Source organism: Miniopterus schreibersii (genome assembly GCF_964146895.1).
Source record: "Miniopterus schreibersii genome assembly, chromosome: 2".
NCBI classification, from domain to species: domain Eukaryota; kingdom Metazoa; phylum Chordata; class Mammalia; order Chiroptera; family Miniopteridae; genus Miniopterus; species Miniopterus schreibersii.
In genome coordinates, this window is record NC_138102.1 from 46,324,282 (window position 1) to 46,396,370 (window position 72,089).

A 72,089-nucleotide genomic window follows, 5' to 3' on the forward strand; every position below is an offset into this window, starting at 1 on the left:
GTTTGCATAACATAGATGAAACTTGAGGGCATTATGCTTAAGCTAAATGAAATACATCAGACAGAGAAAGACAATACTGTATTATCTCACTTATATAGGGAATCTAAATAAAACCAAAAAAATCCAGGGACAGAGAACAAATTGGTGGTTGCCAGGGGCAGAACGTGGGGGTGTGAAAAATGGTTGAAGGTTGACAAAGGATACAAAGTTTTAGTGATAAGATTAATATTTTATGGCTATGTAATGTATAGCATGGTAACCATACATACAATGCTGTATTACATATTCAAAAGTTGCTAGAAAGTAGATATTAAAAGTTCTCAGTACACACACACATACACACATACATATATATAATATCACTATGTTGTACACTTTACATTTACATAGTTTAATGGCAATTATATTACAATATATCTGAAAAAAAGTTAGAATAAGTCATTAGGTAAAATTTATAAAGCAAAAGTGGATAGAAATAGGGTTACATATTAGAGAAGCACTCTAGATGAAAACTGGAGAGTAGATTGAGCATATGTGTTTTATGCTCTATTTGGTAATCAGAGTTGCATATAAACAAGAAATAATTTATCACTTAACAATTAAGAAGCTTACAGGTGTGATTATCGGCAAAAGTCTTCCCAAAAGAAAAGCATTTCAAGTCACATTGGAAGATCATATTGAACTTGAATTGACAGAGCTAGATATACAGAATGAGCGATGTCAAAATTTGAGCTGAGAGGAATTACTTAAGAATAGGCCTAGACAATTAGGATTAAACAATCATATGTTGCAAAAAAGACTGTTGATCAAACTAGAGTAGTTCAGAATATTAGTAAATAAAAAGAGGTAATATAGTTAGGGTGGATTTATATGAGAGGAGGGCCAAGATAAATGTTTAGAATATTAGAGAAACACACTAGATTAAGAACTAGAAAGGAGATGCTATTTATTAGACAAGATAAATGGTTTACCAAGGAAATATTGCACATAATTCTATTTGCCTAGCACTTTATAGTGCATATAATATATATAAAATAGTTTCCAAAATTGATTTGGCTTTTAATTCTTCAACATCATTGGAACAGAATACAGAGTTCAAAAATATTCAACATTTACAATAAAATAATTTATGGAAAAATTGATACTGCAGTGCAGTGGGGAAAGGATACTTTTTTAATCTATGAGGCTTTGTAATTTGACCATTCATTTTTTTTAAGTATGAATTTTGTTCTCTCATTCCATAAACAAAACAGTTTCAAATGCATTATAGAGTTACAGATGAAAAGTAAAGTAATAAAGTTGCCAGAAGGTAGCAGATAAGAATATCTTTATAATTATGGAGTAGACAGATATTTTTTAAAAAGGGATGCAGTCAGTAATCAAAGAAAAATGATAAATTTTACTACATTAATGGTAACACAATGAAAATTACTTTTTATTAAAAATTACCAGTAAAGCCCTGCCAGGCGTGGCTCAGCTGTTGAGCGTCGACCTAGGATCCAGGTGATCGGGGTTTGATTCCTGTCAGGGCACATGCCCGGGTTGTGGGCTCGATCAATGACTCTCATCATTGATGTTTCTATCTCTCTCTCCCTCTCCTTTCCTCTCTCTGAAATCAATAAAGATATATTTTAAAAAAAAAAATTACCAGTAAAAAAGTGAAAAGACAACCCACATTGTGAGAGAAGACATTTGCAATACATAAAACTGACATAAATTTTACAATGTATAAAGAATGTCTCCTAAACAATGAAAAAGTCACCCAAGATAAGAGAAAAATGGAGAAAGACTTAAATAAGCACTTCACAGAATATATTTAAATGGCCAAGAAACATCAGAAAATGTGCTCAATTTCATTAGTCACCAGGGAAAAGAAAAATCTAAAATTAAAACCTAAAATTGGCACCACTGCATACTTAACAGAATACAACAGAAAAGCGAAGCAAAAATGTCAAGTACTAGTAGGTATGGGGAGCAACTCAGACTCCCATATGTTGCTTGTGAGGAAGTAAATTGGTATAAATACTTATATCCCTTACCCAACAATTGGGATCCTTACTATATATCATATAGAAATGAGTCCCAAAGTTTATCAAATATACATATAAAACTTGTAAAGAACTATAGAAAATAGCCGAATATTGGAAATAACACAAATATTCCTCAATATTGGAATGGATAATTATGCTATATCATATTCATTTAATGAATGAATAAATTATACAGCAGTGAGAGTAAACATACGACAATTATATGTGATCGCATGGGTTAGTTTCACAAATAAAATGTTGAGCAAACTAAGACAGTCATAAAAAAAGCAATGCTGTATAATCCCATGTCTCTAAAGTAACAGGCAGAAGGACAGAGGGGGCGGGGAGAGAACAAGCAAAACATATGCACGGTGGCAGAAGTTAGGTCAGTGTTTTACTTTGGTAAACTAGTCTTGGAGGGGCGTGGGGCGGGGAGGGGGATTCTGGTTGCCCTCAGTGTTCTACTTACCTGGTTCTTGCATACATGAATGTGTTTACAAGATCAAATTCATTAACCTTTATAGTTAACTTTCCTACATGTATGCTTTACTTTCCTGTATGTATGCTTTACTTGAATACAAATCTTAATTAAAAAAAGATCCTTAATGGGCAGGGCCACAGGCATAAATCCCCAGTATTGCTGATAAGAACTCTTGTTTTAAAAGTTCTGAAATCCATAATTACTTTTTCTTTTTCTTTAAGTCAATCAAAGATAAATTTTTCTTGGTATTTTGGTTAAAATAAATGAATTTGATGTCATATCTGTCCAAGATAATCACATGGAAAAAGGGCACAAGTGATGGATAATTTAAGGTATGTTTGAAGGGTAGTGAGTAGACTTGCATGATTAACTCGTGAGTTTCAGAAAGAAACGATGCAAGTGATAAAGTGGTAACAATGGGAAGATAATTTGGTTTCAAGTGATAAAAACAGAAAAGTAATTTAAATTCAAATAATGGAGATCTTTGAATGTTATGCTAAAGAAGTTGAATGGTGTTTTGTAGATAATGCAGCACCAAAGGATTTTGAAAAGGAGAATGACAGAATTTTACCTTTTATAAAGATAACTCAGATGACAGTGTGAAGAACAGATGAAAAAGACGAGGCTCCAGAAACCTGGAGATTACTTGGATAGATATTGCAACAGATAAAACAGGCGATGAAAATCTGAACCAAGATGTTAACAAAAGGAGACCAGAAGAAAAAGACAGATAATTTTGCAAAATGTAGCAGTAAGAGAATAAACAGAATACAGCAGGTGACTGGATATAGGAAATAGGAAAGAAATGCATGAAGTAAAAGTGGCTTTAATATTTTTACCTGTAAGGAAAGCCAGTAAAGAATTTCATTAACAGAAACACTACTAGAAAAAGAGCACGTTCAGAGAAAAAGTAATATGTTCATCTTGGAATACTGGAGTTGGGTATAATGCCAGCATGAACTGGCAATGAAGAGTTGGGGTTTAGAAATCAGGTTTGGATAAAAATGTGTATTTGGTAGGTTGGACACCAAGATCATTTTTGAAACTATAGAAATGATTTCCCAGAATCTACCTGCCAGATTGAATCTTTATCGCCCTACTCTCTCGTTGTGTTGATAATTAGCTTTGTTTTAGCCCACTTTATGTGTATGTTTCTGAACTCTCTAGATGGAAAGGGACAGTTTATAGTTATTTATTTGTATATTCTCCCACAGGACCCAGAATGGCATTGGGCCTAGAGTGATCATTTGCTACTAATTTTTAGTGATTTGCCTTTTGGGTATCTAATGGTCTCATGCTTCTATATTAACTATGGACTTTATAATTTTCAAATATTACTACTATAAAATATATCACTCAGGTGCTCAAAATACATGTAACAGAATAATCTACCTTATATACTTTATTTTTGTAGTAATAAATATGTTTCAACAATAACTTTGAAAAGAAGCATTAGATCCCATAGTAAAATAAAACTTGATTACCATCAATACTAAGGATACTGAATTTATTCCTTCATTATTTACCATATAGATTATGCATTAGCCTCCAACTATATCTCCCTTTCTTCGGTCTATGCTAAACTTCCTTTTTCACTCTGTTGCCAGTAATCTCCATCTGTAATTTGTACTTTTGCTTCAGGGTGACTCTTCAGAATTTTCTCCAGACATTCTTATTGTGATTATTCTATATCAGTGCAGTTTCTGTGCAATCGTACTATTAGGATTTATCAAAACAATTGTAAAAAAAAAAAAAAAAAAAAAAAGGTGACTTTATTGCAGGGTAGACAGCTATATTAGTTAGGGTTCTCTAGAGAAACAGAACCAATAGGATATGTATATATGGACAGAGGAAGAGAGGGTGGGGGAGGGGGAGGAGAAGGAGAAAGAGAGGGAAACAGAGATTTACATTTAGGAACTGAGTCACACTCACACAGTTATAGAGGCTAAAAAGTCCCTTGATCACCTTCCGAAAGTTGGAATCCCAGGAAGCCAGTGGTGTAATTCAGTCTGAGTCTTAAGGCCGGAAAACCAGGATGGCTGGAGATTAATGTTCCAGCTAAAGCAATCACTCAGAAAAGGGCAAAATCTTCCTTCATTCGCCTATTTTTTCTGTTCAGGCCCTCAAGGGATTGCATGATGTGTGTGCCACATTGGAGAGAGTGAACTGCTGTACTGAGTCCACCAATCGAAATACAAATTTCACTCAGAAACACCCTCACAGTAACATTCAGAAATAATAATATTTGGCCAAATGTCTGAGCACCTTGTGATCTAGTCAAGTTGACACATGAAATTAACCACCAGAGCGGCTGTGTTCCAGGAGGTCATTATTAGGGCTATTGTTTTATTATTTGGAAATTCTCTTTTCTCATAATGTCTGATAATATGCTAATCCATGCAAGTGATTTTTCCCAAAATAAAAATCTACCCTTTAAAATTAAACATTTAATGTGACCTTGGTTTTATCATTTTAATGGAAATCTTCCTAAAATGGATTGTATATGTTCCTACCTTTTATTTTTATTTTTATGTTTTAATATTTTATTTTATTTTTTGTGATTGCTAGCATCATAAAATGTACTTGGATGTGTTAAATGTGAGTTATTTTGTCTTGTCTTTTAAATAACAGGTACTAAATATTATTTAACATCAGTTGGCTCTAATTTTAAAATTGTTAGTATCTGCCTATTTATATCACTGATACTACTCAGGCCCACACAAATATCCTGTATCATCTGGCTTGCTTTAATATCTGTTATCTTATTGGTCTTTTTCCCATGCCCACTGCAGTATGTTGTCACAGAAACCAAAATGATCCTTTTAACATTTAAGTCAGATCATGTCATTTCTCAGCCCAAATCATTCCAGTAGTTCCTATTGATTCTTATACTAGCCTACAAGCCCTTACATAACTTGGTTCCTCATTAATGCTGTTATCTTAATGCTTCCTACTCTATTTTAAGACAAGAGTATGTTTCTACCTTAGGGCCTTTGCACTACCTCAGGACCTTTTCACTACTTATAATTTATTTTGCCCTTAACAATGTTTTAATATATCTCCTAACCTTTGACACACTCACAACTATACACACACATACACTTACACAGAAAGACTTCTAATTTGCTGCTTCTAACGTGCTACAAACTCAAAAAAGTCTAAAAAATCTCATAGAAATGATGTCTAAAATTAGCATGAATAGGTTCTGAATAGCAGCCTGAAGGACTTTTCATTAAGGAAATTGTAGAATTTTTTGCACATGATTGATGGGATAAGTTTATTGCTTTCATGTTTTTAAGTGTTCTAAATATTTGACATTACTGGAAAAGTCATCTCAACATAAGTGGAGCATTATTTTCTATGGCATATAAGTGGCACAGATGAAACTCAATATAACCCCGTAGGAAGGAAAACAGCCTTATGTGTTGTTGATTTAAATTTCTAGTTATATTGTTTGCATTTTTATTTTAAAAGAAATGAGCTTATTGAACCACTGAAGAATGAATTTGAAGTGCAATCCAAAGCATTTAGCAGATACCCAATGATTAAAAAATAAAATTACAAAAGTTACACAGAAAACACATGGAAAATATTTATCTTTGCCTACAGTTTCAGAATCAATCCTATTTAGAAATATGAAAACTGAATTTTAATATGTGATATTTAAGACATAAACAGCAATAAAAATGTCTTTTCATAATGAACACTTTGATCTCATTCCCATATTACAGTATTAAATATCAAAATTCAATTAGCTACTTCTCTTCATTGGAACTCTAATGAAGTGTTAACAATGCCAAATAAGTACCATGATAATTTGCTTCATGGTTTAGTATAAGCAATATTTTATTATTCTAACTTATAACTTAATAATAATGGTGATCCATTATATTTATTTAACTCCGACATCCAGAAGAATTTCCTTAAACATAAATGATACATGTATTTAGAAACTCTTTCACTAGCTATAGAAACAAAGATGTATGATAACTGAACATATTATTGATTAAACAAATATTGATAATACCATGTTCATTCCTTGAGTGGTTGACTTAATTATCCTAGTTTACTGCATAGGGAAACCCAGATGATAGCTAGTGAATTGAACCAAATGAACTTTGCATTATATTGGATTCTAAGACAAAGATACAATCTAATAGTGCAAGACTAACTAGCAGGAAATTTTTATATATAATGCTTGGTACTGAATGACCCAGTGACAAATATATGCCATGAGTAAAAATAATGTCTCTGTCATAGCTATATGATATCTGCCCATTGAGATATTACATAAGAATTTCATTTATATATCAGTAACTCTTGACAGTAATATATGGTAACTGAAATGAAATTCATCTTCAGCTCATCTAAAGAGACTGAGTAACAGAAGGACCGAGAAAATTTGATATTGTCAGAGTATAGCTATACTAGGACAGGATCCATCCTTGAAAATAGGCTCCCATACTTAGAGATTATGGCATAAGTCAAGTACAAAATACAAAAATTAAATGATACTCCTTGCTGTTTTTTTCATATTAAAACATGAGTTTTAAGAAAGAAGTAGAGCCAAAATTATTTTCATGGAGAAGATGAGAGAAAAATCCAAAATATAATTGACTATACATTGTGCAATTATGCATCTCCCCTCTTCCTATTAATCAGTGTAACAGTCAAATAAAAATTCTATGGAATTCTCATCAAAATGGTCCTGAGTTAAGAATGTGACAGAATGCCTATCTCTCCTGGGTAAGACATTTTATTCATGTGGCCAAGACATGGAAAAAGCTGAAGTATTCTTTGATAGATGATTGGGTAAAGAAGATGTGGTACATATATACAATGGTATGCTACTCAGCCATAAGAAAAGATAAAGGCATTTTCAATAACATGATGGATATTGAGAATATCATACTAAGCAAAATAAATCAGTCAGAAAAAGTAAAAAAAACATGTAATTTTACTCACATGGAATATAAAACTGAAAGCAATAAATGAACAAACAAGAAAAACCCCCAAAAACTCATAAACACAGACAGAAGTATGGTGGTTACCAGAGCAAAGTGTGTGGGGGTGGAGTAAAGGGTAAAGAAGGTCAAATATATGGTGACAGAAGATTTGACTTTGGTTGGTGGGCACACAATGCAATATACAGATGATGTATCATAAAATTGTACACTTGAAACCTATATAATTTTATTAACCAATGTCATTTATCCCAATAAATTTAATTAAAAGAAAAAATGACTTTGTAAGATAAAGCAAAATACTGTAATATTCTAAGTCTGGGTGACATTAGACATTTTGTTAAATATCTATGCTCAATACTGGTTAGATGGATCTCCTATTGTGAGTATTTAAATAAAATCAAACTTGAATTATAATTGGTTCCTATATCATACTCATCCTATCCTCATCAAAGTTAACATTTGTCTGTGTATGTTTCAGGCTTTGTTTTATATACTTAACTTATCAAATAGTAACTCCATGATTCTTTATAATAACCCTATGCAGTAAGCATTACTGTTATCCTCACTTATGGTAAAGTTCGGGAGGCACCCAGATGTTAACATGTCCAATATTACACAGCTAATAAATGATGGAGTGGAATTTTCAGCACAAGCAGCCTTTTAATTCCTAGAAAAAAGATATAGAATATTTTGTATATCTCATAAAAGAGCAACAGTCAACAAGAAAGTTCCAAATTTACATATTTTTCTACATTTATCTTTTACAAAAAATATTTTTACTAATTTATTAATATGGTTAGTGATCAATTCAATAGTTATTTTAAAATATACATTATATATATAACAAAGTAAGCTATTTGCAAAATAATAATACCATTTGTATTCTATGCTGTGTCTTCCTCTTATTTTACTCATTATTTGAATTTAACTTCAATGATGATATATTTATCCATATTGTCACATTTTGTTCTAATTAACTTAATTATGACCCTGATAGCACATTACTGTAATTTTTGGTTTTCTACTCAAAAGTCTTTTACCAGGACAACAAAAAAAAATGAGGCCTTTTATTTTATTATTCACTTTAGATTTATTTAAAATTGGCTGGGATTTATTATATTTGTATAGTGTTCAGTTTAGGATTAAAACATTATCCCTTCCCATAAGTAATTCTTATAATTCATTCTCTTTTTCATTTATTAAAGACTTCAATTTTAGATCAGTTTTAGGTTAAGAGCAAATTGGAGAGGAAGGTAGAGATTCCCTACATATTCCCTACCCCAACACAGGCATGGCCTCACCCATTGTCAATATCCCTCGCCAGACAGTACATTTGCAACAGCTAATGAATCAACACTGACACATCATTATCAAAGTCTATAGTTTACTTTAAGGCTTGCTCTTGGTGTTGTGTATTCTACCGTTTTGGAAACAGTGTGATGACATTTATGCATTATTATAGTATCATACAAAATTTTTTTACTGGCCTAAAATTTTTCTGGGCTCTGCCTATTCATCCATCCCATCTTCCCAACCTCTAGCAACTGTTAATCTTTATACTGGTTTCATAGTTTTACTTTTTCCAAAATGTCACATAGTCAGAATCATACAGAATACTATAGACTTCACATTGCCTTCTTTCACTTATGAATGTGTAAATAATATTTTATTTTCTTCCATTTAACTTTGGCACTGAATAATAAATATTCCATTGTCTGTATGTACCAGAATTTATCTATTCACCAAACTGAAGGGTGTCTTGGCTATTTTCAGGCTTTGACAATTATGAGTAAAGCTGCTTTAAACCTCTGTGTGCAAGTCTTTTTGTCAGCATGTCTTTGACTATTTGGAGTAAATATTAAGGTACATGATTGCTAGAGCCTATAATAAGAGTATGTTTAGTTTTATAAGAAGTCACAAAACTGTCTTCCCAAGTGGCTTTTATATTGTTCAGTTTTAAGAATTTATGGCATATGTTAGATAATTGTCCTTTTATTACCACCATAAAATGTGATGTATTTGTCTTTTTTTGGTTTTGTTATTGTATTTTATACTTATATTTTTATTGCAATATAATAGTGTAAGTTCAAGGTGTACAATGTTTAGATTTGATACATTTATGTATTGCAATATGATTACCAGCATAGCGATAGTTAACACTTCTAACACATCACATAATTATCATTTGTTTTTTGTGGTGAGAACTTTTACAATCTGGTCTCTTAGCAACTTTGAAGCATATAACACATTACTGTTGACAATAATCACTATACTGTACGTTAGATCTCCAGAACTTACTCATTTTGTAACTACAAGTTTGTACCCTTTGACCAACATCTCCTCACTCCCCCATCTTCCCCCTATTCCTCCAGCCCTGGGAACCACCATTCTACCCTCTGTTTCTGAGCCATCTTTTTTTAGATTCCACATATAAGTGATATCATACAGTATTTATCTTTCTCCGAGTTATCTCACTTAGCATAATGCCCTCAAGATCCTGAAATGTTTTTTCTTCAAGAATTCTACAACTAAAGACAACTCAAGTACAGATCTATCTATAGTAATAAGATTAGCCATCTAAATAGTAAGTGACTCAGAAAACAATATAATTTTCACATAAAAATGAAATGCAATATAAAAAGATAAGAAATTATTACTGATCATTCATTTGTAAGACAAAATTGTAGGCCTTTGAGGAAAAGTGTGTAGATAGTAAGTTATATCCCGTTACATTTTGAATGCCTACAAGGGACTGAAGTGCACTGTAGATTTCTGTGACTGCTTCAACCCTATCCCTGGCTTTCTAAAATAAAAGTTATTGTGGTTACATTGGTCAATAAAATTATACAGGTTTCAAATGAACATTACTATGATACACTATTTGCTCATGGCATTGTGTACCTAGAACCCAAAGTCAAATCTTCTTCTGTCACCATATATTTGACACTCTCTACCCTTTATTGCCTCCCCTACCCCATTCCTTCTGGTAACCACCATACTATTGTCTGTGTCTGAGATTTTTTTGTTTGTTCATTTGCTGCGTTCAGTTTTATATCCCACATATGAATGAAATCATAGGGTTCTTGAGGATATGATGCTAAGCAAAATAAGTCAGACAGAAAAAGTTAAGAACCATATGATTTCTCCCTAGATTTTTAACTAGAGACATGCATTAGCCTCCAAATGAGATTTTTTTTTCTCCTGACAAGGGGATGTTTTCCCTTGTATTTAAATAATTATTATTTTATACAAACTATGAATCTATTATTGTGGCAGTATTGCTAAAATAAGTGTATATTGTATACTCTCTAATTTAATTGTGCATGATGCATTACTATATTGGGCTGCACAAAAGAAGCTTATACTTTTAATTAGATTAATTTATAAAAATCATAAATTACTACTAAACAAATATTTTCCTTATCAGTATGCTTTTATTAGTAGTAATTTCTGCTAGTTTTCAGTTGGTTTTGTTTGATATTGCTGGTGCCTTGGTTTTAAAGTTAAATGAATGAACACGCATATGAATGAATAAAAATATTAGATGTATAATAAGGCTTCCAGTAAGATTTGATATGTACATCAGAAAAGGATATAAATAATTTTAGTCAAATATTTAAAACTCTCAATGAAATGAAGAGTTGCATATGCTGTGGTGTCCTGGTGATGGCAGCAAAACATTCAACCTGATTTTAAAGAAAGATACTGTTCTATGCAAACCACAAGTTATTACAAAATTCCAAGCACAGATCTTCAGTCTCAAAGAAAGTCTTCAAAACACCTGTACTTTTCATCAAAGCTATCACCATATTATCACTATTTTCAAAATCACAGTAGCTGTTTTCTTGTGTTTACTTATCCATCAATTCAGTCTACACCAATACATATACATATGAATACATATATATTCACATATACACATACATATACATAGTCATATACATATACACATACACATATACACATATATACATATATATATAGAAGACAGTCTATAATTTGACTTAAATGTTCTTAAAATTATGTACTAAATGTACTAAAGCTAAATGAAATATTATATTTTTAATGGACTACAAACATATAGGTAGCTAAATCATTAACATCTATTGAGCAGATACTGAACGATCTTAAATATTTCCTTAGCAATGTCTCATGCACTGTAAAAAAAAACCTATATAAATATTACTTAGAAATCTTAGAAATACATTATTTTGTCAACTTGAAGATTACTTACAAATTCACTGTATATATAGGTGGATATTTTTTTAAGCTATACATTTTGATGAGCAAGTTAGTACTGAAACAGCAGTAGCAAAGAAAGGGAAGGTAGGATGGGGAGGAAGGCATAGAAAAAGATACAAATTCAAGTGTGTTTTCTGGAGTTTTTACTCTGACAAAAATAGGAAGGGCTCTAAAAATCTGAAATGGAATCTTAAATTATTTAATTTCTTCAGCGAGACACTTTATGCTTCTATTCCATCAACAGTAGAATCATTTTGTGAAAGATAGCCCCCAGAACTGAAAATATTATATCGTACGCTACTTTGCTCAGAGCACACATCTCTCCTGCTATCTTCCTACTTTTTGTTTCAAGAAGCAATGTCCATATACGTTTGATTAATAGTATAGTTTCAAATTTAAATACAAACGTTTAGATGCTGAAGCCCAGAAGTGACAAATTAGTTCTATATTCTGAGCCACTAGAAGAAAAATGAATTAGCAATGTTATCATCTCTCACTTGACACATAAAATAAAAAATAAGATGTTGCTTTTATTTTTATTATGAGAAATCAAAGAATAAATATTTACTGAGAATCCACTAAGAGTGTGTGTAAAACATAGTTCTATTTCAAAGTATATATAGCCTAGGTGAGAAAATCAGGCATAGATATGTTATACACTAGATAAAGATAAAATCTGAGATAAAATAAATCTGATACAAGGAAATTTGTCATTTATAGCCAAATGAGTAGCAAAGATATAAAGTAAAAGATTTCAGAGGAGTTAATTTTAAGTTGTAATTGTCACTAACTTACTCATTAGAAAATTTGTCTTGAATATTTACTCTGTTTTTTCCCATTTCACATAGGGAATGTCTGAGGAAGACATACAATAGTCAGAAGACAGTTTGATAGCATGAAATCACAATTAAAGGGCTTAAATGGATATACTTTCCAGGGCTCACTCTCCCCTTAACTTTCTTGGATGACCTTTGCAACTATATTTTTCTGTGATTCTCCTTTCATTTTGCTGTTTCCTAATGCTTTTCTTTTGTTTTTAAGTTTCTTGCTGTGATAGTACTCCAATGGTATCAGATGTCTTTATCCAATGACATAGTCTTTAGTTCAAAGTACCATATTTATTAAAAGGTACAGGCATACTTAAGAGATATTTCAGGTTTGATTCCAGACCACTGCAATAAAGCAAATATTGCAGTGAAGAGAGTCACACAATTTTTTTGGTTTTCCAGTGCATTTAAAGTTATGTTTACACTATAGTGTAGCCTATTAAGTGTTCTCTAAAAAATGTGCATACCTTAATTTAAAACACTTTATTGCTAAACAGTGCAAACCATCACCGGAACCATAAGCAAGTCATAATCTTTTTTCTGGTGCAGGGTCTTGTCTCATTGTTGATGCTTGCTGACTGAGCAGGGTGGTGGTTGCTGAAAGTTGGAGTGACTGTGGCAATTTCTTAAAATAAGACAATAAAATTTGCCATATCAATTTACTCTTCCTTTCACAAAATACTTCTGTGTAGTATGTGATGCTGTTTAATAGCATTTTACCCATGGGAATGTTTTCAAATTTGGAGTTAAATTTCTCAAACCCCACTGCTGCTTTATCAACTAAATTTATATAATATTCTAAATTCCTTGTTGTCATTCAAGAATTTTCATAGCATCTTCACCAGGAGTAGAATCCATCTTAAGAAACCACTTTCTTAACTCTCCATAAAAAGCACACCCTTGTCTGTTATAGCTTTATCAGGAGATTGCAGAAATTCAGTTATATATTTAGACTACATTTCTAATTTTAATTCTATTGCTGTTTCTATCACAAATACAGTTACTTCTCCCACTGAAGTCTTGAACCCTTCAAAGTCATCTGTGAGGGTTGGAATCAACTTCTTCCGTATCCTGTTACTATTGATATTTTGACCTCTTCCCATGTATTACAAGTGTTCTTAATCACATCTAGAATTATGAATCCTTTCTAGAAGATTTTCTATTTACTTTGCCCAGATCCATCAGAGGAATCACTACCTAGGGCAGCTATAGTCTTACAAAATTTGTTTGTTAAATAATAAGACTTGAAAGTCAAAATTACTACTCAATCCATGGGATGCAGAATGATGTTCTGTTAGGCATGAAAATATTAATCTCATTGTCCACCTCCATCAGAGCTCTTGGGTGACCAGGTGCCTTGAAAAAAAACAGTAATATTTTGAAAAGAATCTTTTCTGAACAGTCTCAACAGTGGGCTGTCATCCAGGCTTTGTCGTTCCATTTATAGACACAACAGAGTAGATTTAGCATAATTTTTAAGAGCCCTAGAAATTTTAAAATGTTAAATGAGCATTGGTTTTAACTTAGTCACCAGCTGCATTAGCTCCTAATAAGAGAGTCAGCCTGTCCTGTGAAGCTTTGAAGCCAGGCATTGACTTTTTCTCTTTCACTGAAAATCCTAGATGGCATCTTTTTCCACTATAAGGCTATTTTGTCTACATTGAAAAACTATTCTTCAGTTTAGTCACCTTCATTAATTATCTTAGCTCAATCTTCTGGATCTCTTGCTGCAGTTCCTATGTTACCACTTGCTGATTTACTTTTCGCTATTATGCAAAGTAACCATGAAGATGGTTTCTTTTCTTAAACCTCATGAGCCAACCTCATCTAGCTTCAAACTTTCCTTCTGAAGTTTTCTCACCTCTCTCAGCCTTCATAAAATGAAAGAGAGTTAGAGTCTTGTTCTGAATTGGTGTTAGCTTCAGAGAATGCTGCAGCTGGTTTGATGTAGCCAGACAACTAAAACTTTATCCATATCAGCAATAGGCTGTTTCGCTTTCTTATCATTTGTGTACTCACTGGAGTAGTATTTTTAATTTCCTTCAAGAGCTTTTTCTTTGCATTCACAACTCAGCTAACTGTTTGGCACAAAAGCTAGGCTTAGCTTTTGGCTTAGCTCAGCTTTCAACATACCTCCTCACTAAGTTTAATCATTTACAGATTTTGATTTAAAGTGAGAGACCTGCAACTCTTCCTTTTACTCACACACTTAGAAGGTATTGTAGAGTTGTTATTTGGCCTAATTTCAATGTTTTTGTGAATCAGAGAATAGAGAGCCCCAAAGGTAGGGAGAGAGATGAGGAAATGACTGGTAGTTGGAGCAGTCATAATACATACAGTATTTATCTATTAAGTTTTCCGTCTTAGATGGGTGTGGTTCATGGTGCCTCAAAACAATTACAATTGTAACATCACTGAACAGAGATCACCATAACAGATATAATGATAATTTTAAAAGTCTAAAATATTGAGAGAATTACCACAATGGGCTACACAAGCATAAAACGAGTGAACGTTGTTGGAAAATGACATTGATATTCTTGCTTGATGCAGGTTGACAAACCATCAATTTGAAAAAAACACAGCATCTGTAAAGTGCAGTAAATCAAAGTCCAATAAAATGAAGTATACCTGTAATATGTCTATGTGAAACTACAACTTCCAAGGAATAATTAATGAAGAAACCTTGTTTTTGCCATTCATACCATTGTACCACTATATTACTATTGTGAGAATTCAGATACACAACACACACATTTACATATATGCATAGATACATATAAACATAAATTCAAACACTGCAATTTATAATGGGAGATGGAACATGCATGTAGTTTAAGCTGGGTTATCATGAAACAGGTTTGGAAATATGTCAGATGGATTCTAGTAAGTTTATACTTGCACTTATTTAACAATAAATACTTTTTTAAAAACATGCATTTGCAAGCTTTCTATGGGTCTCAAATTTGATTTTCACTCTTCTCTAATATGCCTCCCTCATCTTTATTGAGGCTCAATAGGCATACAAAAAACTGAACATAATGTGTAAAAGATGATGAGTTTGGACATATGTATCCACTTATGTTACCATCACCACAATCAGAAATACAGGGTGATAAACATATAAATCTCTCCAAACTTTTATTGCCCCTTTGTTTTTTATTCGGGGTAGGGTAAAAAAAAAAACATGACATATACCCTCTTAAGAAGTTATTTTAAAATTTATTGTTGAAAGTATTACATTTCCCCCATTTTCTCCTGTTTCCCCCCCTTACACCATCAGCCACCTGTCTCCCGTTCTTCCCCTATTTGTGTCCATGGGCTGTGCATATATGCTTATAAGTTCTTTGATCAATCTCTTCCCACCCTCCTTCCCACCTTCCCTCTGAGATCTGTCAGTCTGTTTCATGATCCCATGTCTGTGGTCCTATCTTCTTCATCAATTTATTTTGTTCCTTAGAATCTACATGTAAGTGAGATCATGTGATATTTGTCTTTCTTGGGCTGGCTTATTTCACTTAGCATAATATTCTCAAGGCCCATCCATGCTGTCCCAAAGGGTAAGAGATCCTTCTTTTTTATAGCTGCATAATATTCCATGGTTAAGAAGTTTTGAAGTGCACTATATCCTATTGTTAACTATAGGGTTATGTTTTCATCATGATCTCAGCAAACAGCGGTTGTTATGATAAGTGACATTGATTTGAAAAATCTGATAAAACTTCTAGGTGTGCAGCTGGGTTTTGCTCAGCAACTTCACATAACTATTCATTTAAAAATATTTTACAAACAATGAAAAACAAGTAAAATGGTCACCTAGGTAACTAAAACACAGTAATTTACAGTTTACAGTGCCCTTATGTGTCCATCACCTCTCTTAATCCTTAGAGCATAGACATGACATGAAATAGATAGTGCAGTGTTTTCGCATTACTAGTGATTGAAGTAAGTTGTACATTTTTCAACTTTTGAGCTGTAAAATGTAGTAATTAAATTAATATTTGAGCATTAATTAGTATCTTTTGGAATCTAAATGGTCCTCTACCTCTTTGGATTGTTTTTTGGCATATTTTCTATAACTTTTTAGCACATTTAACTTTAATTTAATCTTGATATTGTTTTATATGTTACAGCACAATATTGGATGATATCAAAAACTATTTTTCTCTTTCACTCATACTTTACTTTCCAATTTTCTAGCACATGCAAATATTTTAATATCTATAAGAATAAAAGAAATAATGGTGGTCAGTACTTGGCTATTAGTAGAAAAACCTTCATTTCTTTTTCTCTTATTGCTCCCTTCATTTATATATACATATATATATATTTAATATATACAATAAGAAATACCAATGGTCCACCTTATAACATTGCTTCATATAAGTAGATAATGTTGCCTCTAAAATACAGTGGTGGGCAAAAGTAGGATTAGTTGTGAGTGTGAGAAATAGTTTATTCTTGTATTATTATTTACTAATTATTGTATTATTTTCCATATGAACAACTGTATTCCTACTTTTGCCCACACCTGTATTATTTTTGAAGGCATTGGCCTGTTTGTTTTCACCTAGCTCTTGAAATAATTAAAATTTACCATAATTTGTTGTAATGATCATTTTTTATAGTTATGAGCATTTTTTAACCTTCTTAACCTTGAAAGGAGTTTATAAAGCATATATGGTTCATTTATCTTCCCAGGAAATTAAGGTTTTAAACAAGGGCTTAGTCATACAACCAAGGAGTTTGTATGTAGAATATTCGGTCTTGGCACCCTATCAAATTATTTGAGTCCAGTGGTGCTATTTCACCAAAAGACGTTACAAGAATAGCCTTAAAAACTCATTCTTATACTTGCTCTAAAGAGAAATGTCATCCATAATATTGACATTTCTCAATGTTTTCTATAGAAAAACCTACATTGAAAATGTTCATTTAAATTCAATACTTCCGAAAATGTTTGGTTTTCTTAAGGAAGCCATAGTTAGCTGTCTATATTATGAACTCCCAACATAGCACTTACTTTCAGGACATGGCCCCCCACTAAAGGATATGAAAAAATACCCTGTGTCCAGTGCATCTATTTATAAATTGCACATAGACTGTTGGGAGTTTTATTTTTTGGTTAAAATGACTGCCCTGATGATCAATAACATATATAAGCACTTCTTTTTTTTATCATGCTGCTCTTACTGGCAGAGTGTGGAAGGAGAAAACATCACAGAATTACTAAGAGTTTGACATCTCATGGGTAATTTTGCATAAATGGAATATACTTTATGTATAAATATGCCTTTATAAACTAACAGAAGTGTTATTGCTGATTTTGTTTTGTATATCATAATGCTCAAATGTGTAACCAAATTAAAATGACTCCCAGGAACTTATGGTCTGCAGGTTGCATCCCAATGGCCTTTTCCAATTTGTAGTCTTTCTAAAACATATTTAGATTTAGATTTTGTTATTTTATTGTATATATTTCCTATAAACTACCACAAATCCATTGCAGAACCAACATGCTATTAATTAATTGCTTAATTCTGTGCAGCTGCACTCTGCCAGGCCCCCTGCCAGATGCTAGAAATACAAAGATAAACATGACACAATCCCTTTTTTCAGAGTTGAAAATCCAGCCAAAGTAGCTCCCATTTTCATGATACTTTGGAATATAGCAAGCTCTACCACATTATCATATTTGATATACACACATGGGAAATTTAAAAAGTGCATTAGAAGTATGTTTACTCTTTCTGGGCACTGAACTGCAGCAATTATTTTGTTCAATAATAGATCCATTGGGAAGATGTAGCTAGTATGTGAAAACTGGAATCTGAATAGATGTGTTATCCTGAGAGAATAACTAAAACTTTGGTGAAGCTGCCTTTGATTCTGTATTGTGTCATTGGATTTTGATTTTCATGAAGCAAAATGCTTCTATCTTGATCAAAATCAGAGATCTGATATTTGTATAGATAATGCCAATTGTGTGCTACTTCCCATAGCTCTTGAAAAGACCGTGGCATGATCTCAGATAGCATACAATGCCAAGAATCTAGAGCCAAGGATCAGAAACTTGATTCCATATTAAGAAAAGACTCTAAATTTTTTTTATAGTTTTGAGTCTTTAAATATTTAAGCATTTTAAACATGTAAAGCAAATTATTTATTTACCATTTACTAACTAATAGTAATATATATTCATTTTTATTTTACTATGCAAAATGGAAACCGTGACTATTTATATAGCCTACTGTTATCCATGGTTTTGTGTTTTATTTGGTCTAACTTGAAATAGATTTTAAAATAAGACAACTTATTTTTTTACTGTTTTGCTCCACTTCTCTTTACTCCATTGGTAAGGGAGGGATTCCAGCTCTAGAGTACTTGAGGACAGCAAAATATACACACCTGACAGTGGACAATTGAGATTGATAGTGGAGTTAACTCAGTGAAGCAAACTATTCGCCAAAGGCATGTCTGCTGATATCAGTTGTAATGCTCCTAAAATGAAAGGGAAAAAAAGGGATCTCTCATCTTAACCTAGATTGGGAGAGCAATTTAAACATGGCTTTTGACTGACATGTTTGTAGATGTTTAAATACTGTGAGCCAAACTATAATTTATGGAAATAAGATTTATGACGTTTGATTTTGATTTTTTAAGACCACCTCAGAGACAGTGTGATATGCTATTTTCTAATGCTATGGACATATTTTATGTACTAGTAGTGACTATGTCAGCATCTTCCTTCAGCAGTACAATGAATCCTAAATATTTTACTAAACTAGTGGTAAAATCTGTATGGAATATGTAAAATATGCATGGAATAGACCGTACATTTTCAATGGGGGTTATATCATCTACAAGGGGAAAAATTGGCTTGGAATGACCAAATATTAGATATTGCAATAATTTATGGACCTCCAAAGGTCCACAGAGTATATGTAGTATACAGTATATCTCTGGTATAAAAAGTTTTATGGGTGGAGAATTAAGGGAAAAAACATCTAAAAAGGCTGCTGGGGTGGTAAAAAATAATGGAAATAATGAAAAGTTTGAGAAACACTGGCATAAGCCAGACATTTAGGGTTTGAACCATAAACTTGGTTTCCTTACAATAACTGATTAAGCAAAAGAGAAAATTTGGTTGAACTGGTAAAATTCAAATAAAATGTTACAATACTGCAGAAAACAATTTCCTCCTACATGGTTTTCTAATGGTATTTTTTTTAAATATATCTTTATTGATTTCAGAGAGAGGAAAGGAGAGGGAGAGAGAGATAGAAACATCAATGATGAGAGAGTCATTGATTGAGCCCGCAACCCGGGCATGTGCCCTGACCGGGAATCGAACCCCAATCGCCTGGATCCTAGGTCTATGCTCAACCCCTGAGTCACACCCAGCCAGGCACTAATGGTATTTTTAATTAATGTATTTATTTCTAATTTCAGAAAGAACAAAATATTTGAAAATTATTAATAAGATATTTTCAAATTTAAATTAGTAAAAAAACTGTGGAAGAGTGTACTAAATAATACATCTCTTCAAACATAGCACTTCTAAAGTTGAGAAACATCAAAGGGTAAGAACATTTTTATTGCTTATTTGTTTTAATTATTGTTTCTACTTAATTTTTAAATCAAAATGACAACATTTGCAATTTATCATAGCCATATCTATGCAGGTTGTGTGCTTACAAATAATTCAGTGTAATGAAATTCATAAGCACTACAAATAAAATAACCAGTTAGACTAAATTCAACTAGACTTATGCACTCTGAGGTCAGTTAAAATGATATGCAGAAGTCAATGGTTGTGTTCCCTAGCCCTTTTGGCTCAGTTGTTAGAGTGTCTGCCCTCAGACTGAAGGGTGTCGGGTTCAGTTCTGATCGAGGGCAGGTACCTTGGTCGCAGGCTCCACACCCGGCCCCGGTCAGGGCGCATGCAGGAGCCAACCAATCAATGTGTCTCTCTCACATTGACGTTTCTCTCTCTCTCACTCTCTCTCCCCTTTCCACTCTCTCTGAGGAGCAATGGGAAAAATATCCTTTGGTAAGGATTTCAAAAAAAATAGTCAATGGTGGCTTACAGAAGCATTTTAGAAAATTACTGAAAAACTTTTGCTAATTTTAATTAAAATCTATTATACAATAAAACTATTTGCAAAACCAGAAAGTTATATGTGTTTTAGAATGCAAATCTAGTATTCTTTTAAAAAAATTATTTTTAACATAGTTATTAAATTAGTGAATGTTCTTTACAACATTTTATTCAAAAGTTTTTGTTATAGTTGAAATATTCTCTGCAGATATATTTTCTAAGCCAGTCAGTGTTGTATTTATGAGTGGGAGAGGGGGTGGGCACAACTTCAAGTTGGGCCATATTGAAAGGAGGAAAAGTAAGTTAAATAAGGCAGGCAGATATTATGAAGATATAGAAAAAGTATAAAAACTGTCCACTTTTAAGTGTACAAAACCTCCTCAAAAATGTTATTATTCAAATTTTATTGAAAACAAGTGAGGATAAAGAAAATTTATCTTTTTCCAAAAAATCATACTAAAGGGAAAAAAACAAGTTAATACAGAAAACCACAATTCAGTCTATATTTATACATAGACATGCATACCTATATATGTGTGTGTATATGTATATGTACATATAGTTGTTTATTAACTTATGTAAATCAGCTACTAGGTATGAGATCACATGCTAGGCTTCATGGTAGCTATTAAAGGAAGTAGGGCTTTGGACAAATCCCAGGAAAAGTATACCTCACTGTGATTTAGATGTGAACCTCAGCTTAAAATAACTGGGAACTAAAATCAGCCTCGTACTTTTAATATAAGCATATGTACCATGTTACATTTTCAAAGAAATGAATAGCTATAATGGAGGCACTTGTCCAAGAAGAAACAGGAATGTAGCTAGTTAGCCTAGCTGCCAGGACACAAGTAATATCAGAAATGATAACAAAATTCTCTCAAGGGAAATATACAAGCCATGCAACCTAACCTGCCAACATCAGCTTACCTACCAGGATGCTTCTGGAGATAGTGCAATTAAATGTGTGACTAGAGACCATCAAAGTTAAAACTGAACTGATCTACTTGCCATAAAGTCTTATTTATTAACGCCGCTTTTAAAGTGGCACAGTGGGTTTTCAGATATGATTACAGAATTTGAATTTGTGTTCTGCTGTGTATTTGCTATTCTAAAACCTTTAATTCATCGTCTCAGAAGTAGCCCAACATTACCTACTCTATTGTATAATTATCTTTGATAAGCTAACTTTAAAAAAACTGGTAGATAGAAACATGGAACAGACTGACAAATCTCAGAGGGAAGGTGGGGGTGGGTTGGTTGGTCCGAAGAGATTAATCAAAGAATTTATATGCATATATGCATAACCCATGGACACAGACAATAGTGTGGTGAAGGCCTGGGGTGGGTAGTGGGTGCAGGGTGGAAGGGGTCAATGGGGAAGAAAGGGGATGTCTGTAAACCTTTCAACAATAAACAAAAATTAAAAAGAAACCACATACACACACACAGAAAACAACCAAACAAAACAAAATTGGTAGAGTTTTGAGAAATGGTGGTAATTTTTATTAGAGAAGTGGTTTCTGTGGGTGCATTAGTTATCTCTTCTTTCCCTCAATTTCCAAGGCAAAATAACATCTTGAATAATACTATTGTGAAGTCAACTTCCAAGATAAACCTTGTGATGGGGAGGCATTCAATTGCTAATTGTCTTGAGCATCTTAATTCCCAAGTCAAAAAGTCAGTCTAAAATAATGATTTATTTCAAAGGTTTCAAAAATAAAGGTCTGTTTGGGTTCCCTTACATTTTGATGAGGAGAATAGACTACATGTGCAGACTACAGTTTCAGAATTTAGCAATTGGAGATATACCTGGTAGCCTGGCTGGGAGTGCCTCAGCGGTTGAGCACCTAGGATCCAGTAGATCAAGGTTTGACTCCCAGTCAGGTCACAAGCCAGGGTTGCAGGCTCCATCCCCAATCGGGATGTGCAGGAGACAGCCAATCCATGACAACTCTCTCATCATTGATGTTTCTATCTCTTTCTCTCCCTCTCCATCTCTCTGAAATCAATAAAAGATATATTATTAAAAAAAAAAAAGAGAGAGAGAGATACATTGTATGACAGTCACTGAATGTTGTTCTTTTTAGATCAGTCTTCAGAGGACCTTAAGTCTCCTACAACTTTCTTTTCAAATATACACATAAATCCTTTCTGTTAATTCTCTATTCCTACCTTGGTTTGTAGAATCTCTTTTTAAAAAGAATTAATTTTCTAATACTCAACTTGTTAAAGCTTATATACATTTATTTCAACAAGAACATCAACCACCAAGAAGCTTAAATATACTGTGCTCTGTATTTCTTATCATAGACATGAATGCTGTCCAAGTTATACCTAACGTTTCATAGGAGATATGTTAATTGTACAGCTCCAAGCATGAATGACTCATGTCAAAATATGTTATAGGAACAGCCATAATCAGAATCTGTGAATTTAAAATTTGATTCTTGTTTTTATTTTTAATTCCACTTTTAAACTTACCTAGAATATACTGGCTAGTACACTATTTGTAAATAGTGTACATCTTAATTTACATATTCCAAGGGGAGAAATGGCTTCTTTGTTAGTTGACTTATATAAATTGGAACAATTTTGAAAGTGAAATTGTTTGCTGGAACAACTAGAGGAAACAATTTCTAGATTCCTGGGAAATCAAGAATGTATGATCGATCACCTTACTCACATTTCAGATCAGTCCGATTTCCTGATTTCTTCAAGCAGAAAAGACATTGAAAGAAAGGAAACTGGGTAGCAGCCAAAGGCTCTAGAGAAACCAGAGAATCAGGCTGAGTATCTGTACAAAAATAAAAGTTGGAGTCATAGTCAGAAGTGTTTGAAATCATGCCACAGCACTCCTCTGCTGAGGAGGATGCGAATAATGCTCTGATCAGTGGCAAAACAGTTTGCAACAGCTCCACCTTGGGCCCTGAGCCCTGAGCAGAAGTCCCCTGTCACAACTGTGCTCCATGCTCCTCTCTCCTGCCATTGCTACCACAACCTGGGGTAGGTAATTTGTCTATTTCTTTCTCACATGTTCCTAGGTGTAATTTCAAAAATCCATACATGTGAGTCTAATTGGCCAGGCTAAGTCATGCAGTTTGCCCTAGCCACTATGAGATTTAGGAAAGTGGGTGTCTATTGTTTTTATCTTTTATAATAGTATTTGTAGTTGATTTCCAAACAAGACTTAAAAGGTGAGAAATTGACCAGTATTAGGAATGACATAAGATTTCCCCAAAGGCACAGTGTACAACAAAGTATGATTTCTTAAGTTTGATGCCAAAACCCATGATATTTTCACTGATTTAGGCAACTGCTCATGTGAGATAATGCTTTTTCACAGCCTAATAGTTACCATAAATGTAAAAATTGCCAATTCCAACTGATTAGAAAATGACATGTTTTCTACTTTAATAAATAATATTTTATTGCTTTCCTTGGGCAACTCAAAATGCCCTATAGGATTTTCATTTTTCATGATACAGATATCAAAATTAGTTACTAGTACCTAGTGCTTGTGCAGAAATCTAAAAGAGATGGGCGTTGACCTTTGCCATCAGCTGATTAGATGCTAACTGAATGTTGTGATTTAACGACCATCACAGAATGGCATCCACCTCTGTTAAATGCATCTTTCCACCCAGCCTGCAAAGAATGGACGTGATTCTGTCTTTACAGATTTATTCCCCTAGATCAAGACATTGCCTTTGAAGAGTCAAGAGTAAAAATGCAAATGACCTCATTGTCCATCTTACGGTTTTGCGTTCTGTTGTGTTGCACACTGTGAGCATTATATGACATATGATATTTGCGGTGCATGAGTGTTCGTGTATGGCTTGTGTGCACCTGCATGGGGCAAAGATGAATAAATGAATGATTTTAATGTTTTTTTTAAAACTGCTGAAACAGAATATTAATAATATACATTTTTTAATGACGCATCATCTTGGCATCATCTGAGCACTCACAAAAAACTGATAGTCAACTTTGGGCCTGAAATAAGCCCCAAGGAAGATATAGTAAGGTATATGATAAAGATAATAACTTAGGTAGTGGGAGAGAGAAATAAAGAAAAAAGAGGCTTTTACAAAAGAAAAAGGAGGAAGACAACTGAGCCTCTTTAAAATTTTGCTACCACCCTGAAATGACTAACAGATTAACAAATCATATTTTTGTTTTTATACATTTTTATATTCCAATCAAAAACCTAAAAGTTAACTCAATGGGTCTTACACTTTCATGAATTTTAATCTTTTATATTCACAACTGTTAATTTCATAATCCACTTCCTCTTAAAAAAGAAGCGATGTCTCCCTATCATTAACATCATCATACATTTATCGGTTGTCGACCAGGTGCACGGTACTGTACTAACTCCTATGGGATGCACAGAATGTAGGTTATGAACTCATTTTCTAAAGGAAAAAGGAAATTTCACATATATATGCATGGCAATAGAGGAGAAAATATATCGAGTACACATAATGCATCAACCATGAAACCTAAAATTCTACCTAAATAATTTATAGACTGTACCACTTTCCCAAGTCCCTAGTTTGTGAATTTATCCTGTCTCTGAACTTTCTAACTTTTGTATTCTCTTCCATGCAATTTATTACTAACTCCTAACTGCATTATTTTACTGTTGGAGTGTATATGTCACACCATATTATATATATAACCTGTATTCTGCTAGGTGACAGATGTAAAAAGATAAAATTATTTGAACACTGCCCTCAAGAATATTACATTCTAGTGTGGAATCAATGCTTCAAGCAAGTAGTTAAAAGAAACAAACCCACACATTTAGTAGTCATTCGGCTGAATACATTAAGGTAAAAGAGAATGAGAAGCATAGATGTTTTGGTCTGGGAAGGATTCAAAGAAGTGACTTTAAGCTAAAATAATATCTTAAAAGTTGAATAAGATTGAAGAAGGCAAACAATGTAGTCGATAAGTAATTAGAAATTAAAATTAATTTGCTCAAGTAAATGGGTAAGCATTGGCTTCCCTTTAAAAGTACTGAACTGAGTGAAAAATATTTTAAATGATAATAAATAGTATTGACAGGGTTTTAGGAAAATGGCAAATCTCATCTACCGCTTGTGGAGTATAAATTGGCAAAAAATTTGAGTGGGCAATTTGTCAAATTTTTATCAAAAGTCCTAATTTTTTTTTTCTACACTCTGACCTGGCAATTCTACTTCTAGAAATCAGTAATAAAAAGATAAATAATAATGTTCACAGTGATTTATGCACAAGGTTATTCTTTGCAGCATTATTTATGATAGCAAACATTTTAGTAAGAACTAAATATCCAACAATGTGGAATTCATTCAGTGAATTATGTCATGTAAAAGAATTCAGCCTGTAATATAACATAATAGCAGATGCTTAATAACTTTTACATTTTTCAGAAATACATGTACAGTGCAAAAAGTATATTATAAAATATATGTGTACATGTTTACACTAGTAATTTCTGGGTGTTGAAATTCAGTGGGTGTTAATTTTTTGTTGTTGTTTTCAGTGTTTTTCAAAACTTATACAAGTAATATATATTTCTTTATATTAAATATATAATACTTTGTAGAAAACAAAACAGAGTTCTTTTTTCTGTAAGTGATTATGTGTAAGGTTATATAGATATAGATATAGATATAGATATAGATATAGATATAGATATATGAAATCCTTACTGATTTCAGAGAGAGGAAGGGAGGGGGGAGAGAGAGGTAGAAACATCAGTGATGAGAGAGTCATTGATCGGCTGCCTAGCCCACAACCCGGGCATGTGCCTTGACCAGGAATCGAACCTTGATCTCCTGGATCCTAGGTCGATGCTCAACTGCTGAGCCACACCCGGCCTGGCTATCTGTAAGGTCTTAAAGGTTATATAATGAAAAGTAGAATAAATTCTTAATAGTATATACTTAAGCACCAATTAATATAATAAACAATTCTACAAATTTCACTGTAGAAATATAATATAGTATAGCATAGTACATACCTTAGAGTAGCCCCCTTTTCAGTCAAAATTTTGGTTGCCTGATATATATTAAATTTAAAAAGAAATAAATTAGGATTTTCTTACATATAAATTTATATTTTTGATCAATGTTTTCTCCAATAATCCAGAATAGTTATTCATATAAGCTTTATTAGACAAAAGAGACTATGAGAAAACCAGTTCCAATCCAACATAGCCAACTCTATGACCCACAGCAATATAAATTTAAAGTGATATAAAGATGAGAAAATAATACTTCAGGACACAAAATAAAATATAAAAGTATTTTGGTGTGTTTTCCTGGGTTTTCTGTTTATTTGATGATTAAAAAAATAAAGCTATATTTTGAAAAGAAACTTACTATAAAATAAATATTTTAGAAATACTTTATTGTTTTGCCTTCAGAAGTTATATAATGTGACAATTATCTTGGCACTCTGTTCCTGGAATATTATTTACAATCTATAAAATGTACATATGAAGAAATGGGGGTGATCTTATATTCCAAGCACATTATAGTTATAATCGATTTATGTCCCATCTCTTAGTTTATAATTGTTATCACAAAAGGAAGAATTCCAACAACCCCTTTATCCTGTGAACCCTAGGAACTGATATTAGTAGATTAAACTCAGAATTAATGAATTCTATCCCTCAGTGGTTATTACATTTATTATTGGCTTCAAGCCCTAGTGATTAGGCAAATACACTAACAGAATATCCTAAGTCCAAATGTGAAAATGTAGAGGGGAGAAACACTGAGCCTTTTCTGAAATTATTTTTGAAGAATTTTGGATTCAGAAAAAAAATAATAGCCAGAAGGGACCAAAAGATTCATAAACCCCAATGACTTAATTTACTATTAGGAAACTAACCCATGGGGAGCTTAACTAAAGTAATACCATTGCATATTTAGAACAATTAGGGATTTAGGAGTGAGAGTAAGAGTGAAGCTCATGAGTCTGCAGCTTTGCCATCTTCAGCAAAATCAACTGCTGTTATTTTACCTTGGTGAATTACCCAGTATTCCTCAGTTTCAATTTCCTCATCTACAAAATAGAATGACAAAATCAAATTTATTCTATACCAATCAGTTATTACTGGTGTTTTATTATTATTTTTGTAATCTCACTTGAGGATATGTTTATTGATTTTAGAGAGAGAGGATGGAGAATAGAGAGAGAGAGAGAAACATTGATGTGAGAGAGAAACATCTATCGGTTGCCTCCTATATATACCCTGACCAGGAGATAGGACCTGCAACCTGGGTATGTGCCCTGACCTGGAATCAAACCAAAAATTTTTTCTGTGCATGGGATGATGCTCCAACCAACTGAGCTACCCAACCTTTTTAATCCACAATCTTCAACAAAAAATAGTGTGAATGAGGAAACCTAAAGATGGACTTTCTATATGTAATTTTATATTTCTTAAATAAAAAGTATTACTAATATTATTAAAAATTAAAACAATACTTTTAAAAATTATTTTGAAGATAAATAAGCTGAAGAGTGAACGTATATAAAGTAATGATTGCTGTATATTCTACTCTTTCATCATAACTATGTAGTGCACATACAGAAACATCCAGAAATTTGATGCCATGTGGGAAAAAGTAATTAACTGATAGCTCCTTTTTAAATGTTAATGACTTTGTGATGTGTACATCTAACTTTTGTCACTTGAAAGATGTACCTCTTTGAGGAAGAATAAGAATATTCTAACACTTAATGGCACAAATGAAATCCTTCTGGCCACAGCCCAGAAATGAAACTACAGCCCTGAGCAAATATCAATTCTCATCATCTGTAGTGTCCTTTATCTGTGGCTCCTGAGATCATCTGTTATGAGAGGCAAAGCCATTGAAATACTTCACTTGAGCTCAAATAGATATAGTAGAACCCTTTTAAGAAGAGTTCATGCCTAAGAAAAGCTCCCCTAAGGCATTAGAAATGTTTAGATCATGTACACATTCCCATATTTTTAAGTTTCCCTTAAAGAAATTTACTGTTATATGTGCTTCAAGAATTAGCCTTTAACGTGGTGGGTGTGCTTTTCCAGACTGCTTTATTTCTCTAAAATGTACAGGGCATCCCCCAAAAATGTATACACACTTTGAATAATTATAAAGACAGTGTTTATTAAAATATATTTTATTTTCAAAATGTAATAGAATCAGCTGTTAAGTGTGTATACATTTTTGGGACACCCCGTATTTATTATAAAAATTATTTTAAGAAGAATTTTGTTAGCTCATCGGTGAGGTAACAAACATTTTCAGTAGAAGCATATGTGTGTCTCTCTTCGTTGCTTGCAGTTTTGCAGTGGTTATCTTTATATAGACGATATAACCTTAATACTTTCTTCTGAGGTTTGGTTCCTCATCTGGGCACTACCATACTTCTTTCTTACAGTGCAGAGATAACAAACTATTTGAGGAGGGTACAAGTGGGGGAAATTGTAAAATATCTAAGTGGGAATATCCAGACTGTCAATGTTCTAATGTGATTGGTGCTTTGAGAGGAAAGAGCAATCAGGGGTGAGGGAGATACAGAGTTTAAAAGCTGAGGGAGAAGATAAAATCTGAATGCCAATTGCTCATTACATCAATTCCATTCCCTTAAGGTCAACTTAAGTATGTTCTTTGGGTTTCTTCATATAAAATATTTATTTAGCAAGTGGAATTAACAAGTAACTAATTGATTTTAAAAGTGTAATTTTAGATGATTCCCATCAATATTTTTCTTCCTAAGCAGCCAGCATTTTTTTCTGTCTCTTCTTCAAAGTATTTCCTCCTATCAATCACAAACAATGCATGAAGCACCCCGGTTTCTCAGTTTGGTTTCTGGGGCCAAGAAGTTTCAGGCCTGAGTCCAATTACAAAAGAACAAAAATATCTTTTTCTTCAGTCTAACTGTTCCTTCACATCTGCAGTTTCCAACTGCATAGCATTTTTTAAGTGAAATAGCCTCAAATTGATTATGCTTTTTTCCTCCTTTCTACATGTGGCAATGGGTTAAATGAAATAAGAATGGAATTGTTTTAGCAGTGTAATACGCTGCCTGAAAAAGGCCTCCCTCCCTCCCCTTCTCCCTCCCTCTCCACCCCCCCCCTCAGACACACACACACACACACACACACACACACACACACACACAGTCCCCATATCCACCTGAGCCTTCATCCACCCCCCACTGAATTTCACCAGAAGATGACAACACATTTGATTATATGAAAATATTACATATAGATATGAACCCCCCTAAGAATTTGCTTCTGAACCAAGAAAAAAAAATAAAATGTACTCTACGCTTGTTTGAATGTCCCCAAATCCAGGCCTTTCCCCAAATCTTTCATTCCCCAGCCTTTTTAAAATGCACACATCCTTGAAGATTTGATCTTTTAAGCAGATTAGCAAGTTTGTAACAGCTGTCCAACTTATGTAAGGCCTAATTAAAAGGGAAACTGATGTAAACATATGATCTCTGTTTGGACTGAAGAAAGAACCAAACAATTAAAGAGAGAAAAAAGTCCTTTAAATTCAAACCCTAAAATGATGCATGCAATTTTGGGAGCCTTAGCGAGGGAAAAGGTGTCGATTCTGATTTTTAAAAGAAGTCAGCAAAACAGCCTCCTGAGAGAGCATTGCCACATTCTCTCACATCACAGATGTTGGTAGAACTTGGTTTTCATAAGCTCCTCCTAAGTTTGAGGGACCCAGCGATCCCTTCCCTTGGAAAACCCTGAGCAACTGCCCCCTACCTGCAGATAGGGAGCCCCCCGCCCCCAAGCCCTAGAGCCCGCAGATTGCTATCTCCTCTCAAGATGCAACTGGTTATTTACTTGCATGCATTTTTAAATTCCTGGGAGCGGATGCGGAAACTTTGCGAGCCAGTGACTGCCTGGGTGTATGAATATGTGTGTGTGTGTGTGTGTGTGTGTGTGTGTAGGGGGTGTGTGGGGGTGGATGGTGTGCGACTACTGTCTGCCAGTGGATTTTTAAGAGCACTCAGGATTCAAATTGGGATTTTTCCCTGCCCCCCTCCCTGCTTTTCCGGTTCTCAGTGAAATCTTTCAGATCTGGAATCAAAGACTTTAGCATGCATTGTGTTTTCACCCTGCAGACTTAAATAACATTCAGGAAAAATCAGAGAAGCCTAACTTAACTCTCGATGACCAAATTGACTAAAATTCTATACCAAGTTTTAAAAAGAATGTGCTTAAATTATATACCTTGCAACAACAAAAAAAATCCATACCCAATTATGCTATTATATAAAATGCACACGATATGAATATATGTTTCAAATAGTCACTTTCAACGTACCCAATAAAAAAATGGTTTCAAAGACATCAAGTAGCGTAAAACCCACTGTACCGCAGAGACGGAAGAAATGCATTTAAAGCGCCGATGAAAATGGCGTGCGGTATAATTACCTCAAATTGCTGTTCGCTTGACACCCTGACACTAATTTTATTCAAGCCATCGGGAAGGGAATGTTTTAAAAGCACTCCTTTCCACACGCCGGAGCTAGTGGGTGCTGTGAGGTCATTAAGGGAAGGAAAGGGTAAAGTTTCCAGTGCGCAAAAAGAATTAAATAATCCCTTTAAAAGAAAAGCGTCTGTGTGGATAGACAGCCTTGAATGCCCACATTTTTAACGCTTGCCCTGTACGTGGATTGATTTTTTTTTTTTTTTTTTCCTTCAGCATTCCCTCAGCAGATGGATTTTTGCTACTGCAGATCAGCAGAGGGTGTCAGATCTTTCCGAGTGCACCAGGCTGGAGCGAGCAGAGCTTCTTAGCAACTCTCTTCTCCCCCTCCCCGCGCGCGCCCCCTCCCTGCGCCAGCGCCCCCCGCCCTCCGCCCCCTCCACGTAATTCCGAAAGAGCAGAAGCTCGGGAAGGAGAGAACAAGAGAGGAGCCTGTAACCGAGATCCAGAGTCCAGGAAAAAAAAAAAGAAAAAGAAAAAGGGGGAGCTAAAGAGGACCGAAGGGAAGGAAACGGAAAGGATGGGCAGCCACGAAACGCAGCGATTGCGGAAATTTTCCAGCGCCATTGGCTCGGCGGCGTGAGTCCTCAGAGCGGGCGTGATTTCAGCACCGGGGGGACTGGACAGCACCTCGGGGGCACTTCTGGGCAGCCCGCGGCTCCGGCGAGAACTCCCTGCGCAGCCTGGACCGCAGAAGCCGCCGAAAGCCCTGCTTTGTATCAGAGAGGCAAGGTCAGTCCGCCGCACAGCCATGCGCGGGCAGCGCGCCTGTACTGCGCTGCGAGCCCGCCGCTTGTTTCTCTAACATGCACTTGCTTCCGATCCCTAGCATTGTTCCCTTCCTCGTTAGTGACGACCGCTCGAGGAGATTCGGTTAAGTGTGCACTTTTAATTTATACGTATATATTTAACTTCTTTTTTTTTAAGGTTGAGGGGGAGTGGGGTTATTTTTCTCTACTTTTCTTTTTTTTCTTTTTCTTTTTTTTTCTTTTTTTTTGCTTGCCTTGCACTACGTGCCTGGATAGTTTGTGGATATAATTATTGACTGGCGCCTGGGTTGTTGCAGTGCGGGGGGGTTAGGGAGGAAGGCATCCACCCCCACCCCCCCAAAACCCTTCTCTTCTCCTTCCCTGGGTTCGGACATTGGAGCACTAAATGAACTTGAATTGTGTCTGTGGCGAGCAGGATGGTTGCTGTTACTTTGTGATGAGATCGGGATGAATTGCTCGCTTTAAAAATGCTGCTTTGGATTCTGTTGCTGGAGACGTCTCTTTGTTTTGCCGCTGGAAACGTTACAGGGGACGTTTGCAAAGAGAAGATCTGTTCCTGCAATGAGATAGAAGGAGACCTGCACGTAGACTGTGAAAAAAAGGGCTTCACGAGTCTGCAGCGTTTCACAGCCCCGACTTCCCAGTTTTACCATCTATTTCTGCATGGCAATTCCCTCACTCGACTTTTCCCTAATGAGTTTGCTAACTTTTATAATGCGGTTAGTTTGCACATGGAAAACAATGGCTTGCATGAGATCGTTCCCGGGGCTTTTCTGGGGCTGCAGCTGGTGAAAAGGCTACACATTAACAACAACAAGATCAAATCTTTTCGAAAGCAGACTTTTCTGGGACTGGACGACCTGGAATACCTCCAGGCTGATTTTAATTTGTTGCGGGATATAGACCCGGGGGCCTTCCAAGACTTAAACAAGCTGGAGGTACTCATTTTAAACGACAATCTCATCAGCACCCTGCCTGCCAACGTGTTCCAGTATGTGCCCATCACCCACCTCGACCTGCGGGGGAACAGGCTGAAAACGCTGCCCTACGAGGAGGTCTTGGAGCAAATCCCGGGCATCGCCGAGATCCTGCTGGAGGACAACCCGTGGGACTGCACCTGCGATCTGCTCTCCCTGAAGGAATGGCTCGAAAACATTCCCAAAAACGCCCTGATCGGCCGAGTGGTCTGCGAAGCCCCCACCAGACTGCAGGGGAAAGACCTCAATGAAACCACCGAACAGGACTTGTGTCCTTTGAAAAGCAGAGTGGATTCGAGTCTCCCGGCGCCCCCCGCCCAAGAAGAGACCTTCGATCCCGGCCCCCTGCCAACTCCTTTCAAGACGACCGGGCAAGAGGATCGTGCCACCCCGGGGTCTGCTCCAAACGGAGGTACAAAGGTCCCAGGCAACTGGCAGATCAAAATCAGACCCACAGCCGCGATAGCGTCGGGCGGCGCCAGGAGCAAGCCCCCCGCCGACGGCTTGCCCTGCCCCGGGGGCTGCAGCTGCGACCACGTCCCGGGGGCGGGCGTGAAGATGAACTGCAACAACCGGAACGTGAGCAGCCTGGCCGACTTGAAGCCCAAGCTGTCCAACGTGCAGGAGCTTTTCCTGCGAGACAACAAGATCCACAGCATCCGGAGGTCGCACTTTGCGGATTACAGGAATCTCATCCTGTTGGACCTGGGCAACAATAACATCGCCACCGTAGAGAACAATACTTTTAAGAACCTCCTGGACCTCCGGTGGCTGTACATGGATAGCAACTACCTGGACACACTGTCCCGGGAGAAATTCGTGGGGCTGCAGAACCTCGAGTACTTGAACGTGGAGTACAACGCGATCCAGCTGATCCTCCCGGGCACCTTCCACGCCGTGCCCAAACTGCGCATCCTGATCCTCAACAACAACCTGCTGCGGTCCCTCCCCGTGGACGTGTTCGCCGGGGTCTCGCTCTCCAAGCTCAGCCTGCACAACAATTACTTCATGTACCTGCCGGTGGCGGGGGTGCTGGACCAGCTGACTTCCATCATCCAGATCGACCTGCACGGAAACCCCTGGGAGTGCTCCTGCACCATTGTGCCTTTCAAGCAATGGGCGGAGCGCCTGGGCTCCGAAGTGCTGCTGAGCGACCTCAAGTGCGAGACGCCGGTGCACTTCTTCAGGAAGGACTTCCTGCTGCTCTCCGACGACGAGGTCTGCCCGCAGCTGTACGCGCGGGCGCCGCCCACGCTCGCCCCGCACGGCAAGAACAGCACGGGCCTGGCGGAGACCGGCACGCGCTCCAACTCCTACCTGGACACCAGCAGGGTGTCCATCTCCGTGCTGGTGCCGGGGCTGCTGCTGGTGTTCGTCACCTCCGCCTTCACCGTGGTGGGCATGCTCGTGTTCATCCTGAGAAACCGAAAGCGCTCGAAGAGAAGAGACGCCAACTCCTCGGCGTCCGAAATCAATTCCCTGCAGACGGTCTGTGACTCTTCCTACTGGCACAACGGGCCTTACCACGCGGATGGCGCGCACCGGGTGTACGACTGCGGCTCCCACTCGCTCTCAGACTGAGCCCCCAGCCCGGGTAGAGCCGGGAGCGGGGGGGCGATGCCCCTCCCCCCCTCCCCCCCCCCCCCGCCGGCATCCATCCCAGACCCAAGTCCAGGGCGCCCCAAGGCTTGATGGACACAAGCAAATAAATAACTGTGAACTCGCTCGAACCGAGAGGGTCTGACTCCTTAGCTCCCCCCGGAAACAAAGAGCCGCCTGAGGCTGGGAGAGCGCTTTGCTGGGGAGCCCCTTTGGACAAAGCCCAGCGGGGGCCCTGCTCGGAGAACTGCCGGCCCCCTTGCCCTGCCTGAGGGGCTGGTGGGGATGTCTGTTGTGGTCCTATATATATATATATATACACATATATATACATATACCCACTTCTATAGAGAGATAGAGATCTATTTTTCCCCCGTGGATTAGCCCCGCGAGGAGGGGGCGTGACAGTCCCGCCGCTGCGCAGGACGGGCAGGTGCACGAAGGCATGAATGTATTGTAAATAAGTAACTTGGACTCCTGAGAAACACACAAAACGCGCTGCATGGCTCGCATGGAACCCACGCGCCCCAGGGACGCTGCGCCCCCGGCCCGGAGGGAGCGTCACGTTCACAGCACCCGCCCTCTTACCTGATAAGTCCCATCGTATCAAACTTTCTATAAGCGAAATTCAGTATAATCAGAAGTGCCATTTCGCCATTGTTTGTGATCGGTAGGCAGTTCGGAGAGTACGTTTACTGTGGGGGGGGGGAAATGTTAAGGTTTTATTTAAGACATTTGCATGACTAGCCATCGGTCCATTTTATGAGTTAAAAAATGTATTTTGTTGAGCGACGTTTTTATGGGTTGTTTTGGGTTCGTCCGTTTATTTGGATCGTGATGTTTGTTTTGTTTTTGTTTTTTTTGTTTTGTTTCTTTTTTTTTGAAGGGGGACTATTTTTCTATACATTTCCAATAAGGCCTTCCATCTGAATGTAAAATAAGTACCCATGGTTTCTATTATAGTATCGGTGTAATTATTTAAAAGAAAAGATTTGAGGCAGTTAAGCATGACCAATTAATGTCACTCTAGTGCTTAGGCTGCGATCCTATGGTAGCAATTCTGTGCTGGTGTAAATCTTACTTACCAAGTAGGGAAACAGAACCGAGGAAGCACGTGAAACTTACTAATTCTATTCAAGGATTTTATAATGGCATATTTTTTCAGTATTAAAGTGAAAATGTTTTCAACTCTGGGTCCTTACGTTTTTCCAGCTTCATATCTGCAACTGGTCAATTGGATTTGCGGTGGAAGGGACGGGAGGGGGCCGGCTGGGGGTGGGTCCCTTCGAAGAGCTACTTCAAGGCTCTGTCTCTAACCCTCTTACTCAGCCCTGCACCTTTTACGTAACTCCCCTCCCCCGCCATCCCCGCCCGGAGTTTTCCAGCTTCTCCCCTGGATTAAGTAAGGTCTTCCCCCAACAGCGCCCTCCTTTCCCCCCCTTTCCTTCTGCGGCAGCGAATCCCTTTATTAACACTGGAAATCCCTCCTGCCCTGCCCCGCTGCACACACTGCAGATAGACTAAGGATGTTAGTAAAGATTTGATTTAATTGACTCTGCCTAGATCGGTCTCATTAACAGAGTGGAGATTTCATTGGTCAGCATTCTTCAATGAAAGACAGCCTTAATGACTGGCACTGGAGATGCTGCTGGCATTTTGAATTCAACATCTGCTGAAAATGGTAAAACTAATTAATGCCCGCCCACCCACCCTTCCCCGCCCAGCAACTGCATATTGAAATTTGTTAAAACACTCATCTTTATGGAAATCAATCATTATCCTAAAGAAGTGTTTCTGTCTCATCATTCGGATTTCTGGTCGGGACCCAGTAATTAGCAAGAAAAGCATTGAACTATTTGAATTTTATGAGCCAGTGTTAGTCTGGCCTCAATGATATTCCTCTGGGATTTCTAAGTGGTCTATTTTATCAGCAGTTAAGGGACAAAAAACAAACAAAACTACACATATTGATGGGGTCTGCATTCCACCACATATCCACCATTGAGAAGTGTTCAAAGACCGCAGACCACAGATTAAGAGGGGGGGGAAAAATAATATATATATATATATATAGGATTGTAAATGAACTAATGAAGGCCCCCAGAGCAGTTGTGAGAAGATTTGCCTTCTAGAACTCATATTCTAAAGAGAAGTAATTTCCCAGAACAGTGATACAGTGGTGTTCTGGAGTATGTATTATTTATTTTAACGCTTTTTAAATAAAATCTTGATTATAAACCATGACTATTCCTAAAGCCATTCATCATTTTCTCTCTTGATTCTTTTGTTTGTGGACTACATTTCATAGGTGGTGAAACTGTAACCTACAGATATTATGAGTTGCTTTTCATTTATTTATTATTCATATGAAGGCCTTAATTCCTTTTATGGAAAGTACAACTGGGTTTCTGGTAAGCGATGGACAGATTTATTTGTAATGGAAAAGTTGGGGAAGGGGGAGAGTCATGTATTCAACAATATTATGACTTTAAAAGGCAAAGAAAAGATGGCAGATGATGTTCTAAGTCTCTGGTGGAAAGTTACACTTAACAAAAGATACCTAGTGAGGCATGATAGTGATTTTTAAAACTGATACATAATTAATCTAACTCACGAAACTAGAACATCTCATAGAAGGTGTGCACTGGGGCAAGAACTTTTCTTCATACTAATTTTTAAAATTACAACATCGAAGACAAGGTGAAAGGGGTAAAATTATTTTTAAAATATTAGCTTTAATGGTTTTTGGTTGGTCATTGTGTACGAGACATGTCCTGAGTGGTTTACATAATTATTTAATTTAACCATCACAACCACAGAATAATTTAATTATATATTGCTACTTCAGTTATACCAGTGAGCACATTGAGGCAATAACCCAATTCATAACTGTTAAAATAGTAGAGCTGGATTTAAACTTCAACACCTCATTCTTTGAATGGAGTAGTCATATATATTTACCTGATGACCTTTTAAAGAAGGCTATTTTTACATATATATATATATATATGTATAAATACAATATTTCAAATTAAGAACCCAGGTTGTGTCTTCTCAACTGAACATGTACTGGTGGCCCTTTATATATCCAGTATGTCTTGCAACAAATGAAAATCATCGGACATTTAAAAGAGATGTTTTCCAAGAGTGTATAAGAAGACTTAACATATAAGAAAAAAGATGAATGTGCTATATAAATTTTAGAATTATAGAAATTCATATTATTAAATTTACATTTATACATTGATGCTAAAATATTAGGATCCTCAAATATTGTAATACATAATAATACATATTAAAATTTATGTAGGAAAGATGTCCAGTGATTCATATAAAATAACATACATTCTTTTGGCAATGTTTTATTTACTTTTATAAGTATCTTGGTCACAGTTACATATATAAACTTTTATATATGTATATATTAATTTGGTTTGAATGATACATAATAATATGGTCTCACCATATAACTATCATTTAGGTGTGTTTAGTTTCTTGTTTTTGTTTTATCTTTACATAAAATGCTCCCATAACTGTAGTTGCCATTTGCTTTAGTTGAGATATCTTGTTTCCAGCTATATCATCTTTTAATTTATCAAAGCAAAAGAGATTTTAGTTGTGCCAGATGGGAAAGGAGAAAAGAAGGAGAGATATCTTGTTTAGTTCCACTGCTTTAAAGGAGTAGCTTCTGTGACTGCTGCTATAACTAAGAATATCTTAGAATTTAAGTTGTTGCAATAGAAATTTATTGTTTGTCCATTTTTACATGTTTATCCAGGAGGAAGCTGGAATAGTTTATCTAACATTAACATAACTGGATTCTTTTTAACAGTATTTGTATCAGATGTAATTAGAATTGTCAGGCATTTTATAAAGTATTAAAATTATATTGGTGGTTACAAAGACAGTTTGTCAATATAGCTTTTTCTAGGTGGCTAATAAATGTTATTTGGTATGTACAAAGAGATGGATGAATTTGCAAGGGTGAACACAGAACTGTATGTTTCAATATGTTGGCAGAATATTAAGTAGAGTGTTTTCTAATTCTGCTCTTTTGCTAGCTTTTCTTTTAAACATCTTTGACTTATTTATTATTTATTTATTTATTATTTATTTATTATTTCATTAATTTCAGAGAGAGGAAAGGAGAGGGGGAGAGAGAGAGACAGAGAGAGACACATCAATGATGAGTCATTGACCAGCCTCCTCCTGCACGCCCCCTGCTGGTGACTAAGCCCTAAACCCTGGCATGTGCCCTGACCCAGAATTCAACCGGGATCTCTTTGATCATAGGTTGATGCTCAACCACTGAGCCATGGCTAGCTGGGCTCTGCTAGCTTTTTTATGAATACTATTTTTTATTTGTATGTTTATTTGAAGAAAAATGGAAATATAAAATGTGCTAAAAATTTAATTTTAGCATGTATTAACTTTTGGTCCATTTTCTCTCTTATTTCAATCTATTCCAAGTGCAACATAATATTTAATTTTTAAAAGATGAATTCTGTATAATATCAACAGACACAGGAAATGCATACTCAGGACTTTTGTTATATGATTTGTTTCAATGTGGCCTTGACCCATTTTTTAAAATAAGGATAGAATAAATAACATTCATATAATCCCCTGGCATTTTATTTTATCTATAAAGTTGCCAAAAAATGTTATCATGGGAAAGGAACAGGACGCGCAGCAGTGACTTCTTGGTGTTGAAACTTAAAGAAAGGCCATTAAATTGTTTTATGAAAGCACATGTTACAAACAACAACTCTGAAAACTGACCCAATATTGATTCTCTTGTGGCCTATCAAAATATGGTTGTGTTTCAGAAACAGTTAAATACTTATGATGATAACAAATTCAGTGTTTAACAACTACACTTTATAATGAAACAGGCCACTGAAGAAATGATCTTAGATACTGAAACCCAATATAACCCTTTGGCATCAATTGACTAGCAATTTCAGTTTATTGACTTAGATTATGCAATTGATGACTCTTCTTTCATTTTCTTGCTAAATATACATATACTATATTATATACTTGGAATGTAATTATATTTCCTACTTGAACTTTGCAAAAAACTTACAGGAGAAGAGTTATCTAAAAGTTTATAGAATTTTGATGGCATTAGAACATAAATGTTCAATTGACAACAAAAGTTAGTAATTGCTACATGAAAAATATAGTAGACATTCTCTTGGGAAAAGAAAATGAGGCAGTTCTAACCTCAAGGAGTCTATGACCTGCAAAGATGAGATATAAATATCATTGTAATTATAAAATAGTACATCATTGGCAGTTTTTAAAGGCTGCCACTAGAATTTGTGTTTCTTTTAAGTATGTTATATTTTTGCCACTTGGAAAAGTGCAGTTGTCACATCAGTTTTATTAGCTATTATATAAATAATTTAAAATTTTAAAACTGTGTTTTTAAATGAAAGAAGTACTTTAAATTATTTGCTGGTTTTATTTTCATTTTTTGCTTTTGTAAAATGGGGGGGAAATGTCTAATTTTTAACTTCAGTAAAAGTTTTCTGACTAATCATTCTAAAATGAAACATTCTAAAATAAACCAATCAAACCAGTTTTTTTCTTAACAAGTGACACTTTTCTAGTTTTAGTTATTTGAGAAATCCAACATGAGTTCAGAAAACTGAATATTTTATGGTGTCATAAGAATTTCAAAAGAGTTGTCTCTAGGAATTTAGCTTTGATTTGTGTTTATATTATATATAAAATAGATGAAAGAAACATTAATATATTATTATATATACCTTTTACAATTTTACTACAAAGCTAATAATCCCCTAGTCATTTCTTGTTCAGTAAAAGCTAATATTCAATATTAGTCAATTAGTCTGTTCCAGATACACAGGTCCAAAGGTTTAACAAACAGAAAGCAATAAGCAAAGCCATGCATTGTGTCAGTTCTATGCCTTATTCCATTTTCCTCTAACTCCATTTGTCTCTAATTCCATCTCATCTTGGCAGAAAAATACAGGAAAGGAACATGTTCAGCTTCAACCTATCAATAGAAAAAGTCAATACATAGTGAAAAATAAGAAATACTTCAAATATAGGTAATAAATGGCGATTCCATAGAGCTTTCAACAGAACATTCTCTGCCTCACAAAAGGGGAGTGAGTGGAAAGGGATCATCATTACCATAAAATAAAATGACTCGTTACCAGATTCTTTGACATTTATTGTGCACTTTTCCCTTTTAAATCAATATATTTTTAACATTTTCAAACTGCATATGATATGAGAAACACTCATTATAACAGTAATATGATTTAAATAGCATTACCTGTGCATATGTAGAATGTTTTGCTACTTCCATAAAATAATAAGATCATAAAATAGTGAATGAATTTGAAACAATGCCATTTTCTACACATTACCATAGAATCTACCTGTTTTAGTCCAGGTATTTATATTTATTAAAATAATTATTTTATATAATTACAAGTAATTCTAAGTGACTAATTATTATATCTAAAATTTTGTTACATAATATATTAAATGATATCACATGATAATTATTTGCTATTTTCTGTTCAGGTAGATAATATTTGAAGCTAATTTGATTCCCTGTGAGTTCTGTTAACTTTCCTTAATTGGATATAATCAGACTGGATTTGTTTTAGTGGTCATACAACAAACAAATGGTTGACTATGGCTTTGTCATCACTGAGTTGAAAATTTGTTAGTAAACTTTTTAAGGTTACTAAATAATGAATCTAAATTGACTTAGCCCATTATCAAAGAGGAATGAAATTACTAAAGCAAAAAGCTTAATCCCTGTTTCCTGAATGACTAAATGGTTTTCAGTGTCATAATACTTTAATGAAAGAGTTTAACCTTATTTACTTATTTTTTGCTCAGGAAAAAGAAAGTTACATTTAAAATTTTTTCACAAAACTTTGGATGACATTTGTATTTTTCACCAAAATGGTCAGCTCTCCAACAATCAGATTTCATGTTACAGATGGCATTTTGTATAATTAGACATTAAGACATAAAAAGCAGAGTATTCCAGGAGGGTATTGCCTCTTATGGTGTAATATTATGAGGAGTAAGACTTGAAGCCAAGAAACCAACAGCTTGAAACAGCAATAATCTCCAAGAAATGAATTGCATGGAATGTCAGGTTACTATTTTAACTTAAAATTTATAACCTTAAATTAAGAAGAAAGTCACATCAGCACTTTTGAACAGTATTTGCATAAGCAGGATATCATGGATAGCCAGCCCCAAACTATCTATGCCACAGGTTTTTATAATATAGAACATATTTTTTCATAAAAACATGGGTATCTACTATGGTGCCTATTAAATTAACATATCTCCAGGCTCAGTTTACACACTTGCTGAGTAATCAGATCCATAGATTGGAAATAGAATTATTCTCTTTTATAAATGGTTTTGTGTGTTTTTTTAGTTCATAATATCTTAAACCAGTATATGACATATTTAAAGAAAAGAAACTTCAGTCCATATTTATGTTGGCTATTAGACAATGATTGAGAAATGTTTGATGACAAACTTTATAATATTTGTATTGTTCAAGGCTAATACAATTGTCAGTGGTATATGTACCACTTACCTCCAGGTATTTCAAGGAGGCAACATAGTATTGTTAGGGAGATGCAACTTAAGCCAAATTCAGAAAACAAAAACAAAACAAAAGCAAAAAAAAAGGAAAGAAAGAAATAAAAGAGAGAGAGAAAGACAACTTGAGATGATAAAAATTTTACTTTGCAATCAAAGTAAAACGTTTGTTGATCATCTACTGTGTGCCAGTCATGTATGCAGAGGTTCTAAAGCTAAAGGGAACAGACTAGATTTCTCATCTGAATTTACATTCTGTAGGATATTAAAGAAAACTAAGCAAAAATAATGGTTAAAATAATCTTGTATAATGAAGAGCTATGAATAAAATAAAATAAAATAATAAAATAAAATAATGAAGAGCTAAGAGTAAAATAAAATGGAAGAGCTACGAGTAAAATAAAATGATGATTTTTTTTTTATTTAGGGTGGTCATGGTAGTCCTCTCTGAGGAGATGATCTATGAACTAAGTGAAAAGTGATGAGACAATTATTTGAAGATTAGGAGCAAAAGTGATCCTGGCAAATACATTATCAAGTGCAAAACACCCTGACTTACAGTTGGGAATGGGCTGTTAAGGCTTAGAAATGGTGGTAGAGACTTGACGATACAGTGTACAGATAATGTGTTGTAGAATTGTGCACATGAAATCTGTATAATTTTGTTAACCAGTGTCACCCAATCAATGTAATAGAAAGGGGAAAAAAAATGATTAAGAAGAAGGCAAGAATAGCTTATATTTGACCACAGGTAGAGATGAAGTTGGAGAGGCAGAGAGCAGCCAGGTAATGCCTTATAAGCCATAGCATGGAATTTATATTTTAGTTCAAGTATAACCGAGAGTTTTAAGCAGCCAAGAGATATGATCCAAATAGTATATTTAAATAGCCATTTTGACTTACTTAGTGCAAGTCAATTATAGGGAGCAAAAGTGGAAGGCAAGGAGCTGCTATTTGCAGGGTTTGGGAGGGACATGATGGACAGTGGTGGTGGCAGTGGACAGGAGAGCTGGATGGTATAATTTTGGTGTCCAAAAGAACTCTGTGTTGGAGCACAGGTGGGAGTGAAGGAAACGATAATTAGTCCTGTGTGTGTTTTCTTTATCAGTCAACTTGATGATGTATTTTATTGAGAAGGAAAGGCTGGAGGAAGCAGGATTTAGGTTATAGTTAGAGTTTGAACATGTTAACTTTGAGATGTCGTTTTATATATTCTGGGAGGGTTGTTGGACATGGAAACATGGAACTCAGGGAGAGTTTAGGGAGTTATATTTAGACTTGGGATTCATGATTAGTCTTTTATGGATGGCTCCATTTTTATAGAATTAAAAACTATGCCTGAGGTTGAGTTTTACTGGTATACTCTGACTTCAGGGCAGGTTTTTGAAAATTGAATGTAAACTTGACTTTAGAAATGACTGATATAGGAAAAGTATGAAACATGTAATATATGTATACATTATTCCTCAAACCAGAAGACTATGTAAAACCTAGCAAGATAGTTATTGATAAAAATCAATTGGAAACAGAAACAATAGTGTGGAAAAAGAATATTTGGTCAATGGTGTGGAGAGGGACTGGGGAGGGGGGTGGGACAGGGTGGAATGGGTCATTGGGGAGAAAAAGGGGCATCTGTAATATTTTAAACAAAAATAAAGAAAAGAAAAAGAAAGAAAGAAGAAGAAAGAAAGAAAGAAAGAAAGAAAGAAAGAAAGAAAGAAAGAAAGAAAGAAAGAAAGAAAGAAAGAAAGAATATTTAGAAAAATCTTGTGTCAAAGAGGTGCAAAAGTAAACTTTAAATTGAAATGCTTAAGTTCTTTGCTTTAATAAGTATATTTTTGAATGAGAGGGAAACAATTTTATTCATTACCAATGACAAAAGGCTTAACTTTATTTTTACCCAAGTGGAAAGATTTTTGGTAAAGGAAGAATAACTTTAGTAATCAATAATAAGACAAGAATGAGAATCAGGAGATTCTTATTTGGTAGTTGTTCAACGGTTGCACTCTTTTTTGAAGATTTTTATTTTATCCTTGCTTGTAGGAAACTCTGTGATCTGGGTATTTAAGAAAACCCTATGCCACATTTGGCACTTAGTCCAGCCTTTGTGTAGACAGCACGGTAACAGAGATTTCATGTTTTCTTCGTATAGCCATTTAATCCGCATCATTCGGCTCACCGTCACCATCTCCAATCCCTAACAATATAAGTGTAATTGAACTTAATCTTCTGAGTAAATTGTGATTACTTTTCGTTTTAGTTTAGTCCAGCTGCAGTCCAAATATTCATTTTGGATACTGTACAAGGATAGTTTTCTCTTTCCATAAGGCTCGGAGTGGCTTCAGTTCTTTCTGTATATGTGCAATGCCCTGCTGTAAATACTCAGTTTATTTTTAAAAGGAAAATTAAAAGCTTGTGAGAGCTTTGCTTAGTTCCTCACCACACAGCTCATGGGGCTGCAGAGTTCAGAGTCTTTTGAATCACATGTGGGCCCACAACAACGAACCTGTGCTCAGAAGGCTGTAACTCTGGGCTGGGTTCTCTGCCTAGCTCTGTGATCCTTGGCAAGGCTCTTACTTCTGGCGAGTCCCAATTTTCATACCTAAAATGAGACTGTTGAACTAGAATCAGTGGTCAGAAAACTTTTTTCTGTCGTGGGTCAGGTAATAAGTATTTTAGACTTTGTGCACTCAAATGCAAAATCTAGGAAGATGTGCGAATATGTACATATATACTATGTAGATGATATTTATAAAACAAGAGAAAACATTTCTAAAATTTTCTGCACACAAAGTTTAAAACTATAGATACTGAAATTTGAAAATGATGTAATTTTAATGTCACCAAATATTTTTCTTTTGATTTTTTTCAAGCATTTAAAAATGTAAAAAAACATTCTTAGTTAAAAGAATACAGAAAAACAGGCATTAGGACAGATATGGCTTGGGGGAGGTAGTTTGCCAATCCCTAAACTAGATTAAATTCCTCTAATAAAGCTCATATAAAATGCTTATTATGTATTCATTAAAATATCTCACACTATTTTGCTTTATGCAAATTATAGAGAATCCTAAAAATTATACAGGATAGATACTTTATGCCAGGGAACTTTATCAGAATATGATTATAAACATGTATAAAGTAGGCCAGGGATAAAATAGTGATTGAAGAGGACTGACAGTAAACTAATCATGTTTGATCAAAAAGTATTGGAGTGTTTGAGTCCCATCTCTAGAATAAGACCGTATCAATTCTAATTCTAGCTCTGGCTAGCTGTGTGAACTTGATCAAGTTGTTAACTTTTTATCTCTTTGATTTTTCTCACTTGTAAAACATAAATGACAATTATTGTGCCTACCTCATAGCAATGTCCTGAGTGTTAAATGTGTTGATACAGTTAAAATGCTTTAAAACGATTTTGATACATAATGAACTAGCGGCAGTTCTCTACTGTATACCTAATATTCAAAGAAATTATATTTGGTAGGTCATTTATTTATATCACTATTTTACAAATAAAGAATCTGAGGATTAGAAAGCAACTGGCCTGGAAGTGCACTGCTCAGTGGCAGAGCCAAAATACAAAGCCAGACCAGAGGGATTTTAAAACAAACACATTTAACTGCACAAACTGGGTCTTTGATGAGAGATCATCAGTGTCTGTCCACCCCAATCTTCTGTTACTTTTTCTCTGAGCTTGCAGCTACATAATGCTATGTTGTTACGTTTGCCCATTCCACAACTATCTGGAGGTAAATACAGGACTTTTTTTTTTTTTTTTTTTAATTTACACAATTAAATTTACCCTCTCTCTCCAACTGTTCTAAAATTTCATTTCTCTTTCTTTTGTGCCTCCACTTTCTAACCTTCATTTAAATCTCTGTATTTTAGCTGCTTTGTGCTAATCTACAGAAGGAAAAGAAAAAAAACCTCAAGAGCACCAAGAAGTGACAAAATGGCTTAATACTTTTTTTTTTTTTTGCAATAGATGGAGTATTTAAAAAAAATAATAGCAGTATGGTAACAAATGCATTTTTAATACTAGCTTGTCAACAGGGATATTTGGCAGGAATAATGTTTCTTAGTGCTTCAAATTATACATGTAAATAAGATACACAGTGGAGCCAACTCAGTTTTGTTTTGTTTTGTTTAATAAAAAAAATCAGAGCCCAGTCAGTGTGGCTCAGTAGTTGAGTGTGGACCTGGGAGCCAGGAAATTGTGGTTGGATTCCCAGTCAGGGCAGGTGCCTGGGTTGCGGGCTCGATCCCCAGCAGGGGGCGTGCAGGAGGCAGCCGATCAATGACTCATCATTGATGTTTCTCTCTCTCCCTCTCCCTTCCTCTCTCTGGAATCTATAAGGACATATTAAAAAAAAATGATTTATTGATTTTAAAATTGGGGAAATGCATCAGCAAGCAACTTAGTAGTCTTTGGACTACTAGGACTTAATAGGACTTAACTGATTTTAGGAAATACTCCGAACCTTTGAGAGAAATGTAGGATATATATTATTTCCCTCATTTATTGACCTCAGATGCCACTACCTTCCTGTCACTCACCATACTTTGTATATTTGCTTTTTTGTTTTTCCAGAACACTGATTTAGAAACTTTCAGGGCAGAAGACATAATTGCTTGTTGTACCTAATTTAGGAAGGGGGGAAAAGACAATTTCAGATCTTAGAAAACTGAATTCATAGTGGTCTAAAATAATAGGCTTAGAACCAATTACTTCTGAAAAAAAAAAGAATCATTCAGAGAAATAAGAAGAAGAAGAAGAAGAAGAAGAAAAGAGAAGTCATTGCATGTATTTCCTATGGCATTCAGGCTTGTCTAAGTACAATTGTGTGTCATTTACCACAAAGAGCTTGGCCTTTCTTCAATTGTGCCATCTGTTGAAGCACAGGCTAGATGACTACTTCACGACCTAGTGGTTCAAAATGGCTCATGTTTCAGGAAAATGGAACACTCTATCCAACAAATTTTCTCTATTAGTCCAGTTTTGAGATATTTGTCCATTTAGCCCAGTTTCCTGGGAACAATAGAGTTTATTTTAAAACAGTGTACAGTTCAAAGTTACCCCAATCACACTTTTAATAAATTGTCTCTTTCATATATAGACTTCATAAACCTAACAAATAAAATATTAGTAATAAAAAAGCTGAGAGTCTATAACTGATTAGCATGCAGTTCCTTAACTCTAACTGGGTGACTTTCTTGACCAAGTTTATAAGCAAGTTTAATTCCCTGTAATTTGGTGTGTTAAAATGCTGATTGAGTTTCCATCTGAACTTATAAGTTTGGGCCATACTTAATGAAAGAGGTCATCTTGTTCCTATTTGCTACTGTTTTGTGAAATCAGTAAGCAAATTCTACTTGTTGAAGGATTCCCACCTTCTTTCATAATAATTTATACATATGTTCACAGTGATAAATAGATATTATTGAACATTAGAAAATCTGTACCCTTTAGATTCTATTGTCATTTTAAATTCTTCTAAACAGGCCCATGTCTTAGGTATCTTTTATCTTCCTTCCTTATTTGGAGAATAATAGATGATTGATTTTTTTTTTATTGAATTGACATTTGTAAAAATATATACCTTTATGCTTTAAATACAACTGCAAAATGGCAAGGGAAAATCATTCTCATCAGCATATATTTAGAACCCATATACTTCCTAAATCAAGTATTTTCTAAACCATAAAATAGGATACTTACACATAAATATTTTCATTTCTAAGACTATTATAGTGAAAAGGTGGTTAGCTTTCAAAGAGGGTGTAGAGCTTTATCTTTTTATTAGCTAATCATAATATATTTGCTATTTAGAGATAGAAAGTGATTTATATAAATTAGTTTACATTAAAAAAAAACAAAGTCATAGTTCTATAATTCAGCAAAAGGGATGTAGCTACAAAAATGTAAAAAAAATCTACTGCAGTCTTTCGGGGGGGGGGGAAGTCTTGCCACACACACACACACACACACACACACACACACACCCCATAATCTAACGACGAGGGCAGTAATAGACCACAACCTCTGGGACACTGATTTATGAAGGATGAAAGGAGACAGAGAAACACTGAATATAGGTCAATCTTGAAAAAAGTGAAATACTGTCTTTCCTTTCTAATTACAAGTCTAATAGAATTATGAGAAGGAAAATGGTGCATTGGCATAGTTTGTTGAATAAATACAGCAAGGTTTGATTATAGATTTACCAAAACTACTTTCTAATATTAGGACAGGTTACAGATATTTTACACATGTTAAATTTTCCAAGTGCATAGCACAAAATGCTGAAATAAGGGTCAAATATTTTTGCAAATAAGATGAGTTTCCCATATAATTTAGAAATGTAAGCTTTCATGAAAAATATTTATGAGGAATTTTTAGTTTCTATTAAATTCAGTCAAAATTCATCCCAAATTGTTTTAGGCCAAAGAGGAGTAGTTGTTCAACATTGATTTTCTTTGTGGTAATATTTTATAATTCTTGTAATCTTTTTTCTTTGTAAAAGCAGTAATAGTCTTATTTATAGGCAATTAATTATCATCTTTAAGAAATTAAAACATTTGTTTAAAAAAGCTTTGATTTCTTAAGAAATTTTAAGGACATCTACTATTTTTATAAATCAGTTAGCATTATCTTTGGAATTTATTTTCTAATTTGTGGGCTATAAAACATACATTTGTATATCTAAATGTTAGAGCAGAAACAACTGTATTATACACTTTAATAGCACTATACTGAAATCTTAAATTCCTGTGGACTCTACAAGGAATCTTGCTTTATTTTATTAGTGGCCTTAAAACATTTTGATGGATTCACATTAGCAACTAAAGTTCAGATTGGAGGTGTATTTTCCATGATCACTATGCTGAGGTATTTCCTTAGTTGACAGAAACAAAAAAAAGGAAAAAAAAGTACCTATGTGATTCACAGTTTTCTTAAAAATTCAAGCAAATGCATAATAAGAATATTTGCTATTTTTGCTAAATTATTTAATCCATCTTTAGCAACATCAAAAAATTGTTGATTTACTGAAAAAGAACTCCTCCCTAAGCCATAAATGTTTGGAGAAAATAAAAACAAAGTTAAGTTTGAGAGAGAAATGGACTCACCATTTGCTCATTACTCCTCTGGAAAAGAGGTGAAGAAACTCTCCATTGTGTGTTCTGGGGATGAAAGGAGTTGACAGAAACCAATAATAGGCCTCTATTGTCTTTGTGTTGTAAACACAGTGTGCATCTTTCCACTCCTGTGATGCAATTTGACTGACACTACTTGAGACAAAATTAAACATAATTCTGACCCTGGCTGTGCGATTGAGTGCTGCTGCAGAGATAATTTTTTGTTTTCCATATGCATGTCTGGAGGCAGGGCAAAAATAACAGGAGACCATAGTTGCACTAAGGAAGAGTTAAGAACATTAACCTACTGATTATGAAGAGAAGAAATGAATCTCTGTTACTTAGATGCATGAAGGTGTTTTGTTAATTGGGCTGTTGGATTCTATAGGACTGTAGATGAGTATGAATCACATTATTTGGGCAGCCCAAAATGATGGCATAAATACTTGACTTTTAGAGTTTTTTTGTATTAATGAATGTATGACTCATTTTAAAAGGTTGTTTGTTCTGTTGATTTAGTTTAGCCAGTAAAATGTTTGTTTGAGCTGTGTTTCATTTATATTAAGGGTGAATTAGTTTTATATTATATTTCTGAGTTATAAAGTAGCTTGATAAATATTCCTTATGCATTCTCATGCTTATCTTGTGTTTACAATTAATGGGAGGCCTAGAAGATTTTTTCAGAATATAGCTCTACATATTTTATTATATTAAGAGTAATATTATGATAAATTACAGTTCTTTTAAGCCAAAACGAAAATCATACCCTTTAAATTTGTGTGAAGCGGTAAATAAGTTCTAATACATCTATCTTCTGGCTCATATTGAAAACCAGCTTAGAGAATGAAATATTATTGTTTAAGGGACCACAGTGCCAAATCGAAGCTACTTACTATGGTACTCTTAAATCGTGCCAAGGGTTAAAATATATCACCCTGAAACATTACTCAGGAAACCTGCACAGTTAATGGGAACCCTCAGTTTGACTAATTGTTGACATTAAGAAAGAAATTTCAAGGTCTATTAAGAAAGAAAATGAAAACCCAAGTGCATATGTAGTTAAGAGTGTGTACTGGAGTCTGGCAAGGACATGGACAAAAAGTGATGAACACAAATAATAGAAAATTTACAGAGAGGCCCTGTGAATGTCAGGTTCTGTAAGAGGGACAGATAGCAGCTTGATCTATGTATAAGAACGATTATTCCTCAGAATGGCAGTGTGGGGGAGGAAAATTTCCCCTTTTCCCACATAGTTCTTCTAGCTGTTGGATTAATTGAAATGGCATAAGACATATTAACAAGAGAGAATAATAAAATTTAATTATGTACGTACAGTATGGTGGTTCCATAAGAATATGAGGCCTGAGGACAAACTTGGTAGTTGAGGAATATGTGACATCTTGAACTAAGGAGAAAGAGGAGGGAGCAGTGTTTCAAAGTGGAAGAAGGCAAGTCACACGGACATGGGAAAGCAAATGTTTGGTAAATAAATGTTTACTGGGCCATTTTTAGCAATGGAGCACAGAGAGGACTTTGATCAAGGGGAACTTGCTAGGTTCCTCCCTATCACACATAGTTCAAATTAAGCTATAGTTAGCTATGGTTATAGCTCCCATGAAGGAGCAGGTCCACTGTCTAAATTATTTTACAGTAAGGAGGAATGCCAAAGGTTTTACCTCTTTTATTTCTTAACAATAACCAGTTTAAAATAATCAATATTTCAAAGAGACATATTTTGGGGTGGCAAGCTCTGCTCCCACTCAGCAATATATACTGTACCTATAGGTCTGGGTCTCTCAACTCAAGCTGATTATTTAGGAACAAATATTAATATTTGGTAGGTTTTTAAAAATTAACCACATATCAAAAATTGAAAAACTAAGCATCTTCCACATGAAGAGAAAAAAAAATTTATTAATGGATATGAATTTATCTTAAAATTTTGTTTCATTAAACACATGCCTATAGTGAATAATTATATGTACTTATTTAGATTTAATTTTTAAAATATTCTGTAATATTCCCAAATCTTTGGGTTATAAACTGAGACAAATAATAAAACAATCTTCTATATGATTTTTAAAAAAATATGTCTTTTTATTGATTTCAGAGAGAGTAGGGAAGAGGAAGAGAGAGAGAGATAGAAATATCATTGATGAGAGTCATTGATCAGCTGCCTCCTGCATGCTCCCCACCGGGGATCAAGCCCGAAACCCAGGCATGTGCCCTGATCTGGAATCTAACCAAGACCTCCTGGATCATAGGTTGATGCTCAGCTGCTGAGCCACACCGGCCCGGCTCTATGTGATTTTAATAAATTAGAACAATGAGAAGAATATCTAAAATGATGCGGCATCTGAAATCAGGAGTGTTAAGATAGGCATTTACCATTTTATTAGTCAATTTAAATCTCTGTCAAGTTAGAACATGTTCCATTGCTCATTGAAAAACATAATAGTTTTACATTTGGAAAGCCAAAGCAAAGTGAAATATACACATTGTTTTGAAAATAGTGTATATGGTTAGTCAAAAGAATTATTTAGTGGCCAATACTTACAGAGTGCTGTATTGAAACTCACAGATATTCATAGATATTTAGTTTGAATTATGAGCAAATAAATACTACCTCAGTAAATAAATACATTTGTACTACTGCTTAGATAGAGCTCTGTGTACAAAGTTAGAAACACAGCTAAAGTACTAAACACTCACTTATTTTTTAGTGTAAATTATGCCAACCAACTTCTCTATTGGTAGCTTGCCAGCCTGAGACAAGGTACAGAGATGATGCCTTACAGCTTCCTGCACCTTAGCTGTGTTTTGTTAAAATGACCTCATGACCTGCAGGGATTCCAGCTTCTTCCAAGAGCTGAAAGAAACTTGTGTCTAACAAGCATTTATTGAGCAAAAGGCAATGTGCTAGGTGTTGGGTACAAAATGATAAAGAAGACAGCCCAGATTCTCAGGGAGCACACATCCTAAAGACATTCCTGTCAGAACTGGTTGTGCTATTACCTGTGTGAAAACCAACAGAGGTGCTTGTTTCAAGTGCAGATTTCTGGGCACTGTCTTAAACTTACTGATTCACAATCTCTGAAGTTTTGGTAACCTGCATTTGAAAAATAATAGCCTACATTTTTCTTAAGCATTTTTATTTAGAATATTGTTGAGTAATAGATACTTTAGCAGAAATTTATTTTTAAAATAAGATAGTGTGGAGGAGGAATTTGTAACCCAAACTAGAGGGGGTGGGGAAGGCCTCCTGTAAGAAGGAACATATAGGGCTGATCATCACAGGTCCCCCATAGCAAGTGTGCTGCTTGCAATGAAGAGCATATAGGGTCTTTCTGGGCAGCAGTTAATTAATTCATAGATCAAGAAAGAGGGTTAGAAAGCGACTGGTGTAGAAGATAGGGAAATACAAGGGGTTTGTTTAGGGGGAGAATAAATTACACAAAAAAGAAGATTCCAGGAGAGGATTAGGTACAAAATCATCACAAACCTTGAATGTTAAGGTATGTGGATTGTGTCTGGAGGTTGAGTGGTATTTGCTATTCAAATGCAAATAAAGTTAATTGTTAAAGAAACAAGCCCAAAGGGGGAAACAATAGAGAGTTTTTGTCACTAAAGCTGTCTGCTCCGGCCAGTTGTTGCCATGGGGAAGTGTGGCATAGAATTGCCAAATTTTCCAGTCTTTCAAAAAGAGCCCAAAATCTGGTGTATTCATTACAATTAGGTTCACCTGCAAATAACAAGACATCTTAAAATAAATGTTTAAGCAATAATGAAATTATTTATTGCTCACAGTTTAGTCTGAAAAAATGCAGTCTTAGGCTAGGATGCCGACTCTCTCCTACCAAAATTATAGGGATCCAGGCTCTGTCTAACTCACTTCTCTGTCATCCCTACGCTATAACCCTTGTTGTTTTGGTTCAACTTTCCAGGCAGCAGAGAAATTGACCAAGATTTGGGGGAAAGAGAGTGTTGCAATTTAGTTAAGGTTACTGGAAACTGCCATGGGATACAATGTTATGTATACATACTTAGATGCAAAGAAAATGTGGAATGTAATTTTTTATTCTGAGTGGCCATTGCTCACCAAACATTTTATTATTATGAAGAAAATGCAGAATGGATATCGGGGGTTTAGAAGCATTTTATACTACATTCAATTACACATGAAACATTAAGTAACAATCCTTCTGCCTGTCTTTCTATTATCTATCTATATCTATCTATCATCTATCTATCATCTATCTATTATCTATCTATTATCTATCTAATCTATCATCTATCATCTATCATCTATCTATCATCTATCTATCTATCTATCTATCTATCTATCTATCTATCTATCTATCTATCTATCTATCATCTATCTATCTATCTATCTATCATCTATCATCTATCTATCTATCATCATCTATCACCTATCTATCTATCTATCTATCTATCTATCTATCTATCTATCTATCATCTATCTATCATCTATCTATCTATCATCTATCTATCATCTATCATCTATCTATCTATATCTATCATCTATCATCTATCTATCTATATCTATCATCTATCATCTATCTATCTATCATCTATCATCTATCTATCTATCTATCTATCTATCTATCTATCTATCTATCATCTATCTATCATCTAATCTATCTATCATCTATCATCTATCTATATCTATCTATCATCTATCATCTATCATCTATCATTTATCTATCTATATACCTATCTATCTATTTATCATCTGTCTATTTATTATTGTGTATGATCAATACTAATAGTGCTGGAAAAGAAAAATGTCTGAGTAGTACATAGCCTCTAAGCTACCAGTTTGTGGGAGCCTTAGGTCTATGAGAGTCTTTGGTTATTAAGGAGCAGAGTAGGCTGTTCAATATGTAGAAAAGGGATATGCTCATAAGCTAAGTGGTCAAATTGTCTGGACTTGATGATTAGATCTTTGGATAAAAGGGAGAGAGAATTAAGAAGTTACTCCCAGGGTTTCAGTTTGTTTGACTTATGTGATGGATTAAGATGCTGTTCATTTGGACAAAAAAAAAAAAAAAAAAGGAAAAATATCATTGGTTTACTGGGAAACAGGAGTTTAATTTTGCACATGCTGATCACTCTGCATTGGCATACTGCATGTGTTTTGATATAAAGACTACAGATAGGGTAGTGGCTTGAGTTACTGATTTAAGACTTAAAGGATATGGCAAAAGAAATCATCACCAAAGAAGAAATCAAGACAATATGGAAACAGGTTAGAATGAAAAAAAGCAGTGATTAGTGGGACAGAATGCTCGCAAAAATGGTTATCTAGAAACTGAGAAAAAATGTGTAAAACCAGGCTCATCATGAAAGTAAATAGGTAAGACCTGAAGGAAGTTTGAATAAATGTTCACTTCATTTGTTCATTGACAGTATGCCAAACTCAGTGAAAGGAGTTTTTTGGGGGAAGGAAGATAAACACCAGTATGTTGATAAGTGAATGGTAGGTGTTGAAGTGAATATAGTGATTTTTGTAAATTTAAATCACTTGTGAAAATTGAGTAAGAAGGTATTAGACACAGCTGGAGTATAAAATAAGATCAACAGAAAATCATTTGTTTGTTTAGAAAGAGATAAACAGGGGCATATTTATTGGATTAAAAAAAAAAAAAGGGAGGAGGGAGAGACACTTTGAAGTTATCTACATTGGATATGATGACTAACTCACCAAGGTCTGAGAAAGAAGAGATTTAAGGGATAGAAGCATAGTTTACTCTTTAAAGGATGAGACATCATAGCCAATGGGGTTGTCTATGGGCTTTAGTTTTGGAGACAAGAATTTATGGACTACTATTCCTTGCAAATACAATATTCACAATTAACTCCTGTGCACAAAGGTAGAAAGTGCAGGTGGAAATATTTCATAGACATCAGAGGCTCTAGCTGAGTCAGGAAACAATGATTTTGTAATGTTGCCAATTAGCAGAGGGTTGTTGTGTGCACGCGTGTGTGTGTGTGCGTGTGCGTGTGCATGCATGTATGTGTTTTCAGCCATGCTTATGTAATTGAATGAAAGGACACACATGATACTGATCCAGATGTGGATTTGCTGGACCTGTTTGGTGGACGCATAATGATGCAAATGCCTTAGATGATAACAACATAGAATTATTCAATGGACACATAACTGGGTCCAAACTAGAAAAGAAAGAGAGGAGGAATCATTCTCACTGACAGGAACAAGCCAGAAGAATTACGACAATGGTGCTCTCTTAAGGATTTAAAGAGAAGCTTTGGCAGAGAAATGAAGTTTTGAAAAAACTAAAGAAAGAGTTTGTGGTTAAAATGGAAGGAGGATGCCATGATTTCTGAGCTAGAATACAACCTGGTAATCAAAGTGGCTGGTTCATTTGAAATAAAGGCAAAGGCTTTGGGTATTATATTCTCCAAGCATCTCTAAGACTATGAGTTGTTGGCTGGGTATATATCATTATTTGATAAAACATATTGTGCATATCACAAAGAGCAGATTAAGATTTTGACACATAGGCCTAGAAGTTAAAATGGATCCTCTGTTTCTGTCAATCATTTGATTTCTAACTAGTAAAGGGTCATCTAACTTTTCTCAATATTAAAGACTATAATGGTAAAATGGAAATAAAGCTAATTTACCTTCTATAGTGAATAAGTTTTTTTTGACTAAGATTTTTAAAAAAATCAGAAATAAGTTTTCTCTGATTATTTTTTTAAATCAGAAATCAGTTGTGATATTTTATAGATAACATTATATAGAGAAAGGAAAAGAGAGAGTCTGTTCTCCCTTGTCCAACTGTAGGCCACTGGATAAATTGCCTTCTGCACCACTCTCCTTCCATGGCTTAGGGCACAGGACAATTGACAATCACTAAGACACACAGTTGTAGACGGTCACATTGATTTCACTTATAGTTCATAGTGATCTTTCTGAAGTTCTCATTGAGTGAAATCTGAATTTCTGAGAGAGACTACAAATAGGACAAAACCCATCAAAATTGTCTCTCAACCACAATTGGGAAATCCCCTGAACAAAAGGAAAAACATGGGATTCCTTTATTAATTTTAAGGAATAAGTTGTTTCAACATTAAAAGATAACTAAATTGACAGTGTTTCTCAAAATAGTTCTAAAGAGACTTAGTATATTGCTTGCACATTTAAAGAAACATCTGCATTAATTTCAAGATGAAGACAACCTATTTTTTTTACACTTCTAAGACAGATAAATGTCATAAAAGCATAATCCAGGGATCTCTGCACATCATGTGAATATAAGTAAACTTCTTATCCTAAAAGAATAATAAAAAAATTCTTGTATATCAGCCAGCAGTAGGGATTTATTTCTATCTTGAGTTAGCTTTGATGAAGGCATGAAAAACTAAAACTATGACTGATGTCAGAAACTTTAGGTCACGAGGTGAGTTACAAACACAAAATATATGTATGCCACCAAGTAAACCATGATCTGAAGATACTTTGGAGCCAATTATATATAGAAAATATGGTCATATTTTAAAGTCAAATGTTTTATAAAGAATAAATGTCTAAATAATAAAAGACTATGTGCAATTATATCCTTTTAGAGATTTTTATATTTATCTAAGAAAATACTTTGAACTCTGAAAAATACAGCAAGATAAACTTGTTTTTATTTTTCTCATCAACAATTATTTTTCTAAATTAAATTGGATTTTTCTTTGAGCTATCCCTCATTTTTGCATTATGAGTTGTTTCTTGTCGACCGCAAACTATACCAAATGGAAATGTGCCTAATAGTTATTCTGCTGTTTTGCAAGACTCAATTATATTTTTAGATTTGGAAGATACATAAGAGATCAGTCTAAACCCATTTTTAAGTTTTAAATAGAGAAATTGTTTATAAACCACTCAATACACTTGATTCTTTCCTAGCTTCTAGTTTGAAATTCCTATTATAGCCAGAGCATTTTCTCTGAAATGTTGGTGAAAAAAAGTCATGAGGGTAGGGGAACAAATGTGGAAGAATGTTCACTCTTTGTTTTTACAAATTGTTATTTACACTTAAGGTAATTCATTGGTTTAGCTAAAAATACGTTGTATGCATATTATTGGTGGCTATAAGGATTGTGAGATAACATTTTGATTGAAGACCAAAGTCATATTAATTAGGTTTTGAAAATGAGAGGTATAAGTAGGCACAATTGCTCCTCAGTTTGGCAGATGGGGAAAAAAAAGTGGGTGACTAAAATTGGAGTTTGAATTCTTGGGAGAAGAGGTTTGCATTGGCAGATGGCCATAGTTTATATTGCTTTTTGCTCCTGTAGCTTACAGTGTTATTCTCACCCTTGTATCACATTCTGTTAGACCCAGGAGTCAATATTGGTGTTTTACACTTGGAGAATCTGTGTTCTCATTACATGGCAGGTAGAAAGGTCAAGTAGAGAGAAAACCCCAATCTTACTGAAGTGGCAGAAATGTGCTTCTGAAATATTACAATTTTAATTTAAAATTTTCATAGGAATAACTGCTTAATTGACATATTTAAAGTGGGTCAATTATTCTAAGGTATCACATTTTCTTTGGAAAAGTTGCAAGACATAGTAATAATAATATGCAAAATACATAGATCAGTGACTATAGAATTATTAGCACAGACCTGGAAACATTATATTAAGGTTTTTGTAAAGTTTAGTGAGTGGGCTTAAATCTCTACCATTTTTAAACTTTATTGATTCTTTGCAAAAATATACCCTGTGTGTTAAGCAATATGAATTTACAGATTGTTTTTTGAAACAGTTTTCATAGGCAAGTTATGGCCTTTTTCAAAATTCATTTATTTGTTTTTTCAACATAAACTGTTCTGGGAACTAGAGAAAATGCCATCTCCCTATGCTCAAGGACCTTATGAACTAGTAGACAAACTTGTTCTTATTTTCTCTATTGTTTATGACATATAATTTATGTCATATAAATTATATGTCATAAACAATAAACTATAAATTGACTTCTGCAATAATTGTATAATCTGTAAAAATATTTTTAAAGTCAACATATTTTTCTTTTATTATCTGTAATTGAGTTGGAGGCTTTTTGTTTGGTTTTGGTATTGGAGAGGTGATGGGGATTGTGGTATTGTGACTTTTCTTTTTTTCTTTATTTTATTTTTTGTAAGATGTACTAAGTGGGATATTTTTGGAGGTTTATTCATTCATCAAATATTACTAAAAGCCTATAACATGACTAGAATTAAACATGTTTTTGTGTATATAGTACATGGAATTATCACCTTGCAAAAGTAAAGTCATTAGTATAGTCTCTGTATTCAAGTTAACAGAATGGGAAAAGATGAGTGACATTTATGACAGTCAGTGAGAAATGGATCTAAGAGTCTTTTCAGATCTGGGGAAATACAGATAAGTAGCAGTCTGTTTCCTGCTCTCCTCAAGAATTACCCTGGATGTAACATGCTACATTTTCCTCTATTTGATGGATAGTGACCATTCCAACATCCCTAGATGTTTCCCAGGAAAGATCTAAAATAGTGCAAATATTTACATTTTTCAGTGATAATTATATTATTTGTAAAAATGGCAAATGTGTGAAGTTGTGTGTTAATATTTGAGCCTGAATTTTATTCTAAAGACAGAAAAATATCTATCCTTGTATGCTTCCCCAAATAAAATAAACCCAGAGTTAAATCTAAGTTGGCAACCTACGTATGAATAGGAAGGTATATATCTATTGCTTAAGGGTTTTCTTCCTGATATAGAGTGTTAAGATTTCTTTCTTTAAACCAATGTTTGTCTTTTCATATTTCTCCATGCTCTTTTATAGAACTATGTAATTGCTTTCATACAGTCAAAAGCAATGGTCTTTACCCATAGTAGTTCCCTTTATTTTATAGTATTCCAGGTTATTATTCAGTGCTCCAGGATTAATTTGTATTTCTCCTTTGCAAGTTATCTCATTAAATTTGTTATTGCCCTTATAATATCAAAATAGAATCAAGTTAATTTTTACAGATCCTATGACTGGTTTTAAGGATAATGACATTTTTTAAACACTTCCCAATGACACATATCATGTGATAACTGTTTTGGCTAGTAAATGTGAATATAATATATATATATTTTACTATTATGTTACACATTTCTATTTTCCCTAAACCTGTCAAAAGAAAAATTTAGACTCTTTAATGTATTCACTAATAAAGTTAAAATAGCACATTTTCATATGAGTCAACTAATCCTAACTTTAGATTCAACTTAAAAACTAAAATGACATATGCTGTACAGTTTGTCATAGTCACAAAAATGAATGTCTAGGTAAGGTTACCACAGAGAAGATATAACAGGGTTAGTATTTTGTAAAGCAACTTGACCTACTTTCACTTTTCCTAAAATATGTTAGCTAGAGGAGCAACAGAAGAATCCTGTCACCCAGAGAATTTCCCCCTACTGTTAGAAACCCTTAAGACTATTCCTTGCCTGAAGAAAAAAAAAGAACTTTTCTGTATTTCATAAAGTTTTGCCCCTTTGCCACAGAAATATATAAACAAATGTTTAAATATGCCAAATACAATGTTAGTCATTTTCTAAATAGATTAACATGTGAACGATCCAAATGATTGTACACCAAAGGAAATTATGAGATTGCTAAGGAAAAACTGGAAACTGAAATGGTTATTCTAAATTGCAGTATGTGTTACAATAAACTAGCCCAAACATGTGCCTATATATAACAATAGGTGGCTCTGTTCTCAGACATCTGATCTTCATAATCTAACCATTGCTTGTCACTCTCAACTAGAAAATAAACGCTGTGTCCAACAACCCCTTAAAAATAATAGCTATGATGGCAGTTGAAGCCACTTTCAAAGTCTAATCTTTACACATATAGGTGTCTCTGATGATAACACATTTTCCAATATAAGGTATTATGTATAAAATATTGTTAATTTCATTTTTAAAACTTTCTTATTGATTTTACTCTATTTTAAGACATAAGAATCTATATCTATCTGTCTCTCATCTAGATATATATATTCAGAAATCTTACTATTGTAGATAATTGATTTTTATTGGGTTGTAACTGCTATACAATTCAAGACATTTACTTTAAAATTTAAAAATATTTAAACACCTCTTCCTGTGGCCCATGCCAAAATATTTATTTTATTTTATTTTAAATATATCTTTATTGATTTCAGAGAGAGGAAAGGAGAGGGAGAGAGAGAGATAGAAACATCAATGATGAGTCATTGATCGGCTGCAGCCCGCAACCCGGGCATGTGCCCTGACTGGGAATCGAACCCTGATCGCCTGGATCCTAGGTCGATGCTCAACCGCTGAGCCACGCCCGGCTGGGCGCCAAAATATTTTAAAAGAAGAGAGACATTATTTTGCATTAGTGGGTATTAGTACTTGTGAGGATATGGTTAAGTATAATTTGGATGAGGTCAAATTATATTTTGTATGATTTTTGTAAAGGAACTCATTTATTAAAATGAGTTTAGGTTTTATGGTTTTGTGAACTGATTCGTACTTAATAATATTATAGTTCTAATTATTTAATTTTAATTACTATGTATTAAAAATAAAGCATTATGCAGAGAAATAAAGATATTTTTACATGTTTCAAATACTTGGACAAATAAGGAATGAATGTTCATACTTCAATAAGGTATTACCACTTGTTTCTGAACCACTGATAAACAGGAAAATACACATATATTGCTTAAATTAGTTGTACACCAGAACATTTAATTGTATAGAATTCAGAGCCCTTCTAATTTACTATGGTCTAATGGGGATAATCAAATGAACACCTAATTAGGTAAGTCACATATTGAGTATGCATCAGCTAGAACTAGAAATGTATACTGAATTTCTTCGTGAGTCACTAAATCACTGTGAGCATGCTGAGTATAGCAAGGCCTTTATAGTTTTATTTTTATAAAATTTAATATTTTATTAAATGTATTGGGGTGACTGGTTGATAAAATTACTATATAGGTTTCAAATGTAGATTTCTATGATCCATGATCTGTATATTGCATTGTGTGCCCATCACCCAAACTCTAATCATTTTTTGTCACCGCATATTTGACTCCTTTTACCCTTTACAACCCCCCACCCCCTTCCCTCTGGTAACCACCATGCTGTTGTCTGTGTCTGTGAGTTTCAGTTTTATATCCCACATATGAGTGAAATAACATGGTTCTTAGCTTTTTATGAATGACTCATTTTGCTTAGCTTAATATTCTCAAGGTCACCTATGTTGTCCCAAATGGCACTATTTCATCTCTTTTTATGCCTGAGTAGTATTCCATTGTGTATATGTACCACATCTTCTTTATTCAATCATCTCTTGAGGGATACTTTGGTTGTTTCCATGTATTGGCCACCGCAAATAATGCTGCTGTGAACATAAGGGTGCATGTATCTTTGCAAATAAATATTTTCAAGTTTTTTGGGTAGGTAACCAGGAGAGGGATTGCTGGGTCATATGGCAAACTCAATTCTTAATTTCTTAAGGAACTGTCATATTGTGAAACAAGTGATTCTCCCTTTAATATGTACCCTATTTTATTTAATATTTATTTTTTTAATCCTTACCTGAGGATATTTTTCCCATTCATTTTCAGAGAGAGTGGAAGGGTAAGGGGGAGGGGGAGAGAGAGGCGAGAGAGAGAAACATGGATGTGAGAGAGACACATTGATTGGTTGCCTTCTACATGCAACCTGATGGGCTGGGAATTGAACCTGCAACTCTGGTATGTGCCCTTGACTATGAATCGAACCCGTGACCCTTTAGTGCTGGGACCAACACTCTAACCACTGAGCCATGCTGGCCAGGGCTGTACCTTATTTTAGAATCACTAATAATTAAGTTTTTGGGGGTTTTTTTAGATCACTAGCGCATGCCAACATTCCCAGTTTGGCCTGGACTGAGAAATTTCCAGGGATGTGGGACTTTAAGTGCTAAAACTGGCTGGTACAAACTGAATGAATGTTTTTCCAAAGAAATTCACATGCTTTAAATACTACTGATGTTAGAATTGACTTTGGGGAGTGAATGGTTTCTATATTTGCTTGACATTATAGAAAATACAAATCCCCAATAAGTATACTATCTTTTCGTTTATTTCATTAAAATATTAATGGCTGCTTTTTTCTTCAACCTCTGAGGAGACCTTTCTACCTAGACCCATCTGAATCTCCCCCTGTTTCTCTCTCTTTTAGTTTGACAACCTTTATTCTAAAACAATCTCTTTAATACCCACTTCCATTCAAAAGGGATCTAGCAATATAGTGACCATGTTTTACAAATCAGAATCTAAAACATATGGTTTAGGTTTTATTATTACAATGTAGAATAATATTAAACATCAGAAATGTCCCAAATAAGTTAAGATTTGTGGTTGGGCAACTAAAAAAAAAATGCTTGCAACATTATAAAATTTTAATTCATCAAATAGAATTCCAAGTTAAATGAGTTCATTTCATCAAGAATATTTGCAGTACATTATTTAGGCCAATAAATGTTCAATGCATATTTCTTCCAACACCCAGAAAAAATGTTATATGGCAAAATTACATGAAGTATTTCCTTAGTTCCCTTTATTTGTTCAGTTAATAGAATTGCATCATTCTTACCTCATGCTTCCCATAAATTGGTTAAGTTAACCTGTATAGTAATTTGAAATACAACCACTTATGGACAGATTTGTGTGTGTGTGTGTGTGTGTGTGTGTGAGCTCAATCTCAGTCACAGGGTTAATTAACGAAGAGCAGTAAAGTACACGGGTTCATGAGTCTACTGAAGCGATAGCTTTCTAGGTCATACACTTGTGATGCAAAGGAGTGATTTGTTAGGAACAAGCTTTTACATTTATAGGCTATATTTCCTTAACTACTTCTTGGAACTGAGTAATTCTAATTTAATTGTTCGCTTTAAATCAGATTTTCTATAGTTATTCCCTTTGCAGCATTTCAAGAATGACCGTATTATTCTCCAAGGGAATATCTAATGGAGACTTTTAGCTTAGATCTTTCCTTCAGGCTCCACTTGAAGAGATCAGCTGAGAAAATAATAATAGTCCCTCTCCAGATGTCTTTATGACAGCGCTTCTTCCAAGACTAAGGGTGGGCGATGGCGTGCAGAGGTGGAAAAAAGTCATACCCAACTGCTTGTAAGGATTCATTCTTAGTCATCTTTACACTATCTCGTTAACTGGTTGGTGCATATTCAATTTGTAAGTGTGATGTAAAGATTTTTGTTTCCTTACCAGTGACCTACTCCCTTGACAGCCTTCAACATTGTAGAAATTGACAATTCGAGTTGCTCAAGCCAAAGTCTTTGATATCATTCCCAAATCCCTTTTATCTTGCAAATCACACATCCAATGTGTTAGCAAATTTTGTTGGTTTGCCTAAAAAGAAAATCTAGGTACCCACCTCTTTTCTCAACTCCACTGTTTCCACCTGGGAAACCACTATCTTATGCCTTATTTGCATTGTTTTAGTAGCCTTCTGATTGGACTACCTGCTTCTGTCTTCCCTCTCCAGTCCGTCACTCCTGTTCACCTAGCCTCCATACACTCACGTGCAGCCAAGGGATCCTGTGGACTGACATTTAGATCATACCATCTATTGTGTAAAATTTCCCAGGCCAAAAGACCATAGAAAGAGGCTGAGAATTCCATCATTACATTAAGAGTTTATTAAAGGAACTTACATACGAGGTGCATCTCAGGTGGCAGCAAGATCATGTGGTTATTCTTCACGCTGGCAGGTGCTAAGGTAACAGTTAAATAGGACAGGGAAAGGTGGGTAAGTGTTTTGGGGCATGACCAACCCTAGACATGGGGGAAAATGCTTTACAGTCTGCCCAGGGCAGGGCAAAGACCTGTTCCAAGAACCAGCACAAACCAGCACACTGTGGGACATAGGTGAGGGGTTGATCAGTCTCAGGGATTTTTGGGGAAGCAGCCTCTAGCTGGCAGATTCAGCAATGGTCAGGCACTGGTCACATCATGCTATAGTCTCTCTCCGACAACATAGCACTGCTAGAAACCTTTAATGACTTTTCATCTTATGCAGAGAAAAGGCTAAGTCCTTACGAAGACCCACAGAGCATTAGCTGTTTTGTATTTTGACCTCACCTTCCACTCCTGAACCCCATGTCTTATTCTGTTACCAAGATACTGGCCTTCCTGCTGTTCCTCAGAAATGTTAGGTATGTGCCTGGTTCTGCCTTAGGGTCTCTGCACTTTTTCTTTCCCCATTGCCTGGAATTGTTGGTTACATTATACCCTAACTCTTTTCCTTGGCTAATTAATTTTACGTTGTAACCCTTTTTACCATATTACTATTTTATATTTTTTGCATTTTAAATTTTTCTTTCTATTTTATAGAGATACAATTGACATATAACATTATATTGTATTAAATTTAGGTGTACAACATAATAATTTGATATATGTATATACTGCAAAAAATTTCCATAAGTTTAGTTAACATCCATCATCACACATAAAAATAAAAAAATAAATAAATAATTTTTTCTTGTGATGAAAATTTTTAATATATGTTCTTTTAGCAAATTTCAAATAAACAATATCAGTAGTGTTAGCTATAATCCCCATGCTGTACATTATATCTCTAGGATTAACTTATCTTTTAAGTAAAATTTGTACTTTTTTGACTACCTTCACCTATTTTGACCTATCAATTTGTTCTATGTATCTATGAGTTCTGGATTTTTGTTGTTTCTTTTTAGATTCCACATATAAGTGAGACATTTGTCTTTTTCTGTGTGACTTATTTCATTTAGCGTATTGTCCTCAAGGTCCATCCATCTTCACTTTTATTTATTTATTTATATTTATTTTAAAAAATATTTCTTTATTGATTTCAGAGAGAGGAAAGAAAAGGGAGAGAGATAAAGAGAGAAACATCAATGATGAGAGAGTCATTGATCGGCTGCCTCCTGCACACTCCCTACTGGGGATCAAGCCTACAACCTGGGCATGTGCCCTGACCAGGAATTGAACTGCGATCTCCTGGATCCTGGGTCAATGCTCAACCACTTAGCCACACCAGCTTGGCTCAATCTTCATTTTTAAAGTTGAATAATATTCCACTTATATGCTCTTTATTAAAAATATATTTCCACCAGTTATAATCTATGTTTTATGAAAGATTTTTTTCCTACTTTTTTTTTGTTTTGTTAGTTTATCATCAGTATCTAGAGAAATGCCTGTCGGGCAATAGGTACATAACTAATTACTAACTGTATTCATCTTTTAGTGATTATAATTTTACAAAATCTTTGAAAATTTAAGATCATATTTATCAAATATGATCATTTATCAAATTCATTACAAATTATTTTTTACATTCTTTCTATGTGCCAAGACTTTTGTCAGGCAAAGATCCTTACACTAGGACTTCCCTTCAGATTGGGATTCAGTTATATTAATAAACCCTCAAGATTACTATAACGTGAGTTGTCAAGCCAGGAGAAAACATGCTTAAGATGACATGAAAATAGGAGGGGACTTGAAATCTCTGTGTACCTGTTTAAGTTCCATAGCTTCAGTCTGCTAGATCCTTACCTATAAAATAAGAATAAAATCCTCCTTGTGGTATTTTGTGGGGAATGACGCTGGAAAGGAATATAAATCAACTAGCTCTCGTTTGGCATATGGAAGACACACAATTAAAATTCATCTATTCCATCTGCAATATTAGGTTCTACCCCAGGATATTATACATAACTTCTCAGCTTTCATGTGTCAAATGGTAAAAACGACAGGCACATGTAAGTATGACATTTCAAGGCTGGGGTAATATTATAAATAAGCTAAAAAATATGATAGGTAATGAGAGTCATTGAACTTTTTGAATCAGTTAAAATTATATTGTTCTAGTAGTATATATAATAAATCAGAAATTAAGAAATGGAAGAAGTGGTACCAGTTAGGTCATGCTAATAGTTCATAAGAATATTAATGCTGCTTTTAACAGGTCAAAAAACATAAAAAAATATGGTAGAGACATTGTTGGGGTAGAATCTGCTGGACTTAGAAAATTATTATATATGTTAATGGGGAAGAAGAGGAAGACAGATGACCCCAGGACCTTGATTCTGAACAGAGACATTGATAGAGACAGAGAAAGTTAGAAATAGTAGCTGGCTGTGGGGTGAATGGTGAAGAGACATGATGAGTGTGATTTTAATATAATAGTAAATACTATAAATTTGACATACATAGTCGGCTATTTCTTTATGCAGGCAGAGAAAGAATGTTACAGACCACACAAAGATCTTTAGGAGTATAGTGAAAGATAAGGACAGAGATATTGAAATAATGAGTAAGAATTGCCAAGAATAAACACAATTATAAAATTATCAAGAGGGATGTAGGCAGATAACAGCAGGGGTAATTAATTATTATGCATGAACAAATTTAAAAATTGAGTTATTTTTCTAATTAGCATCTCCTCAGAGGTAGTAAGGAAGCGGGGAGGAAGGAAAAGGAAAGGCAAAGCTATAGAGATTATGCATAAGAAGGGACCCAACTGTAAAGGGAAAAATTATGTTGGAATCCTTGAATACAATGATGATGGAAAATTGCAGAGGTAGCCAAGAAAAGAGTGGGAGTGTGAAGAAAGTAGGTAAGATTATGGATTGCTCCTAGAGGGTGATTGACAAGGGTATTGAGAGTTTGGGACAAGCCCTGGGAAGTCCCAAATAAAATATCTAACACATTTAAAGTGAGGTCAATCAACGGAGCTTGACTGTTTGGAAGCACATAGATGTATGGTTGGGAGGCTTTCAGGAGCAGGGGAATGGCAAGAAGTGAATTACATGTGAGCCAGGGTGGTGAGGTTATTGAGTAAGAGCAAGCCTAGGTATTCAAAGCAGTAAAGAATGTGAGGATTAAAAGAGACCACCATGGGGTGTATTGAAAGAATAACTTTTCCTCAAAGACAAGCAGCCATGGAACTTTCTATTATATTTACTTTTCAGAATTTTCTAAAAGGCAAGCATTTCACCTCAGATGAAGAGATATACACTCTTTGTTCAAAGGGAAGCAAGGAGAACTGGCATCATTAATAAGTCTTATGATTGATTCAGAGTCATTTCAGGGTAGATAGATGTATTAGATGATGGCATCCCCATCAAACAGTATGGCACTGTCAAATTTGCATAAAGGAAACAAAAGATAGACGATTTAAAATAAGTAAAGAGGCAGGATTGTACCATTGGAAATTACCAGTTTTAATTTATCATACACTAATTTTTAATTAATTATGGCTTGTACACATCCCATTGATAGACTTTAAAGCAACTTAAATGTTTACATTATTATTAACTTTTTATTAAAATATAACCTATTTTATTACATATTTACATTTCACTTTTTCTTCAATGCTCACATCACTATTTTGATGTTAGTTCTATTTTCTACATGAAAACTTTACATTATATATATAAATTTGGAAAATATGTGACAATAGGAATAACAAGTTTTCTAATTATCTAAGGACACTTTCTATATTTAAAGAAAAACAGTTTGCATAGATGATTCAGATTTTAAAAATCTGGCTGTAATCATAGTATGCGTAGAAACATTTTTTTTTTTTTGGCTATTTTCATCTATATTTTGTTTATGGTTATACAACAATTATATAATTTGTTAATAGTTATATAATTTTCAAAATTGCAATTTATTATTCCTACATAATAAATGATCTAGTAAATATGTTGACTTCTTTCTCCACTTCCATTGCTAGCTTTAGGACTGCCTTAATTCTCATAGAAGATAAAAAGGAACCAGGAGAGAAATCTTGGTACCAGACACTTCAGTTGCTTCAGACCCCAACCAATTTACTCAGAACCTCAGGATAACAAATATCTATTCTGTCATTGTTCCAAATTCCTTCCAGGCAAAAAAATGCAAATATGTAGAATGGAAAAACATTAATCCCCAAATGCATGATTTATTTGATCACTGCCATCACTGTTAACTTAGGCATATCACTTTTATTGCATTTCTGGTGGCTTATGAATATCTTCATTATGTATTCCTTGTTGGTGAATATGTTTTTGTAATTCAGAGTTTATTTTTTTTCAAGGAGTACCTTGACCTAGATCCTGAGAAATAGAATCATTGGCCAGAAGTATGTAAAACTTAAAAATGATATATAGCCCGTTCAGAATGAGGCAAACCTGATTTATGAACTTGGAAAAGCAAGTAAACTTTCCTCAAACGCCTCTTTCATTTTCTTGACAAGGAACTTGAACAACCAAAATGGATACTCAGAAAAGTTGGTATTTTATTCAAATTTGTCTTTAATGGAATTCATGGAGCAGAATTCATACTAAGAAAGATCGGAAAAGATTAAGAACATGATTCATCATAGGCGGTAGATAATAGCTGGCCTGCTTACATGCCGCAGGCCAAGTGCGGACTTCCCAGCGGTTTCCATGTGGTTGTGAATTCCTCGGCAGCTTTCACTCCCATCGCTCAGCCAGTAAGCATTTCCTGGAGATTTCTTTGCAATGTGGTAGTTTGCTAGGAACTCATATTTTTCTCCTCATACACTTGACAAATAATCTAGTGAGAAATGCAAAGTCACAACTAGCTTCACACTCATTTCCCACTGTATAAGGTGAAGAAAGGAGAGGAGAGCGGTCGTCGGCTTAGCCTCAATTAGTTTAGAAAGCAAGACAATCATGAGAGACAACCTGGGCCAGTTCCACTTGAAGACTTTGTTGAGCCTTAAGCATTGTTGTCTTCACATTCCATCTTCTACATTAAAAATATATATATTAAATTTATATGGTATGTTTGTGTTGGTAAAAAGACAAATAGATTAATGATATATTTTAAATCATTTTCTTTTACTTAAAAGTTTCATTTTTCTCCTTTGAGTTCAAATGAAATTAAAACAGCTCATTGGCTTTTAAAAGTAGTGTGGGCCCTTGGCGCTGTGCCTAATGAGTCAACTTTCTTTACTTTGGAACATGTTACAAAACAATTCAGCATTTTGCTCTCTTCCTTGAAATCATTTAACAGTGAGGTCTTTTGACACAGTGTTGGCTGCATTTATCTGATCTACTTGAATGATTTGTGTTTTGTTTTTGTTTATCTTTTAAAAATTTTGTTTGTTGATTTAAATTTTCATCTTCTCAAAGTGGAGTGATGTGGACATGAAACAGAATATGGAAGTCACCTGGTGGTGCAAAATATATATTTAAATATATATATAAACTTAAACTTGCTAATGATTATTACTTTCTCCCTTCTTTGCAAACGGCATTTGTTCACTGTGTTGTCAAAAGATTTTATAGACATGAGAATCATTCTTCAAGCCCAGAAAATGTGCTCCATGGACCCCTTGAATCCCACATATACTTGGTATGTTACTTATAAGATAGAATCCTACCACCAAATCAGAATTTCTCAGAGTGAAATCTAGGAAATTCTTTAAATAATATCTGCAGGTGATTCTCACAGATTTAAAATGTGGGGCTCAGAGGTCTAAGTGTAAAATCTCTAGAAAGTCTGAGACTTTGTGATCAGTACTACCTGTAAAAAAATGAAGTATATACTAAGGCAATACATTAGGGGTGAAGTGGTCTGGAGTATGCCCTTTGAGTCTTATTTTACCAACTCAGTGCAAAAAGGAAAGACCTTTCTTTGTTCCTTTACTTTTGCTACTGAAGTGGGGAGACTAGCTCCATGGTCAGAGAATGTAACCTAATCAGCTGCTGTTGGAGAAGTTTCCTAGGCGTGCTGAAGTGTGCTCAGGGAGACCACTAGTAGGTGCCTGTGGAGTTGACGGCCCACGTGCTGCCATGATCTAGGGCTTCTGGGAATCATTCGGTGTTTTGATAGTTCACTAAATGGTACCTGACTCTTTGTAAGTGTTCAGGAATCTTCCTTATTGTTTCATTCATTTCCAGGGAGTGACTCTGGAATAGGGGAGGCTAGAAGTTATACCTCTGGTACAGTTTGTGCAAATAAAAGTATTTTTTAAAATGTTATCTTTCACATGAGAACAGATGATGGGAAGGCCTGACTGATACAATATATATATATATAATTTCTGTTTCTAAAGATAGGTTTACTTATTAGCATAGCATAAGCCTGTAGAAAATTTGCAAACATACAAACTGATAAAGATGATATTATAAACCTCTACAATCTTACTACTTAGATCTATTCATTTTTAACCCTTTAAGTACTCTCTGAAGTTCTTTGATGCATATGTGTCTGTGGGTGTGTCAATACATATTAAGACATGCTGTATTTACAATTTTGTCCCTTTTAAAATAACATAAATTATTTGAAAAAAAAAATTATTTACATAGTACTCTATCTTATAGATTCATAGTATAATTGTACATAATTACCAAGAATTCAGGCTCTTTCTAACTCTGCTTCATTTTGGATACATGTTTAATGTATATTTTATTATTTCCTTAGGAAAATAAAGTCATTGAACTATATGTGCTGAAAATAAGAGTATTTTTCCAACTATTGATATATTTTGCAAAATCATTTTTTACAAAAAACCTCTTGTTTTTATTGTAAAACTTACAAACACAAGTCCTGAGAAGAAACACTTATAAAGTCTCTTGACATTATGAGATATTTAATTCAATCACTGGGGAAAAAATTGTACGGTAGTGGAGTTTATGGCAACAACTAAATTCATATATTAAAGCATATGAGAAAGAGTAGTATTTCAAAATGCCCACTTGGTTGTTAATATGATGTTATAGCTTTAGAAAGCTCTATAATAAGGGAAATCATTGATTACTAAATATTGAGGATCTAGTGGTAAATATAAATACTGGATGTGGCAGAACTCTACAGAGATAGGAAAGACTTAGAAGCAAATACAAGACAAAAGTAAGAAATAGATTAGAAAAGAAAGAAGCTTTATAAATCTTAAGCCAGTAGAAAGAGATTTGGTACATATTACTAAGGTACATACATAGTTTGCTGGTTCAGAGTAATAAAGGATCTTGGATAACTATGGTTTGCACATGGCATAATCATGAAAGGATTTTTTAAAATTTATGTTCAAAATATTACAGATGTCCCTTTTTCTCCCCAATGACCCATTCCACCCCAACCTACCTCCCTCCCCAGTCCCTCTCCACACCATTGCCGGTGTCCTTGGGTTGTGCATATATGCATATGTCCTTTGGTTAATCTCTCCCCCTCCACCCACCTGCCTCCCTCCATCCCTCTGAGATTCGTCAGTCTGATCTATGCTTCCATGTCATTGAACCTATTCTGCTCATCAGTTTATTAAGTTCCTTAGATTCCACATATAAGTGAGATCATGTGATGTTTGTCTTTCTCTGCCTGGCTTATTTCGCTTAGCATAATATTCTCCAGGTCCATCCATACTGTCCCAAACAGTACAAGATCCTTCCTCTTTACAGCTGCGTAGTATTCCATGGTGTGAATGTCCCACAGCTTCATGAAAGGATTTAAAGATAAAACTAAGAGCTAAGAACTTCATTTCCAACCTCACCCACAAAAGGAGAAAATAAATGAGGTGATTATGTATTCCAAAATAGAGGGGGGGGAAAACCCAGAAAATTTTAGTGGTCACTATTAGGAAGGTAGTCATGACTAAGTCTTTTTAAGTGTCAGTTTTTTGAGAGGCTGAGTGAGAGGAATAGGTACGCTTTAACACTGCCCAGTAGGAGGTAATGTTGCAGTCCTGCTTTATATTAAGTTCCAGTCCTTATTCTATCAGGAGACCTCATTAATTTTACTGCCATCC

General features: G+C 34.7%; 1 protein-coding gene across 1 annotated transcript; it reads left to right on the top strand.

Annotated features, from left to right (window-relative positions):
* Window positions 1–32,156: 32,156 nt before the first annotated feature.
* Window positions 32,157–35,685, top strand: SLITRK1 (SLIT and NTRK like family member 1). Its single transcript, XM_081129269.1, has one exon. It carries the CDS (start codon window positions 32,391–32,393, stop codon window positions 34,479–34,481), a length of 2,091 nt encoding a protein of 696 aa, XP_080985395.1. The 5' UTR covers window positions 32,157–32,390; the 3' UTR covers window positions 34,482–35,685.
* The last annotated feature ends 36,404 nt before the right edge of the window (window positions 35,686–72,089 follow it).

What these genes read in the sequence shown, in the direction of transcription:
- SLITRK1 (XM_081129269.1), top strand. Translation starts at nt 32,391, where the DNA reads ATGCTGCTTTGGATTCTGTTGCTGGAGACGTCTCTTTGTTTTGCCGCT.